The sequence below is a fragment of the Saccopteryx bilineata genome, chromosome 1, assembly GCF_036850765.1.
Source record: "Saccopteryx bilineata isolate mSacBil1 chromosome 1, mSacBil1_pri_phased_curated, whole genome shotgun sequence".
NCBI lineage: Eukaryota > Metazoa > Chordata > Mammalia > Chiroptera > Emballonuridae > Saccopteryx > Saccopteryx bilineata.
In genome coordinates, this window is record NC_089490.1 from 140,572,095 (window position 1) to 140,642,457 (window position 70,363).

At 48.0% G+C, this 70,363-nt stretch overlaps 3 protein-coding genes across 10 annotated transcripts; 1 reads left to right on the top strand and 2 right to left on the bottom strand.

The window, feature by feature from the left end:
* Nucleotides 1–5,308: 5,308 nt before the first annotated feature.
* Nucleotides 5,309–9,475, top strand: LRRC25 (leucine rich repeat containing 25). Of its 3 annotated transcripts, none has more exons than XM_066269383.1 (3): nt 5,309–5,405; nt 5,981–6,774; nt 9,063–9,475. In XM_066269383.1, exons 2-3 carry the CDS (start codon nt 5,990–5,992, stop codon nt 9,199–9,201), a joined length of 924 nt encoding a protein of 307 aa, XP_066125480.1. In that variant the 5' UTR covers nt 5,309–5,405; nt 5,981–5,989; the 3' UTR covers nt 9,202–9,475. The 3 variants fall into 3 exon arrangements, with proteins under 3 accessions (XP_066125480.1, XP_066125489.1, XP_066125471.1); XM_066269392.1 differs by having other exon boundaries at nt 5,336–5,483; XM_066269374.1 differs by having other exon boundaries at nt 5,336–5,455.
* Nucleotides 9,476–9,551: 76 nt separating this feature from the next.
* On the bottom strand, nt 9,552–13,489 carry GDF15 (growth differentiation factor 15). Its single transcript, XM_066269362.1, is given in 3 exon segments — nt 9,552–11,475; nt 11,478–11,522; nt 13,098–13,489. Coding segments are annotated over 3 exon segments (984 nt in total). The 5' UTR covers nt 13,441–13,489; the 3' UTR covers nt 9,552–10,879.
* A 30,941-nt stretch (nt 13,490–44,430) lies between these two features.
* Nucleotides 44,431–70,178, bottom strand: PGPEP1 (pyroglutamyl-peptidase I). Of its 6 annotated transcripts, none has more exons than XM_066269438.1 (5): nt 70,081–70,178; nt 67,860–67,912; nt 55,724–55,840; nt 53,540–53,772; nt 44,431–44,660 (listed from the first exon to the last, which is right to left on the bottom strand). In XM_066269438.1, the coding sequence occupies exons 1-5, from the start codon at nt 70,112–70,114 to the stop codon at nt 44,519–44,521; spliced, it is 579 nt and encodes a 192-aa protein (XP_066125535.1). In that variant the 5' UTR covers nt 70,115–70,178; the 3' UTR covers nt 44,431–44,518. The 6 variants fall into 6 exon arrangements, with proteins under 6 accessions (XP_066125535.1, XP_066125526.1, XP_066125546.1 ...); XM_066269429.1 differs by having other exon boundaries at nt 44,431–50,515; XM_066269449.1 differs by lacking the exon at nt 70,081–70,178 and adding an exon at nt 56,082–56,133 and having other exon boundaries at nt 44,431–50,515.
* Nucleotides 70,179–70,363: the final 185 nt, after the last annotated feature.

The window sequence follows — 70,363 nt, forward strand, 5'->3', positions numbered from 1 at the left end:
GCAGGGGAGTTCCCCTTTCTCCACATCCTCGCTAGCACCTATCTTGTGTTGTTTTGTTAATGATAATTTTAATGTTTTAATTGAATGTGTTGACTATGGTTTGCATTCATATGAAATGATAGGATCTTAAAATAAAAAGTATTAAAATATATAAAAAAAAATTAAAACGGGCCCTGGTGGTTGGCTCAGTGGATTGAGCATCAGCCTGGCATATGGACATCCCAGGTTTGATTCCCAGTCAGAGCACACAAAAGAGAGAGAGAGACAGGAAGGGAGAGAAATGAGACACATCAACTCATAGCTGTGTCACTTTAGTTATTCACTGGTTGCTTCTCATACATGACATGACGGGGCGGGGAGGCTCAAGCCAAACCAGTGAGCCCTTCCCTTGCTCAAGCCAGTTATCTTGGACTTTAAGCCAGTGACCTTTGGGCTCAAGGCAGTGACCATGGGGTCATGTTGATGATCCAGCACTCAAGCTGGTGAGCCTACACTCAAGCCAGATGAGTCTGGCAACCTCAGGGTTTCGAACCTGAGACCTCTGTGTCCCTGGTCAACACTCTCTCCACTGCACCGCCATCAGTCAGGCATCTTTGATTATTATTAGGGTAGATTCCTAGAAGTTATATCTTGTCTTTTGCATTTGGCAATATGTCTTGAAGATCATTCCTTATAGAACTGCTTTGGGTGTTTCAGCTACATAGTAGTTCATAATTTATTTAGCTAACCCCCACAAATGGCTAGTTACATTGTTCCCAGTTTGTTTGTTTTTTGTATTTTTCTGAAGCTGGAAACGGGGAAAGACAGTCAGACAGACTCCCGCATGCGCCCGACCGGGATCCACCCGGCATGCCCACCAGGGGGCGACACTCTGCCCACCAGGGGGCGATGCTCTGCCCCTCCGGGGCTACGCTCTGTTGCGACCAGAGCCACTCTAGCGCCTGGGGCAGAGGCCAAGGAGCCATCCCCAGCGCCCGGGCCATCTTTGCTCCAATGGAGCCTCGCTGTGGGAGGGAAAGAGAGAGACAGAGAGGAAGGAGAGGGGGAAGGGTGGAGAAGCAGATGGGCGCTTCTCCTGTGTGCCCTGGCCGGGAATCGAACCCGGGACTTCTGCACGCCAGGCCGATGCTCTGCCACTGAGCCAACCGGCCAGGGCCTGTTCCCAGTTTTTGATTGTACTGCAGTGAGTGCCTGACCAGGTGGTGGAGCAGTGGATAGAGTGTCGAACTGGGATGCGGAGGACCCAGGTTCGAGACCCCAAATTCCCCAGCTTGAGTGCAGGCTCATCTGGTTTGAGCAAAGCTCACCAGCTTAGACACAGGTCGCTGGCTCAAGCAAGGCGTTACTTGGTCTGCTGAAGGCCCATGGTCAAGGCACACATGAGAAAGCAATCAATGAACAACTAAGGTGTCGCAACAAAAAACTAATGATTGATGCTTCTCATCTCTCCGTTCCTGACTGTCTGTCCCTATCTGACTCTCTCTCTGTCTCTGTAAAAAAAAATTTTTTTTAAATATTAAAAAAAAAAGCTGCAATGAATATCCTTGCATGCTTCACTTGGCATAACTTTCTGCAGCAGTGAGAATAGGGTCTATTCCAGCAGCAAGAGGTCAGAAACAGGCCTGACCTGTTGTGGCGCAGTGGATAAAGCATCAACCTAGAACACTGAGGCCATGGTTTTGAAACCCTGGGCTTGCCTGGTCAAGGCACATATGAGAGTAGACGCTTCCTGCTCCTCCCCTTTCTCTCTCTCTTTCTTCTTTAAAATGAATAAAGTCTTAAAAAAAAGAGAAAGAAAAATAAAAGAATGCAATGTGTGTGCTTGTCAGGTAAAAAACAGAAAGAGGTAATAATATGTATTTTTTTGTGTGTTTCACCCAAAGTTTCTTTAGGCATATGAAATCTAGAAAATTATTATTTGCTTTTTTCAGTTAACATTTTCTCTTGGAGACATCTGTTCTCATCCAGACCAGCTTCTACCCCAGGGCCTTTGCACAGGCTATTCCATACATTGGATGCCCTTCCCCACCTCCTTACTCAATAAGTTCCTTTATCCTTCTCAATAAGTTGTCCTTTGATCATCCCATCAAAAAGTTGCCACCCTTCCTGATTGATTCTCACCCTTATTTTTCTCTGCATTACTCCCTACCACCCATTACATATTTTTCTGATGGATCCTGCTTGTCTCCTCTCACTCTGAGAGCTACAAGAATCCCATGGGAACAGCCATTTTATCTGTTTTGTTCATGGCTGTATCCACAGCTCCTAGACCAGTACCTGGCACACAGTAGAGCTTAGGTTTGTGGAGGATATAATGAGTCTTTATTGGTTCATAAAGATCTATAATTTTGTTTCATGACTTTGTGGCATCCTACCCCAGGACAGATGAACTGTTTTTTGTTTTTGTTTTTTGTTGTTGTTTTTTTTGCATTTTTCCGAAGCTGGAAACAGGGAAGCAGTCAGACAGACTCCCGCATGCGTCCGACCTGGATCCACCCGACATGCCCACCAGGGGGCAATGCTCTGCCCCTCTGGGGCGTCGCTCTGCCGCAATCAGAGCCATTCTAGCACCTGAGGCAGAGGCCACAGAGCCATCCTCAGCACCCAGGCCAACTTTGCTCCAATGGAGCCTTGGCTGTGGGAGGGGAAGAGAGAGACAGAGAGGAAGGAGAGGGGGAGGGGTGGAGAAGCAGATGGGCGCTTCTCCTGTGTGCCCTGGCCGGGAATCGAACCCGGGACTCCTGCACGCCAGGCCGACGCTCTACCACTGAGCCAACAGGCCAGGGCCAGATGAACTGTTTTTTATTTAACCAATCCATGCACGAGAGCAGATGTGCCTCTTCTTCAGGTTCATCTATATTGTAGCGTGTCAATGCTTCACTCCTTTTTTTTTTTTTTTTTTTTACAGAGACAGAGAGAGAGTCAGAGAGGGATAGGTACAGACAGACAGGAATGGAGAGATAAGAAGCATCAATCATTAGTTTTTTGTTGCGTGTTGCAACACCTTAGTTGTTCACTGATTGCTTTCTCATATGTGCCTTGACCGCGGGCCTTCAGCAGACCGAGTAACCCCTTGCTCGAGCCAGCGACCTTGGGTCCAAGCTGGTGAGCTTTTGCTCAAACCAGATGAGCCCGCACTAAGCTGGCAACCTTGGGGTCTCAAACCTGGGTCCTCTGCATCCCAGTTCAACGCTCTATCCACTACGCCACTTCTTTTTAAATATTTTTTTTATTGATTGATTTTACAGAGAGAGGAGGGCATGGGGCTGGAGTGAGTCAAATCATTGTTGCTTCACTTTAGTTGTCCACTGATTGCTTGTCGTATGTGCCTTGACCAGGTAAGCCGAGTTTTGAACTGGTGATCTCAGCATCCCACAATGACGCTTTATCCGCTGTGCCACCACAGGTCAAGCCATGCATCACTCCTTTTTATAACTGAGTAATATTCTATACGTGGATGGACAAATTGTGTTCTTCCTTCATCAATTCACACTCCCCGTCATTTTGTGAACATGTACCATAGATATTTGGGGGAGTTCCAGGATGGGATTGTTGGGTCAGAGGCATCTGTTCATGAGTCTTGTGGCCTGTGCCAGGGTGCCTTCCATGGGGGCAACACTATGGATATTCCCCCAGCAATGTGTGGGGTTGCCTATTTTCTCAAAGCTTAAATAGCACAGGTGCTATCACACTTTTCAATTCTTGCCAATCTGATAGGTGAAAACAAACAGTATCTCAGAGTTGTGATTTGCACTTTCTTATTAGGAGTATCTTTGGGTGTGTTGAAGAACAACTTGCAACCTTTTCTGCAAAGTCTTGGTTCAAAACCTTTGAATTCCTCTGAGTTTAGAGATGGAAAAGGGTGGAGTCTGTGGAGAGGTGATAGTAGAGGGAGTAGACTGAAGCTTCCCAGAGTCTAGAACAGGCATGGCCAACATACAGCCCGCAGCCCAGATCTGGCCCGTGTAATGAGTTTATGCGGCCCACGATTAAATTTTTAATATTCTCCACACAACGCACTGTGGAAATGAAATAAGTGCTACTTTTAAATCGTTATACATAGCCTGACCAGGCGGTGGCACAGTGGATAGAACATCGAACTGGAATGCAGAAGATCCGGGTTCGAGACCCCGAGGTCACCAGCTTGAGCGCGGGCTTATCTGGCTTGAGCAAAAAGCTCACCAGCTTGGACCCAAGGTCGCTGGCTCGAGCAAGGGGTTACTTGGTCTGCTGAAGGCCTGTGGTCAAGGTACATATGAGATAGCAATCAATGAACAACTAAGATGTTGCAACAAAAAACTGATGATTGATGCTTCTCATCTTTCTTTGTTCCTGTCTGTCTGTCCCTGTCTATCCCTCTCTCTGACTCTCTCTCTGTCCCTGTAAAAAAAAAAAAAAGGGTCACACAGTGAGTTAGAGGCTACAATGGAATGAAACAGGGTCTGCCTGATAGCAGGACTCCAGAGAAGCTGAGACCCTCTCCCAACCCACCCCTGCCCACTCCCTCCTCAGTCTCACTTTTGTCACTATCCCTCAGATCTGACTGAGGACCCCCTCTCCCTCTGGGACTCTGGCCTCTTCCTCAGGTTCACCTCCAGACCTCAGGCTCACTCCAGATGTATGTCTTGACACATGACCTTCCCCTGCTCACACATCTGCTTTGGCTTCCCACAGCCTTGGAAATAAAGCTTCACTCCTCAGCCTGCTTCCCCCCACCACACCACCAGATTCTCTTCTTAACATCTCCGCTCCAGTCATTCTACTCCTAACCACCAGTCCCAGGGCCCAGGCTTTGAGCCCAGGGCCCAAGGCCTTTGCTCCTGCTGTGCCTTCTTCCTGAAACCTGTAAATGCTTTTGTTTCTGCCTGCCACTACAACTCATCCTCCAAGTCCCAGACTCAAGGTCCCCTCCCCCAGGAAGCCCCCTAGCCCACCCACCCACCCACCCCCACCCCTCAGCGTGGAGGCGTCTTTGACCTTCCTGACCCTATGGAACTAGGGGTGTCTGTGTCCCTCTATGACCTCTCCCAAGACTGGGTATTCCTCGAGAACCTGGACAGGGCTGAGGCCTCTTGGGGCCATAGATGATGTTTGCTGAATAAATAAATAAATGCAAGGGTTGCGAGTCAATTGAGCTGATACCAGGAAGTGAGTTGATGAGGTTGGGGTGTTAATGGGGTTGAATAGGTTCCAGCAAGAGGGAAGTGGCCACCCCTCCCCCTCTCATGAGAATCCTGGGCCTGGAGGCCTTGCAGAGGGGCGGGTCTCCTCTCTGTCTTCTTCATTCTTGTCCTCTGCACTTCCCCCGGACACCAGTTCCTCTTCCCCTGCATTGCTGGGTCTGAGGAGCACCAGGAACTACAGGGGATCTGAGAGGGTGCTGACCACTGTGGCCCTGGGTCCAGGTGAGCCACCACAAAGTTCTTCCACGTGGGAGCTTTCCAGTACCACCCAGGTAAAGGGGTGGCAGTGAGACCGCAAAGGTAGGGTGGAGGCCAGAACCTGGGTGGGTCTAGGCTGGAGCTGTAAATGAGAGCTGGGCAGCCCCCACTCCACCCAACCCAGCCCAGAACTCCAAGCCCCCATAGTTGGGGGGGGGCATTTGTGGGACAAGCGCTCATTTATATATGGTCCCGTCTTAGCCAATAAGGCCGCCCAAAATGTTGGGGGAATTGGGCCAAGCCCAAGGAACTCATCTGGGAGAAGGGGAAGGGGATGCCTGGGCTGAGTCTCCTCCTCTCTATCCAAGCCTGGTGGGCACCGGGTTTATGTACCCATTCCCTGGAGGAGAGACAGAGTCGGAGGCCAGAGCCAAACAATGAGAGAGCAAGTGAGGGGCTGCCTATTACTAGAAGCAGTCTGAGCTGTTCTGAGGTATTAAAAAAAAACAACAACCTAATAATAAACCCAGGTCTATTTGGTGAGGGTGAGGGTGACCACAGGCGGAGGTCAGGGCTTAGATTCCTGTGTCTCTGCCTAGGTTGCCTGAATGGGGGTTACCCTGGCATGGGTGCTGTGGTTGCTGCTGCTAGTACAGGATCCAGGCAGCCTGGGATTGTCCTGCAACGTGTCCTCAAAGGAGGTGGCCTGGACTACGAATTTCACAGTCACTTGCCTGAACTTTAGCGGTCAAGGCCTAAACCCACTCTGGAACAGGTCTTTGCAGGCCAGCAGCGTGCTCCTCCTCGACCTGTCTGGGAACGGCCTGCAAGAGCTCCCATCATCCTTCTTTGCTAGCCTGAAAGAGCTGAAGACCCTGATTGTGACAGACAACCCTCTGGACCACGTGGACACAATGCTGGCAGCACGTTGCGACCTTGACCTGAAAACTGACTGCCGCTGCGTCCTGGCCTCCTGGGACGAAGTCCGGCGGCACGACTGCTCTGACCAGCTGCCTCTGCAGTGCCTGGAAGCAGGCACTGGCATCTGGTACAACCTTACCAACTTCCTGAATGTCAGCTGCTCCCCTGCCCTAACCTCAACAACCATTGGGGCACTGGTGGCAAGTGGAAGCCTGCTTCTTGGACTCTCCATAGCTGGCCCATTGCTGGCCTGGAGACTCCGGGCACGCCGGGCACCCAGTAGCCTGACCCTAGGCAAAACATGGGCTGCTCCAGATGGTCCCAGGCCCAGTTCACGCCGACAGCCAAAGTACGGTAGCCAAAAGCTTGGCCCTAAGCAACCAGTGGCCAACCTGCCCAGACCCCCCACGCCTGACTATGAGAATGTGTTCATAGGCCAGCCACCTGGCGAGCACCAGTGGGCCAAACATAGGTGAGTGATCCACACATATTTGCCTGTAAGACTTGGAAGCCAGACGGCCAGGGTTCAAATCCCAGTTCTGCCTCTTGCAGATTTTGTGACCTTGAGAAAGTAGTTTTTCCCTCTCTGGGCCTCAGTTTCCTCACTTGTAAAATGGGGGAAATAGTACCATGAAGCAACCTACTTCATAGTGTTGGGGTAAAAATTAAGTGAGTTCCTATAGATGGAACAAGCTCCTACTGCATGACCTATAAACCCAGTTTCTAGCCACTAACGACAGGAAAAGAAGAGGCAAGTACCCTAGGCAGAATGGGGACTCTGTGGTAGCAGTTAGCAGCCTGAGTGCAGATCTCACGCAACCCTGAGCTGTCTCTGAACCACAGTTTCTGTGTAATGGGAACAGCTCTCCTCCATCTCCCTTTGACACATGCGAGATGCTAAGAAAGCCATCTGTGTCCATTTTCTCCTACAAAGCCGCAATGCTTCTAGACCAGGCTGGAGTTAAACAGATAGGTTCAACTTTTCCAGGTTGGATGAAGAGTGGAGGGAATTTCAGAGGGAGGCACTAGCAGAAACAAATATCAGGAGGTGGGAGAGAACAGAGAATCTGTTGTCAGTGAGTTTGCAGACAGTAAGACATCAGAGCAGAGGCTGAAGGGGCTGGGAAAATCCAAATAAGAAGGGTATAGGGTCCTGGCTGCATTTGGGTAGCAAGATCCACATGTGGGCCTGACCTGTGGTGGCGCAGTGGATAAACGCGTCAACCTGGAAATGCTGAGGTCGTCGGTTCGAAACCCTGGGCTTGCCTGGTCAAGGCACATATGGGAGTTGATGCTTCCAGCTCCTCCCCCCTTCTCTCTCTCTGTCTCTCTCTCTCTCTCCTCTCTAAAAAAGATGAATAAAGAAAAAAAAATAGCACACTGCTCATTTAAAAAAAAAAAAAAAGATCCACATGTGGGGAGGCTGGTGGAAGCCTATTGAAGGGAGATGAGAGAATATGCAAAGCAGATGAAAATACGGCTTAAAAGAAGAAGTGTTCTATGGTAATGATTTGAAAGAACTAGACTTGCTAAAGCAGCTTGTGCTCTGATGTTCATTCACCTCTGCCTCACTGTCACAAAGGGCTCAGGGCCAGACTCTTACAAACACACTTAGGACTGGATATCATTCCCACTCTACATTTTACAGTTGCAGAAAGGTAGGCTGTGGGAGGAAGGGAAATGATTTGCCCAAGGTCACACATTAAGTCAGAAGCAGAGGTAGGAAACAAATACTGGATCCCAGTCCTGTCCATCCCTGTACAACCATATATGTTTAAAGTAATTCATACTAAAGTATGAATGACTGATAGACACTACTTACCAAAAGTGGCCTTTGTTATAGGAGGACCTATGGCGGAATTAGGATGTTCTGAAGGCAGTAGAGTTCTTTTCTGGGGTCTTGCCTACAAGAGGTAGACATTCCTAAGAAGCATCTTCCTCCCCAACTAATTTTATGGATGCAGAAACTAAGCATCAGAGACTTAATTTTTTTAAATTAATTAATTTTTAAGTGGGAGGAGGGGAGATAGAGACAGACTCCCGTATATGCCCCGACTGGGATCTGACCGGGATCCACCTGGCAACCTCCATCTGGGGCCAATGATCAAATCAACCAACCTATCCTCAGCACCTAAAGCCGATGTTTGAACCAATCAATCCACTCGCTGTGAGAAGAGAAGAGAGAGAGAAGGGGGAGAGGGAGGGAAAGAGAAGCAGATGGTTGCTTCTCATGTGTGCCCTGACTGGGAATTGAACGCTGGATGTCCTTACATCGGGCTAACGCTCTATCCACTGAGCCAACTAGCAAGGGCCTGAGACTTAATCTTTATATTGTGGCCACAAAATTGCTGTTTCAGGGACTGTGGAAACATTTCCTATTTATAGGGGCAGACAGTGTCTCCAGCCACTTATATTCATGTGGCTGGTGTGACCAGAGCTTGCAATTTCTTCAAGAGGAAACTGAAGACTAGATTTTAATGTAAAAAATGAGCATCCATCTCAACTTAAGGAAGAAAAAAAATGCTACAATGGCTCAAGGTCCTCAGACCACAGCATTACAATGCTGAATCCACAGAATCTTCCCAGATTTACTGACTTCCATTCCTCAGAGAAAGTTGCAGGCTGGGAGAACAGTACCCCATGCTTCAGTTTCCTGATATGTAATTATTAAGAGTGGATTTGGTCACCCTGAATTTTTTTATCCTCTCAAAGTAGATGTGCCTACCTCCAGTCTTCCTTCCCACTGATCTGTCTCCACAGGGCTCACCCTTCAGAGGACAATGACTTCTATATGAACTATGAGGGCTTCCAGCAGGCCTCCCAGCCCGTCTATGGCAACCTGCAGTTCCTGGGCCAGGCCCCACCAGTCGAAGAGGAGTACGTGATCCCCGGGCACTGAGCCTGCAATGGCCTGATCTCCAGCCTTCCTCCTTCCAGGTGATCCAGGCCATTCTAGATCTCCCTTGGCCTCAGTCTCCCAGTCTGAAGAATGGGGACAGGGAAGAACTGTTCTTGTAGCTCCGTCCCCTGCTCTGCTCTTCAGCCCCCTCAGCTGCTAGAAAGGGAAGAGGAGAGACACCAACATATAGACACAGGAGGTTCAAATTGTAAACTCCATTGTCACTTTCCTCAGTATGCAGATGGTGCTCAATAAACACCACGGAGTTGATGAAGCTGCTGACTGATAGGGAGGAGGTTCCTTTCAGTAGGACTTCCTGAGCTCTCAAGACTCCTGAATTTCTCCCAAGTCCCTCCCTTCTATCCCTCTCAGGCCCCCTTCCCAAGCACCTGGCATCCAGACTCAGCCTCCAGTGCAGCCCACACCAACCCCAAGGGATTTTTGTAACTCATGAATCGGGATTGTGCCCCTCTCCTGCTCACTCACCCTCCATGGCTTCCTATTGTCCTGGATACTCAGTGGGGTACTTGAGGACTACATGATCCAACCCTGCCCACCTTACTGTCCTCTCCTATCCATCTGCCCTTCTTCCCCACCAAGCCTACCTCCCACCTCAAGCTTTCATTTCCCTAAGCCATTTACCCATGCCATTCCCTTTGCCCAGAATGCCTTCTCCTTTTTCTTTTTTTTTTTTTTTTTCCTTTTTCTTAAACATCCTAATACAGATGCAGAACTATGGTAGGGCCTCAGGAGGCATGGGTCCAAGTCCTAACTCCATTAACTCCGTGGGTCTCAGTCCCCCTGACTCAGTCAGCCTCCAGTGCAGCCCACACCAACCTCAAGGGATTTTTGTAACTCAATGCAATATTAGAATTGGTCTGTTTTGGCTCTAATATACCATATATCTTAACTCGTTAGGAAACAGGAATACTGAGAGATGAGAAGACATGGAAACCAAGACCCAGAGAAACAGGGAGCTAGACAAGCATGGAGACAAAGAGAGGCATGTCCCAAGCTGCCCTTGAGGCCATTTTAAGCACCACCCAATTTCCTGTCATTTTTTTAAATACTTTATTTATTGGTTTTTACAGAGACAGGAGAGAAAGGGGAGCATGGAATGGGAAGTATCAACTCATAGTTACTTCATGTTAGTTGTTCATTGCTTGCTTGTTTTATGTGCCTTGACCAGGGAAGCCCAGGGTTTCGAACTGGCAACCTTGGCATTCCAGGCGGAAGGTTTATCCACTGCACCACCACAGGCCAGGCTTCCTGTCATCTTTAAGAATGCCCTGCCGCTCATTCCCTAAACCCTTCCAATCACCCCTATATCAGGTCCCCCGTGGGAAATGAAGCCAGGGAGGGGTGGGCTCTTCCCAATGTCTCCAGCTCCATTTGGGCATCACAGGAGTCAGGTCAGACAGTTCCATTTTTATTACCAGAGTTTAAATAAATGCACACCCTTATGGACCAGCCCACCCCGGCCTCTGGTCCCCAGGCCAGTAACCCCAATAAATTAATAATAAATACCAACTTATAAATACAGCAGTTTGGGCGGGAGGCCGCCGATAGCAGTGGTCATAATAGAGTATTTCAGGACCTACTAGCCCATTCCATTCAACCGGCAAGGGCTGAGGTCACCTCCATTGCGCTCATGCTGTCAGTGAATGCTTAGGTCCGCTCATAAGCAATGGCAGTCGTTGGCCACGAGGTCGTCGTAGGGCGTGAGGGACACGCGGCCCTCGCTGTCCCGGTGCAAGAGTACCACTGGCTCGTAGCTGGCGGGCACGCAACACGACGCAGGAACGGCCTCGGGGTTCAAGCGGTGCAGACGCGCCAGCATCTGCGTATGCCTATTAGCCGACCAGAACTGGCTTGGGCACGCGCCGCTGCACATGCGCACATCCAGTTCGCGTGGCGCCAACATCCAGTCGGCCCAGCCCAAGTCCTCCAGCGACGCGCGCAGGCTCTGCAGGCGGCAGCAACGCCCCTTCCCGAACGGGCAGCCGTCCTGGGCGCGCGCATGCGCGCTGCGGCGTCCCCTGCCGGCGCGTAGCTGCCAGTGCAGCTCCAGCCGGAACCTAGCAGAAGGCGATACAGTCAGCAACCGATCAGATAGCGGCGGCGTCAGATGCAGGCGGAGCGGCTGTGCTCGGGAGACACCGAGGCCGATCTGACGTTGCAGCGGTCGCGTCACATCCCACGAGCTCGACTCCGTCGGACACAGACTGAGCAGGGCTAGATGCAGGCGGGAAGATGCGGGAAGCCCCTTAGGTTGGCCCAGGGGATGCCCAGGTGCAGGTGGCCTCCTGGTCCAAGTATCACTGTGGAAGAGAGAGGAAGCTCCAGTTACCTATGTGCTGGGCGTGAGGGTGCCCTTTTCCTCCCAAAGGCCAGGTTGGATTCCACCCTAGGAATATTGCATAAACTGCTTCCTCCACCAGCCACACTTTCTCCGAATCTCTCCAGCCTGTCTAAATAGGCACCACCTTGTTTTATTTGGTTGTATATCATTTCATAGCCCCTACTAGAACCTCAGCAGGGATTTCTGTCTGCCTAGTCACCACCAGGCCTGGCACACAGTAGGTGCTTAGTAAATACTTGAAGGAATGAATAAAAATTCACTATTTAGAGACCTTGAGATTCAAATGCTGATTCTGCCTCTTCCTGGCAATCAGAAAAATTTTCATTGACGGTCTACTAAGTGCCCGGGGCTAGGGATTCAGCAAGGACCCACTGTGTTTTCAACTCTTTGGGCCTCGGTTTCCAACTGAGAAATGAAGGGTACCGAGTTCCCTGGGATTCGCAGAGCCCCAGACTGGTACTGGGGTACCATGGGCTCAGTAAGGATTACCCGGAGTCTCAAAGCATCAAAGGGATTAAGGTTGATAAGAGTGCTGCCTCTGGCTTGCCACCCCCTCCACCACCCTTCCTTCCCAGTTCTTAGCGCAGCCCAGATTCTGTTCCGCCCTCTCGCCTCCCGGAGCCTCCGTGGAGGGCGCGAAAATACTCTCCTTCTTTCAAGACACCTATCATGTGCGACTTTAGCAATGTCTTGTAACTCAATTCCCTCAAGTTCGGAACCAGACTGAGTGGGTTCTGCCAGTCGCTGTGCACTGCTAAATCCTACCTAGGCCTCCTCCCATACCTCGCCCCGCCCCTGCATTCTTCCTCTTGGATCCCACCCTCCCTCAAACCCCGTCCAAGTACATCCAAGTACAGGGACCGCGCCCCCTGCCCCACCTCGTCTCAGGTCTCTCCAGACTCTGAGCGCCCTCAGGAAAGCCACTCGCTTCTCTGAGCTCAGTTTCCCCATCTGGTATCCAAGGAGATGTAACTCTCTTCTCTCACGTTAGTTAAGTCTCGCCTTCTCCCAAAGCAAACAGGGATGCTAGCCCCTCCATCAACCCCAAGGGAGGGCGTTCTTCTCTCGCTCACACGTTGGGAAACTGAGTCTTGGCGCCACGCTCTATGACTCAAAACTACTGGTTAGAATCTAACCGTTCGATCAGTGGTCCCCAACCTCCTGGCCACAGTACCTGTCCGTGGGCCATTTGGTACCGGTCTGCAGAGAGAGAATAAATAACTTACATTATTTCCGTTTTATTTATATTTAAGTTTAAACGCTGTTTTAAAAAAATGACCAGATTCCCTCCGTTACATCCATCTAAGACTCACTCTTGACGCTTGTCTCGTAAGTCTGACAATTATATTTAAAAATACCACAGTTTTTACGCCGGTTGCATAATTTTATTTTGTGCATTTATCGGTCCCACCCTAAAGGCCCGTCCGTGAAAATATTTTCTGACATTAAACCGGTCCGTGGCCCACAAAAGGTTGGGGACCACTGTGTTAGATGATAGAAACTGCTTGGATCGCGGGTGGGGATGAAATTTCACTCACGCTTTGGGGTATCTGGACTTGAGACGCAGGGATGAGGTTCGCGTTCGAATCTTCCCCGGCCTGGTTCGCTGGAAGCCTGGTCAGTAAATCTTCATAACGTTTCCGCAACTCCTGGAATCTGGAAACATTCCGACTGGAGTGCGCGTCGAAGGGTGCTGGGAAAGCTGAGAGATGCTCTTGGGCCAGATGTAGGGCGCTTCCCGACCGCAGCCACGAGAACATAAAGGGCAGCAGCAGCAGCAGCAGCAAAGCAGAGCAGCACGGAGCCGCTGGGCGCTGCTGGTGAATGGATATACTCCTTGTGCTCTGAGCTGGGACTGACCGGACGCTGCTGGCCATGCCTTTTCATTCCCCGGACTTTGTCCGCCCCCGCCTGCCTAGTCCAGCCCGCCCGGGGTGCACAGTAAACACTCAAGGTTCCACAGCTGGGCAGGGTCTGTGGCTGCTTTTGAGAGAGAGATGCTTGGTGGGTGGTGCTCCTGGGGAAGCTGGAGAACCTCCCACCTAGGGTGCCTCTGAGCCTCAGTATCCTCTTCGGTGAAATAGGGACATCATCCGAGCTTGGTAGGTTTATGGGAAGAATGATATTCTCAAAAAAAATCATTATGTGCTAAACGCCATAGCAAGAGCTTACGAAATGGGTTTCTTCCCCCATGGTGCTTCCTCTCTCCCTTCTCTGGTTAGGGCTAAAAGCTGAAGATGCTGAAAAACAAAGCAGAGGAGGAACGGCCAGATACAACCAAAAAGTGTTACCTGGAACAAGTTATTCATCTCCATCACATCTCTATTTCTTCATTTTGAAAATGAGGACTAAGCCTGACCTGTGGTGGTTCAGTGGATAAGGCGTTCACCTGGAATGCTGAGGTCACTGGTTCAAAACCCCAGGCTTGCCTAGTCAAGGCACATATGAGAAGCAACTACAATACAAGGGATGTGCTTCGCACTCCTCCCTCTTGCCTTTCTCTCTCTTTCTCAAATAAATAAAAAGTTTTTTTGAGAGGGAGACAGAGACAGGAAAGGAGAGAGACAAGGAGCATCAACTTGTAGTTGTGCCACTTTAGTTACTCATTGATTGCTTCTCATATGTGTCTTGACCAGGGGTCCAGCCAAGCCAGTGACCCCTTGCTCAAGCCAGAGACCTTTGGGTTCAAGCCAGTGACCATGGGGTCATGTCTGTGATGCCATGCTCAAGCCAGAGACCCCATGCTCAAGTCAGATGAGCCCCTAAAGCTGGTGTCCTTCGGGTTTCGAACCTGGGTCCTCATCATTCCAAGTCGATGCTCTATCCATTTCACCACCGCCTGGTCAGGCAATAAATAAAATATTTTTAAAAAGAAAATAAGGCCTGACCAGGCAGTGGCTCAGTGAATAGAGCGTGGAACTGGGATGCGGAGGACCCAGATTTGAAACCCCGAGGTCACTGGCTTGAGCGCGGGCTCACCAGTTTAAGGGCAGGGTTGCTGGTTTAAGTGTGGGATCATAGACATGACAACCGAGGTCACTGGCTTGAGCCCAAAGGTCACTGGCTTGAAGCCCAAGGTCACTGGCTTGAGCCCAAGGTTGTTGGCTCTGCTGTAGCCCTGAACCCCATCAAGGCACATATGAGAAAGCAATCAATGAACAACTAAGATGCTGCAGTGAAGAATTGATGCTTCTCAACTCTCTCCTATCTGTCTGTCCCTATCTGTCCCTCTCTCTGTCTCTCTTTCAGTCTCTGTCATAAGAGAAAGAAAGAAAGAAAAAAAAAAAAAGAAAGAAGAGAAAGAGAGAAAGAAAATAAGGACTGAGACTTTTGCTGGAGAGACTGTTACATAATATATGAAGGACATGGCCAAGCATATAGTAGGTACTTCATATACTGAATGTTTTTTGCAGTTACCCATCCTCAATTGGGAAATACATACTCATTCTTCAAAATCATAGTCAAGCCTGACCAGGCGGTGGCGCAGTGGACAGAGCGTTGGACTGGGATGTTGAGGATCCAGGTTTGAGACCCCAGGTCCTCAGCAGAGGACCCAGGTTCGAGAACCTGAGGTTGCCAGCTTGAGCGTGGGCTCATCTGGTTTGAGCAAAAGCCCACCAGCTTGAACCCAAGGTCGCTGGCTCCAGCAAGGGGCTACTTGGTCTGCTGAAGGCCCACAGTCAAGGCACATATGAGAAAGCATTCAGTAAACAACTAAGGTGTCGCAATGCGCAATGAAAAACTAATGATTGATGCTTCTCATCTCTCTCTGTTCCTGTCTGTCTATCCCTGTCTATCTCTCTTTCTGACTCTCTCTCTGTCCCTGTAAAAAATAAATAAATAAATAAATAAATAAAATATTTTTTAAAAAAAAGATAACTCCTACTGTCAATTGGAAAATGTTATGACATGGCCCCAAATGGATTTTAAAAAACCCACAGAAAACCATATTCAAACAGCCCCTCCTCCACCTTCTCTGAAATTACCTTTCCAGGCTCAGCTGGGTGCTCCCAACCCGCATTCCTACCTCAGGCCTAAATCTGACTCCCAGCACTGGAGTGTCTATGTTGGCTCTGTCTGCTCCAGACTAGAGGGTTCCTGGAAGGTTGGGATAAGGATATAGCCACTTTGAACATTGGTACCTTGGCTAGACTCAGGGAGGTGTCTAGGATTTGGAGTGCTGTGGTGTGGAGCAGGGACAGTGAAGGAGCAGAAGGTGCCCCAAGAATGTCCTTCTCTCTGGGGCATTTAGACCTTCTATTGCTCAGGATTCCTGGCCCTGGGCATTGCCCCTGTGCCATGGAGAGGATGGGCAACTGTGTGAGGTAGATGGTGGGGATGTGTAAAGTGTGACAGGAATGTGCAGGCAGGAAGTTCGGGATCCAATGAGGGCCACACAGCAAGGCTGGAGTCCAGCCCTCCCTCCCAGCACACACACCCTGGCTGTGCTAGGTCAGCTAAACAGGGTCCCCTCTTGGTCTTAGCTTTAGCACTGCACAGTGAGTGGGATTATGCTAGGCCAGTGGTCAGCAAACTCATTAGTCAACAGAGCCAAATATCAACAATACAACAATTGAAATTTCTTTTGAGAGCCAAATTTCTTAAACTTAAACTATATAGCAGGGGTCCCCAAACTACGGCCCGCGGGCCGCATGCGGCCCCTTGAGGCCATTTATCCGGCCCCCGCCGCAATTCCAGAAGGGGCACTTCTTTCATTGGTGGTCAGTGAGAGGAGCACATTGACCATCTCATTAGCCAAAAGCAGGCCCATAGTTTCCATTGAAATACTGGTCAGTTTGTTGATTTAAATTTACTTGTTCTTTATTTTAAATATTTTTGTTCCCGTTTTGTTTTTTTACTTTAAAATAAGATATGTGCAGTGTGCATAGGAATTTGTTCATAGTTTTTTTTTTTTATAGTCCGGCCCTCCAACGGTCTGAGGGACAGTGAACTGGCCCCCTGTGTAAAAAGTTTGGGGACCCCTGCTATATAGGTAGGTACATTCCTTATTGAAGTAGTGCCTGCATGTGGTATTTTGTGGAAGAGCCACAGTCAAGGGGTCAAAGAGCCGCATGTGGCTCACGAGCCACAGTTTGCCGACCAGGGTAGGCGATGGGAAAGTCCTGAGGTCCCTGTGACCTCCCAGGTAATCAGCAGATGCTCGGTAAACACACATGCTCACCCTACCATCCTGATTGCAGCTGGTCAGGAGGCTGGGCCTCTTGCCCTACCAACTTGGCACAAAGTAAGTGCTCAATAAAGGATGCCAGGATGACTAGGCAAGGATCTAGGGCTCTGTCCGCAGCCACACACCAACAGAAGCCAGGCCCCACAATTACACCAGACTGCCAAGTAATCTTCACATGTCTAGGCAAAGTCAGCAAAGGCCATGGAGGCCAAGCCTGACCTGGGGGTGGACGGGGCAAAGGGGGTGCTGTCCAAGGCAGCAGCCTGCAGATCAATAATAATGAGATTGCAACAGCCTGACCAGGCAGTTGTGCAGTGGATAGAGCATCGGACTGGGACGCAGAGGACCCAGTTTCAAGACCCCAAGGTTGCCAGCTTGAGCGCGGGCTCATCTGGTTTGAGCAAACAGCTCACCAGCTTGGACCCAAGGTCGCTGGCTTAAGCAAGGGGTTACTCAGTCTGCTGTAGCCCGATGGTCAAGGCACATATGAGAAAGCAATCAATGAACAGCTAAGGTGTCACAACGAAAAACTGATAATTGATGCTTCTCATCTCTCTCTGTCCCTGTCTGTCCCTATCTATTCCTCTCTCTGACTTTCTCTCTGTCTCTGTAAAAAATTTTTAAAAAGTTTTATGAGACTGCAGGCCCTGGCCGGTTGGCTCAGTGGTAGAGCATTGGCCTGGCGTGTGGAAGTCCCGGGTTCGATTCCCGGCCAGGGCACACAGGAGAGGCGCCCATCTGCTTCTCCACCCCTCCCCCTCTCCTTCCTCTCTGTCTCTCTCTTCCCCTCCTGCAGCCAAGGCTCCATTGGAGCAAAGTTGGCTGGGGCGCTGAGGATGGCTCCATGGCCTCTGCCTCAGGCACTAGAGTGGCTCTGGTCGCAACAGAGCAACGCCCCAGATAGGCAGAGCATCGCCCCCTGGTGGGCGTGCCGGGTGGATCCCGGTTGGGCGCATGCGGGAGTCTGTCTGACTGCCTCCCTGTTTACAGCTTCAGAAAAATACAAAAAAAAAAAAAAAAAAAAAAAAAAGAGACTGCAACATTCACTGGACTCCAGGCTGCAGGCACCATTTACACACATTTCCATGAATGGATAAGGAAACCAAGCCCCAGAGGCTCAAGTAGGCGCATGGGTTGTAGGGGATGACAGCAATGAGGATCTTGCGTATGTCTATAGCCTTTCACTGGTCTGTTTCCCAGGCCTTTCTAGGTCTGGTATAGGTCTCTGAAGTTCCCTTTGTCTGTTTATAGTTTTTCCCAAATGTAAAAGCCTCCAAGAGTTTGTTTGATCCATGTCCCAACAACCTGGACAGCTGTCAGTTCCAGAGAAGCCAACCTGGGTTCATTTTCCCACCCCTCCTCTTTCTGGCTACGACACGTGGGACAAGAGGCTTCAAGTGGCAGAGTCTCACTTTGCCCATCTGTAAAAGGTGGTAACAGAACTTGTGAGGAAGATATACAAGGAGTGAGGATTTTCTACACGCGGGAGATCAACATGATTATGATTCAAATTCCAGTGCCACCCACTTGCTATGTGACTGAGAGGGTCTGTGCTTGGTTCTGTCTGTCCCAGACTGGGGGTTCCTGGAAGGCTGGGGCAAGGATGAAGTTACTCTGGGCCCCAGTCCCCTGGCTGGCCCCAGAGAGGAGGTACAAAGGAATTGGGGTGCTATAGTTTAGGACAGAAAGGGTAAGTGTCAAAACTAGCCACCAGATAGTGAAGGGGAATGGGATGCCCCAGGGACCTTTTCCCCTGAGTCACCCAGACCTTTCTCTACTGCTCAGGACTCCTGGCCCTGGGCACTGGACCCTGTGCCACAGAGAAGATAGGCAGATGGTGGGGGGGTGTAAAGTATGACAAAAGTGTGCAGACAAGAGGTACAAAGATAAATGGGGCCACATAGCAATGCTTCCACTAAAATAATGGGGTTCAGTCCCTCCCCCAGCACAAACCCACTGGCTGTGTGAGGCCAGCCAAGCCTTCAGCCCCCTGAGACTCAGCCTCAGCTCTGTGAAGTGGGATTATCGCCAAGTAACAGAAGGTTCTGAGGCAACCCCAATCTCCCCACGCCCCGTTAAGCCCTGGTACTTAGCAGCTGCTCATCTTCCCATCCTGACAGCAGCTGGAGGTTAAACACAGCCTCTTTTTCCACTCAGACTCATTCCATCTCTAGTGATAAGGAAATGAAGGGGCAGGTAAAGTGGAACCTGCACATGTTTACCCAGGCCATGTGGGTTGTGTCTGAGTTCTGTCAGAACACCTGGGTTCCCGTGAACCCAGAGGTGGGAGGTTCTCTGAAAACCATCTCTGCTCGCCTCCCTAGCTCTCCTGGGGACTGCCCAGGTAGAATGCTCCACAGAAAATTAACAAGAAAGTCAACATTTGAAAGTGGACAGTTCAGTGGCATTTAGCATCTGAATACTAAAAGATGATTGAAATACAATCATCTTTTCAGAACATTTCCATCACCCCAGAAGGAGACCCTGTCTCCAAGAACAGTCACTCCCCATCCCCTGCCCCAGGCCCTGGCAACCACTGATCTACTCTGCTTTCTGTCTATAGATTTGCCTGTTTTGAACATTTTGTATTAAAATATTCTACACCTGGCCCTGGCTGGGTTGCACAATGGATAAAGCATTGACTCAGAGCACCAGAGGTCTTAGATTTAACCCTCATTCAGGGCACATACAAGAAGCAATCAGTGAGGCCTGACCTGTGGTGGCGCAGTGGATAAAGCGTCGACCTGGAAATGCTGAGGTTGCCAGTTCGAAACCCTGGGCTTGCCTGGTCAAGGCACATATGGGAGTTGATGCTTCCAGCTCCTCCCCCCTTCTTTCTCTCTCTGTCTCTCTCTCTTCTCTAAAAAATGAATAAATAAAAAAATTAAAAAAAAAAGAAGCAATCAGTGAGTACACAACTAAATAGAACAACTAAGTGAAACAATGAATTGATGCTTCTCTCTCTCTTTCCCTCCTGCCCCTCCCTCTCTCTTTCTCAAATCAGTGGGATTTTTTTTTTAATTTTAAAAAAGTTTATTTTACTAACTTTAGAGAGACAGGAAAAGAGAGAGACAGGAACAATGATTTGCTCCTACATGTGCTCTGATCAGAGAATAAACCAACAACCTCTGTGCTTTGGGACAATGCTCTAACCCAGTGATTTTCAACCTTTTTTGAGCCCAGCACATTTTTTACATTTACAAAATCCTGGGGCACACCACCTACCAAAATGACCAAAATGATACTCTAACACAGTACATATTATACATATAGTTAATAATATAGTTTCTAAATGTATTTATACTCACTTAGTGTGAAACCTGGGCCTGTTTCGATGAACACAAAAGGGATATCCTGGCAGGAATGGTAGAAAGGCACACACGAAGCTCTTCCTCAACAGTTCTCAGTCTCTCTCTGTTTTTAGTTTTTATCTCAGTCAAGCTTGAGAAGCTCAGCTCACATAGATATGTGGTTGAAAACGGGAGCAATGTCAAAATAGCTTTGTTGGCCAGAATGGGGAACTCCTTGGCAATAGATAACCAAAAACTGTCCAAAGGAAGGTCAGCAAACTTTAGCTTTAAACCACGATCTTGTTTCAGTTCAGTGAGTTCCTCTTGCTCCTTTAAAGTCATGTCCTTTCCAGCAACGATACTGAGCTATATGGGTCCCTAACCCAGTCAAGGCATTCTGTGAAGGCTGAAGAGAAATAAAATGACAACGTCTTCTCAAGAGTTTTCAAATGTCTGCCAATCACCTCGCACATTGCAGCAGTGGTTGCCATCATGCTGCTTCTCGGTGAGCGGGAACATCTCAAGGTTGCCACGCTGTGCATGTTGTTGCCAGAGCTGCACCTTTAAACGGAATCCGTTAATTTTATCAGTGCTTGTAAGCAGGTTTTCATTTCGGCCTTGCATCCGTGTGTTCAGTTCATTCAGATAATGAAATATATCAGCTAGGTATGCCAGCTTTGCACACCACTCATCACTTGCAAGCAACTTTGAGTAATCAGACCTCTCATTTGTCAGAAATACTTTAAGTTCCTCTCGCAACTCATACACACGGGCTTCCCTTTGCCGCGCGACAGCCACCGGACCTCCATGTGGAGCAATAAGATTTTATGTTCCGCTCCCATTTCTTTACACAAAGGTGCAAATAAGCCACACCTCAAAGGTTGCGTCTTCACAAAGTTCACTATGCTCACAACATCATCCAACACAGGAGCTAGATCTGCTGGTAAGGTCTTTGCAACAAGGGCCTCACAGTGCAAAAAACAGTGCGTAACAATAACATCTGGGTTTCTTTCTTTGACCCTACTTACGAAGCCTTTGATGCGCCCGACCATGGCTGCGGCTCCATCAGTGCAGACACCTGTGCAGTTTTCCCATGTAAGCCCGCTTTTATCAAGATATTCCAACGTGACCCGAAATATTTCCTCTCCTATTGATTTTTCTGGCAGTGCCTTGCAAAATAGGAAGTTTTCTCTAATGGCTTCTCCATCCACAAAATGCACGTTGGCCAAGAGCTGACAATGTCCACTAATATCCGTCGACTCATCAAGTTGCAAGGCAAATTTCTTACTGATGAGCACCTTTTCCAAAACAACAGTTTCAATGTCCGCAGACATGTCATCAATACATCTGGCAATTGTGTTATCTGAGAGGCACTTTAGTTATCTCTCTTTTTTTTTTCTTTCTGTATTTTTCCAAAGCTGGAAACGGGGAGAGACAGCCAGACAGACTCCCGCATGCGCCTGACCGGGATCCAGCCAGCACGCCCACCAGGGGCGAAGCTCTGCCCACCAGGGGGCGGTGCTCTGCCCCTCCGGGGGGTCGCTCTGCTGAGACCAGAGCCACTCTAGCGCCTGGGGCAGAGGCCAAGGAGCCATCCCCGGCGCCTGGGCCATCTTTGCTCCAATAGAGCCTCGCCGCGGGAGGGGAAGAGAGAGACAGAGAGGAAGGAGAGGGGGAGGGGTGGAGAAGCAGATGGGCGCTTCTCCTGTGTGCCCTGGCCGGGAATCGAACCCGGGACCCCTTGCACGCCAGGCCAACGCTCTACCACTGAGCCAACCGGCCAGGGCCTTTCTTTGGTTGCGGTAGGGCCAAGCATCTCATTTACAATGGCTTTACAAGCTGGCAGTATTAATGTTTCTGCCACAGTGTGGGACTTTTTTGATTTAGCTACGAGTTCAGCAACAAGGTAGCTAGCTTTGAGGGCTCTCTCATTTACCTTTGTGGTTTTTCTCAAAAAAGTTGCCGGTTTCTCATTGTTTGTACGTAAATGTACAAAATAGTCCATCGGCTTGTTTTGAACGGAAGGGTGTTTCATTTGGAGATGGTGTTTAAGCTTGCTTGGCACCATGGCACTATTGGATAGCTTCTCACCACACACCAAGCACAGCAGAGTCGGTGCTGTCTCATCCCTGGTGAAAGTAAATGAAAGATAGCTTTCGCTGTATTGCCTCGAGCTCACCGTCTTGTCTTTTTTCTTTTGTTGACCACTCATACTAGGGCCTTCATCTGGGTCAGAATTTTGTCCAGGGCCCTGTTCGGCATTTGCATTTTCCCTTCTCAAAAACTTCTCCATCACTGTCACTTGCTCATCTTGCTGAGATCCCAAACTGTCACAAGAGTGAAATATGCCTGGCAGAGGTCCTTTAAATAAATTACATTTATTAAAAAAAAAGTTAAATAAGAAAGGATAACCCCCTCATATATACAGTCCCATGTAACATCCCTCATATATACAGTCCCACGTAACATCCCCTTATAAATACAGTCCCATGTAACATCCCCTCATATACAGTCCCACGTAACATCCCCTTATAAATACAGTCCCATGTAACATCCCCTTATAAATACAGTCCCACGTAACATCCCCTCATATACAGTCCCACGTAACATCCCCTTATAAATACAGTCCCACGTAACATCCCCTCATATACAGTCCCATGTAACATCCCCTCATATATACAGTCCCGTGTAACCTCATATATACAGTCCCATGTAACCCCTCATATATATATAGTCCCATGTATCCTCTCATATATACAGTCCCATGTATCCTCTCATATATACAGTCCCATGTATCCCCTCATATATAGAGTCCCATGTATCCTCTCATATATCCAGTCCAGCTAATGGATACTGGAGCTTTCATCAAGGTTGTGGGTTCAAATCAATTTGGCAAATACTCTCTTTATATAGAGACTGGACAAAATTAATTTTAGAAAATGTTGGGTACTTGTGTAACATCATAAGTCCTCAGAGCATCTCTACTGTCAGATTGAGAAGTTTGCTTTCTAGGTAAGGATTCTGATAAATACTAGAGTTCTCCCTGAGGTTGTGGGTTCAAATCCCATGGTCAGCTGAGTGCAGGGGCCTTGGTTCTGTCTGTTTTGATGGTGTATATAGAGATTTGAGCTCTTTAAGAAGATGACCCTTCAGGAGGCCATATACAATATAGATAACATTGTGATGCATTGTATGTATATCACCCTCTGCGGGGGCCTCTTTTAAAAAGAAAAAGGTCAAATATCTATATATACCATCAGGATAGACATAACCAGCTAAGGCTGAGGCTTCTTCTAGTGGTGGTAACATTTACCTCCAGTCCTGACCAGGATTAGAAATCGGGACCATGGGGAGGAGTAGCAGCTTCAACTACTCGCCACGGCCACACAATGACAAGTGCGCGGCAGCCCGAAAGGGGACCTTCCTGGGTGTGGATGAGAGGCGGCCTACTATTGGTTCATCACTAGTGGTCGGGATGAATCCTAGAAGGTGATTGGTCACTGAGCATTCCCTGTGCCTCCACTCTTCTTGTCGCTGATAGCTGGAGGGATTGTGAGGGGAATGTTTATGTTTGGATGGAGGCGGCTGGCGGCAGGCCGGATAAATAGCCTCTGCAGGCCGCAGTTTGGGGACCCATGTTTAATTTCCCCACGGCACACCTGACCATGTCTCACGGCACACTGGTTGAAAAACACTGCCTAACCACCTAGCTATCTGGCCAGGGCTGGATTTTTTTTTTTTTTTTTAATATTCTGTACTCTTGGTCTGACCTGTGGTGGCGCAATGGATAAAACATTGACCTGGAACACTGAGGTCGCTGGTTCGAAACCCCAGGCTTGCCTGGTCAAGGCACATATAGGAGTTGATGCTTTCTGCTGCTTCTCCCCCTTCTCTCTCTCTCTCTCTCTCTCTCTCTCTCTCTCTCTCCCTCCCCTCTCTAAAATAAAAAAAATAACATTTAAAAAAATATTCTGCATCCAATTTCTAATGTCGGGAGGGGAGATTCCCTGCCTCAAAAATTCTCCCATACTGCCCTGGCCTGTTGGCTCAGCGGTAGAGCGTCGGCCTGGTGTGTGGAAGTCCCGGGTTCGATTCCTGGCCAGGGCACACAGAAGAAGCACCCATCTGCTTCTCCACCCCTCCCCCTCTCCTTCCTCTCTGTCTCTCTCTTCCCCTCCCCCAGCGAGGCTCCATTGGAGCAAAGATGGCCCGGGCACTGAGAATGGCTCTGTGGCCTCTGCCTCAGGTGCTAGAATGGCTCTGGATGCGACAGAGCGACGCCCCGGAGGGGCAGAGCATCGACCCCTGGTGGGCATGCCGGGTGGATCCCGGCCGGGCGCATGCGGGCGTCTGTCTGACTGCCTCCCCATTTTCAGTTTGGAAAAATGGAAAAAAAAAATTCTCCCATACCACCTGGGTGTCCTATAATTCAATCCAAGTCTGACACTATTTACCTGGAGATAACATCAGAGCATATAGATTCAGGGCTCTTAGTCCCACAAGACTGTCACTCTCCTCTTCAGATGCCAATTGCAAGTCCAGGTTATCACCTATTCTTCTGACATACTGGCTATAAATTGAGAGTTACCATGACTCCCTTGTTGGGTTAGATTAATTTGCTAGACATGTCAGGGAACTTCAGAATCCATTTACTCACTAGATTACTGATTTATTACAAAGGATATTAAAATATAAGAATCAACAGCAAAGGCCCTGGCTGGTGGTTCAGTGGATAGAGCATTGGCTTGGAGTATGGACATCTCAGGTTCAATTCCTGGTCAGAGCACACAGAAGAAGTGACCATCTGCTTCTCCCCCACCCTTTCTTCTCCCCCTTCTCTCCCTCTTCCTCAACCACAACCAGTGGCCTGATTGGTTTGAGTGTAACCTTGGGTGCCAAGGATAGCTCTGTTAGAGCATGTCAGCCTCGGGTGCTAAAAATAGCTTGGTACTCCAGCATTGGCCCTAGACAGGGTTGCTTGCGGGATCCCAGTTGGGGCACATGCAGAGTCTGCCTCATTATTTCCCTCCCTCTCACCTAAAAAAAAAAAAAAAAAAAATCAGCAGACAGATGAAAAGATGCACAGGGCAAAGTATGGAGAAGGGCCACAGAGCTTCCATGTAATCTCCAAATGCACCACCCTTTTAGCACCTCCACATGTTCACCAACCTGGGAGTTCCTGGGACCTCATCCTTCTAGGTTTCTATGGAAGCTCCTGACATAGGCATGACTGATGAAATCATTGACCACTGGTGATTGATTCAACCTCCAGTGCCTCTTCTCTCCCCTCACCAGAGGTCATGGATGAGACTGAAACTCCTAACCTTTTTTAATTTTTATTTTTGAGAGAGGCATAAATTTGTAGTTGCATCGCTTTAGTTGTTCATTGATTGCTTCTCATCATGCCTTGATGGGGGGAGGGGTCAATCCTTGCTCAGGCCAGTGACCTTTGGCATCAAGTGGCTCAAGTTAGCCACTTCAGCATCATGTTGATCCTGTGCTCAAGCTGGTGAGCCTGTGTTGAGCTTGTGCTCAAGCTGGCAACCTCAAGGTTTCAAAACTGGGTCCTCAGCATCCCAGGTCAGCACTCTATTCACTGTGCCACCACAGGTCAGGCTGAACTTCTAACCTTCTAATCACATGGTTGTCTCCACAGGCCACCAGCCTCCATCCTTAAGTGTGGTTTCTAAAAGTCACTTCATTAACATAACAAAATATACCTTTCTCACTCTCTTTACAGGAAATTCAAATGATTTAAGGAGCTTGGTGCCAGAAATGGGGTGGAAAACCAAATATATATATTTCATATTGTAAATTACAATATTTTAGATTTTATTTATTCATTTTAGAGAGAGGGGACAGGGAGAGAGAGAGAGAGAGAGACAGAGAGAGAGACAGAGAGAGGGAGGAGGGGCAGGAAGCATCAACTCCCATATGTGCCTTGACCAGGGAAGCCCGGAGTTTCAAACCGGCAACCTCAGCGTTCCAGGGCGACGCTTTACCCACTGCGCCACCGCAGGTCAGGCTAAATTACAATATTGTTGTCAGTGAAAATGGGTTCTTGCTGTGTCACAAGAATGGAATTTCAAAGGGCACATGCGTGTGAGAAGTTTAAGGGTAGTGGCAAAGTTTACTGGGGTGAATGGAAATAATACTCCTTTAAGGATGTAAAGGGCAGGCAGGCTCTAGTAGCAACTGCCACCAGACTCCTTATAATCCTTCATATATTTTCTTGGTTTTTGGAAATAGGTAAGCTGTCTTTCAAATTGTCCAACCTTCTTCCTAATTCTTTGAGGGATCTTTTGCTGTGCCCTCCCCCAACCAATCCATTTATTGGATCTTCCAGGTTTCCATGCCCTCATCAATTCTGATCCTTTTTCCAGATTTTCCTAGGCTAGACTCTGCCCCTTTTTGTCACCACTTTGGCTCCCATTCATCATGGCCAAAGCTCTGTTGCAACATCTCCTTTCTACTGAACCTGTGCTTACTTCCCCCTGTACCATCTTGCCTTCTGCTGTGCTTGTGCCTAGCAAAGGGACTTTCCCTGCTGTTTTACTCCTCTCCTTTAGTAATCCCTGCTAATAACTAGTAGCAATTCTTCCTGCCTGTTTCAGGGATTAGGTCTATTCCGAGGATGATGAAGATGCAGCAGTTCCCTAGGGAGCCTGTGAATGCTGTGGCTTCCTAGTGAATGAGGTTTAATGTCCGATTCAGCTCCCTTTGCTCTCTTTCTTTATTAATTAATACTAACATGCTACCTACACTAAGAATATCACATATATAAATGGGATCGCATACTATGTAGCCATTTGTGTCTGGCTTCTCTCACTCAGCCTGTTTTCAAGGTTCATCCACATTGTAGCATGTGTTGGTGTTTCATTCTTTTTTATGGCTGAGTCATATTCAATTGTATAAATACACCTTATTTTGTCTGTCCATTCATCCATTATTGGTCATTTGGGTTGTTTCCACCTTTTGGCATTTGTGAATAGGGCTGCTATGAACATTCACATATAAGTTCTGAAGACCTTTTAATTTTTCTGGGTATACACTCATAAGTAGAATTACTGAGTTATACCATTATTCTATGTCTAACTTTATTAAAAAAATTTTTTTTATTAATTTTAGAGAGAGAAAGGAATAGAGGGAGACAGGAAGGGAGAAAGAGGGTGAGAAGCATCAGCTCATAGTTGCTTTCACTTTAGTTGTGTATTGATTGCTTCTCGCATGTGCCTTGACCATGGCTGAGCCAAAGTTCCCTTGTTCAAGGCTTTTCATACCAGTGACCTTTTTGGACTCAAGCCAGCAAGCTTTGGGATCATGTGGATGATTCCTCTGCTCAAGCCAGTGATCCCACGCTGACAAGTCCATGCTCAGAGCCAGCCACCTTGGGGCCTCGAATCAGCAACCCCAGTGTTCTTGGTTGACGATTTATCCACTGCACTACCACCAGTCAGTCTCTGCCTTTTTCTTTTTTCTTTTCTTTCCCCCTTTTTTTTTGTGAGAAGGAGAGACAGACAGACAGGAAGAGAAAAAAAATGAGAAGCATCAAGTCATAGTTATGACACCTTAGTTGTTCAATGATTGCTTTCTCAGATGTGCCTTGACCAGGGGCTCCAGCTGAGCCAGTGACTCCTTGCTTAAGCCAGGAACCTTTGGGCTTAAGTGATACCTATGATCTCACATTCAAGCTGGCTACCCCGCACTCAAGCCAGATGAGTCTGTGCTTAAGCTGGCAACCTTGTGGTTTTGAATCTGAGTCTTCAGTGTCTCAGGCTTACGCTCTATCCACTGCGCCACCCCATGGTCAAGCTCTGCCTTTTTCTTTTTAAGCTTTTATTGAAATACAAATTTCATAAGGAAAAAGAAGTGATCTTTAAAAAAAAAAATTTTTTTTTGTGACAGAGACTAAGGAAGCCAGACAGAGGGACAGATAAGGACAGACAGGCAGAAATGGAGAGAGATGAGAAGCATCAATTCTTCGTTGCAACTCCTTTAGTTGTTCATTGACTGCTTTCTCATATGTCCCTTGACCAGGGGGCTCCAGCAGAACAAGTGACCCCTTGCTAAAGCCAGTGACCTTGGGCCCAAGCCAGTGACCTTGGGCTCAAGCCAGCGACCTTGGGCTTCAAGCCAGCAACTTTGGGCTCAAGCCAGTGATCATGGGGTCATGTTTATGATCCCACGCTCAAGCCAGCGACCCTGCACTCAAGCTGGTGAGCCTGCACTCAAGCTGGATGAGCCTGTGCTCAAGCCACTGACCTTGGGATTTCAAACTTGGGTCCTCGGCATCCCAGTCTGACACTCCATGCATTGCGCCATCACCGCCTGGTCAAGCTAAAATTTTAAAAATTTTTATTTATTGGTTTTAGAGAGAAGGAGGAAGGGAGAGAAAGAGCATGAGAAACATTAATTTGTCATTCCACTTATTTATGCATTCATTGGTTAATTCTTGTATGTAACCTGACCAGGGATTGAACTCGCACCCTTGGCATATAAGCATGATGCTATAACCAACTAAACTACCCGGCCAGGGTCAAATAAAGGACTAATCTTAATGCTCAGCTCAGTGAATCCTGAGGGGATTTCTTTAACATTCCAAAGGTATGTATGTTATCATAGACAATGCAAAAAGATAACAAATAGGCTCAGTTAAAGTAAAGATTGACCATTGTCAAGGAAGATACTGGCTTAGGACATGACTACCTGCCATGATTCAATTTTAGTTAAGAAGTTTTAACTTCAGGTCACCCTATGTGGTTATTTTTGATCTCTGGGTTTGTAAGGTCTCCCCTGAGCTTGTCTGGTTTGGTATGTGGCCTCTTATTTTGTCCACAATAGTTCATTTAATTCCTGGAACTTCTCAAAGGGACACAGCACAAGTGAGGGTAAGGGAAATCCCTAGGACAGGAAAGGGGGATGTTAACTCCACTTCACCAGATTCTGTAGAGCTGGCAGCCAGGCCCATCTGGCTCCCCTTCAAAATATCTTTAGCTGATGACTTCATTGCCAGTCCTGTGGCCAAGCTGGGAGAAGTGGTAGTGAAGGCTGCTGGTATCCAGCCAGCAATGTGCTCAGCAGGTCAGGACACTGCCTTCTCACTGGAGGATGACCCAGAGTGAAGGTAAACAGAGCATGCAGGCCATGGGGCCAGGCCATTCCCTCCACCTGACTCAGCCCCAAACTTCCCAGAATTTTCCCTCACTGATTGACCGTAGTCATCCTCATCAGATGTATGCAACACACAAGAAAACACATAAAGTCACTTTTAATGTTTATTTCTTGTGATTTGAGACAAACTCATTCATGGCAGGAGATCTGGAAGAGGCAAAAAAGCAGATTATTTAAAAATCTACAAATTTGAGGGACAAGGATAACTGTTGTCCTATTGTCAATTGAAAACAAAAATTCAGCCTGACCAGGCGGTGGATAGAGCTTTGGACTGGGACGCATGGGACCCAGGTTCGAGCCCTGAGGTCGCTGGCTTGAGTGTGGTATCATAGACATGACTTTATAGTTGCTGGCTTGAACCCAAAGGTCGCTGGCTTGAGCCCAAGGTAGCTGGCTTGAACAAGGGGTCACTTGTTCTGCTGGAGCCCCCTGGTCAAGGCACATATGAGAAAGCAATCAATGAACAACTAAGGTGCCACAAGGAAGAATTGATGCTTCTCATCTCTCTCCCTTCCTGCCTGTCTGTCCCTATCTGTCCCTCTCTCTGTCTCTCTGTCTCTATCTCTCTTGTTAAAAAAAAATTAACTAAGTAAAATTAAAGATTGAATTGACTTTATTGAATGATTCATGAATCAGGCAGCATCCCATCTAGTAAATAGAAAAGTCCTCTGAGGAGCTGCAGATTATGGAACATTTTTATAGGCAGAAATGGGGAAAGACAAGAAAGTTAAGAGTCATGGTTTCAGGCAAAGACCTCTGCCTTCCCCTAGGTCAGGGGTCCCCAAACTACGGCCTGCGGGCCACATGTGGCCCCCTGAGGTCATTTATCCGGCCCCCGCCGCACTTCCGGAAGGGGCACCTCTTTCATTGGTGGTCAGTGAGAGGAGCATAGTTCCCATTGAAATACTGGTCAGTTGGTTGATTTAAATTTACTTGTTCTTTATTTTAAATATTGTATTTGGTCCCGTTTTGTTTTTTTTACTTTAAAATAAGATCTGTGCAGTGTGCATAGGGATTTGTTCATAGTTTTTTTTTATAGTCTGGCCCTCCAATGGTCTGAGGGACAGTGAACTGGCCCCCTGTGTAAAAAGTTTGGGGACCCCTGCCCTAGGTCAACCCTGGGGGGAGGTCTTGTCAGGCATAAGACCTCCCTAATGCTGACCTGGAAATTGCAGACTGATTGCTTTAAAATTCCACCTCTAGGAAAGACTGGAACTACAGCTAAATTAGGTATTAAATCTCAGTGGGGCTTAAAACGAATGACTCCATTTTGAGACTATTGTTTCTTTTTAACATTTCCAAACCCCAGTTTCTCATTGTTACCCTTTATAGAGCAGCACTGAATAGATGAGGCTTGATTAGAGCTACCATCTCAATATTTAGCAATGCTGTCTCAGCTTTAGCTAGAGCTGGGTTCAGTTATGCCTGGGCAAGTCTGGAAAGGATGACCCTGCTGGCAAACTCCTTTTATTTCTTTGATCCCAGCTTTGATGTCCCATGTTCCAATAAGCTTTCCCTGCTCTCTTCCCAGGCTCCCTCAGGGTGACGGGCCACTCTGTGGCCCCATCATGACCATACAGGGCTGGAGTGTCTGTGTCTGGCTCTGTGCTCTTTCAGACAAGTGTCTTCTCAAGGACTAAACTCCAGTGTCACTATAGACAGATCTCGAAGATATTGCAGATTCAGTTCCAGACCACTATAATAAAGTAAATATCACCATAAAGCAAGTCACATAAATCTTTTTATTTCCTTGTTCATATAAAGGTTTATGTTTACATTACACTGTAGTCTATTAAGAGTAGAACACCATTATATCTAAAAAATGTACATACTTTAACTTAAAAATATTTTATTGCTAAAAAATACTAACTATCATCTGAGCTTTCAGCAAGTTGTAAATCTTTTTGCTAGAGGAGGGCCTTGCCTTCATTCTATAAAAAATGTATATTGCCTGGCCTTTGGTGGCAGAGTGGATGGAGCGTCACCCAGGAGTGCTGGGGTTGTTGGTTCAAGGCCCTGGGCTTATTTAGTCAAGGGACATACTACAAGTTGATGCTTCCTGCTTCTCCCCACCTCTTCTTTCTCTCTCTCCTCTCTCTAAATCAATGAATTAAATCTTTTTTTAAAATGCAGTATCTGGCCCTGGCCGGTTAGCTCAGTGGTAGAGCGTCGGCCTGGCATGCAGGAGTCCCAGGTTCGATTCCCGGCCAGGGCACACAGGAGAAGCGCCCATTTGCTTCTCCACCCCTCCCCCTCTCCTTCCTCTCTGTCTCTCTCTTCCCCTCCCGCAGCCAAGGCTCCATTGGAGCAAAGTTGGCCCAGGTGCTGAGGATGGCTCTATGGCCTCTGCCTCAGGTGCTAGAATGGCTCTGGTTGCAACAGAGCAACAGCCCAGATGGGCAGAGCATCGCCCCCTGGTGGGCATGCTGGGTGGATCCCAGTCGGGCGCATGCGGGAGTCTGTCTGACTGCCTCCCCGTTTCCAACCTCAGAAAAATACAAAAAAATACAAAATAAAAAAATTAAAATGCAGTATCTGTGTCTGACTAGGAGGCAGTGCAGTGGATAGAGTATCAGACTGGGACACAGAAGACCCAGACTCAGAACCCTGAGATCACTGGCTTGAGTGTGGGCTCACCAGCTTGAGAGCAGTGTTGCTGGCTTGAGCATGAGATCATAGACATGACCCCATGGTCACTGGCTTGAGCAAGGGGTCACTCGCTCTGCTGTAGCCTCCCCCACACACACTCCATCAAGGCACATAGGAGAAAGCAGTCAATGAACAACTAAGGTGCTGCAACGAAGAATTGATGCTTCTCATCTTTTTCTCTTCCTGCCTGTCTCTCCCTATCTGTCCCTTTCTCTCTCTGTCACACACAAAAAATGCAGTATCTGTGAAATATAATAAAGTGAGATATGCCAGTATTTTAGTTTCCTTTGGCTGCTGTAACAAATTTCCAAAACTGGGTGGCTTAAAGTAACAAAAACTTATTCTCTCAGTACTGGGGGCCAGAAGTTTGCAATCAAGGATCTGCAGGGCCATGCTCCCTCTGAAACCTCTAGAGGAGAATTCTTCCCACCTCTATTGGCTCTGGTAGCTCCAGGCATTCTTGGTTTATGGCTGCATCACTCCAATCTCTACCTTTGTCTTCACATGACTTCTCCTCTTCTTTGTCAATCTCTCCTCTTCTCTTTCTAAGGACACCTATAATTAGATTTAGGGCCCACTGTAAATCCAGAATGATCTCATTCAACATTCTTAACTTAATTCTATTGGCAAAGACTTTTTCAAAATAATGTCACATTCTCATGGGCTGAGAGTTAGGACTTTAGATCCTCACAGGAAGGTACAGTCCAGACAAGGGCCTTGAAACTCTCAGGGACATCATTAACAGTGTATGGTGGTGGTGGGGGGGGGGGCACATTTACTCCTGCAGCAGAGTGTGGAGAAGAAATAAATACCAGGGAAATTTTTTGAGCCCTTACTATGTTTCAGGTGCTTAACACACAAGCCTCATAAAACCTGATGAGATAGACACTTTATCTCCATTTCACAGATTCCATTCCCATTAGCAATCATTCCTTTTATCCCCTCTCTTAGTCCCTGGAACCATTAATCTACTTTCTATCTTTATGAATTTACCTATTTGGGACAGTTCACTATATAAATCAAAGCATACAATATTTGTTATTATAGTTCGGCTATTGAGAATAGTGCTGCTATAACCATGTGTGTACAAATTTTTGCTTGAAACCCTGTTTCAGTTATCCTGGAAATATATATTCCAAGGAGTGGAATTGCTGGGTCATGTAGTAATTTTATGTTTAACATGTTGAGAAACCATCAAATCTTCTCCTGTCAGTTTTATTTTTCATTATGAAATATTTCAGGCATGACAAAAAAGTGTCAATAATAAAATAACAAATACTTACCAACCTAGAACCCCTGAAAGAAACATTCCCAAGAGAGATATTAAAAGAAACCAAACAGAAATTCTGGATCTGAAAAGTACAATAACTGAAATGAAAATTTCACTAGAAGGGTTTAATAGATTTAATCAAGCAGAAGAAAGAATCAGCAAACCTGAAGATAGGACAATTGAAATGATCAAATCTGAAGACCAGAAAGAAAAACAAATGAAGAAAAGTTAACAGTCCAAAAGGGATATGGGGAACCATCCAGAGGACCAACATACACATTATAGGAGTCCCAGAAGAGTAGAGAGAGGGAGGGGTGCCAAAAGAATATTTAAAAAATAATAGCCGGCCCTGGCCAGTTGGCTCAGCAGTAGAGCGTTGGCCTGGTGTGCGGGGGACCCGGGTTCGATTCCCGGCCAGGGCACATAGGAGAAGCGCCCATTTGCTTCTCCACCCCCACCCCCCTCCTTCCTCTCTGTCTCTCTCTTCCCCTCCCGCAGCCAAGGCTCCATTGGAGCAAAGATGGCCCGGGCGCTGGGGATGGCTCCTTGGCCTCTGCCCCAGGCGCTAGAGTGGCTCTGGTTGCGGCAGAGCGACACCCCAGAGGGGCAGAGCATTGCCCCCTGGTGGGCAGAGCGTTGCCCCTGGTGGGCGTGCCAGGTGGATCCCGGTCGGGCGCATGCGGGAGTCTGTCTGACTGTCTCTCCCTGTTTCCAGCTTCAGAAAAAAAAAAAATAATAAATAATAAAAAATAAAAAATAATAGCCAAAAACTTTCCAAATTTGATGAAAGGTATAAATCTATACATCTAAGAAGATTAATGAACTCCATATAGAATATACTCAAAGCAACCCATACTGAAATACAATGCAATTCAACGTTAAAAGCCAAAGAGAAAGAGCAAAACTTGAAAGCAGCACAAGAAAGCTACTAGTCCCCTGGTCAGTTGGCTCAGTGGTAGAGCATCAGCTTTGCATGTGGATGTCCCAGGTTCGATTCCCAGTCAGGGCACACAGGAGAAGCGACCATCAGCTTCTCTACTCCTCCCCCTTCTTTCTCCTCCCACAGCCATGGCTCCATTGGAATGACTTGGCCCCTGGTGCTGAGGATAGTTTCATGGCCTCCGCCTCAAGTGCTATATATAGCTCAGCTGCTGAGCAACAGCACAATGCCCCAGATGGGCAGAGCATCACCCTGTAGTAGGCTTGCTGGGGGGATCCTGGTCAGGGCGCTAGCGGGAGTCTGTCTCTGCCTACCGTCCTCTCACTTAATTAAAAAAAAAAAAAGCTACTAGTCATGTACAAGAAATCCTCAATGAGATTAACAGTAAATTTCTCACCAGAAAGAAGCCAGAAGGCAGTGGGATGACATATTTAAAGTACTGAAAGAAAAAAATTGTTGACAAAGAATTCTATATCTAGCAATAATGGTTTTGTTTTGCTTTTTGACAGAGACAGAGAGAGTCAGAGAGAGGGACAGACAGACAGGAAGGGAGAGAGATGAGAAGCATCAATTCTTTGTTGCAGCACCTTAATTGTTCATTGACTGCTTTCTCATATGTGTCTTGACCAGGGGGCTACAGCAGAGTGAGTGACCCCTTGCTCAAGCCAGTGATCTTTGGGCTTGAACCAGCGACCATGGGGTCATGTCCATGATCCCATGCTCAAGCCATCAACCCCATGTTCAAGCTGATCACCTCGCGCTCAAGCCAGCGACCTTAGGGTGTCCAACCTGGGTCCTCTGCATCCCAGTCCATTGTTCTATCCACTATGCCACTGCCTTGTCAGGCTCAATAAATTTAAAAAGATTGAAATTATACAAAGAATCCTCTCCAACTATAGTAGAATAAAGCGAAAAATCAACAACAAAAAGAAAACTAGAGCCTGACCAGGCGGTGGCGCAGTGGATAGAGCATCGAACTGGGATGTGGAGGACCCAGGTTCGAGACCCAGAGGTCGCCAGCTTGAGTGCAGGCTCATCTGGTTTGAGCAAAAGTTCACCAGCTTGGACCCAAGGTTGCTGGCTCCAGCAAGGGGTTACTTGGTCTGCTGAAGGCCCGCGGTCAAGGCACATGTGAGAGGGCAGTCAATGAACAACTAAAGTGTCACAACGAAAAACTGATGATTGATGCTTTTCATCTCTCTCTGTTCCTGTCTGCCTGTCCCTATCATTCCCTCTCTCTGACTCTCTATCTCTGTAAAAAGAATAAAAAAATAAATAAAAAAACCCACAATAAATGTTTAAAAAAAAAGAAAACTAGAATGTTAAAAAATATGTAGATATTAAAGAACACACTTGAACTTGGTTAAAAGAAATCACAAAGGGTCTCTGGCAGGGTTGCCACCTGGATAGAGCATCAACCTGACACACCAGAGGTCACAAGTTTGACCTCACCCTACCTCTATCAGGGCACGTGGGAGAAGCAATACAAAATTAAATGGAACAACTAAGTGAAATGAGTTGATTCTTTTCTCTCTCTCTATCCCTCTCTCAAATCAATGGAAAACATTTTTTTAATCACAAAGGAAATTATAAAATACTTAGAGATAAATGAAAACAAAAACAACACACTTTAAGTTATGGACACAGCAAAGACAGTGCTTATAAGAAAACTGATAACTATAACTGGTTACACTGCAAAAGATCTCAGCTCAATAACCTGATTTTGCCTGACCTGTGGTGGCCTAGTGGATAAAGTGTTGACCTGGAATGCTGAGATTGCCAGTTCAAAACCCTGGGCAACTACTATCAGTTGATGGTTCCTGCTCCTCACCCTTTTTCTCTATCTCCTCTCTAAAATCACAAATAAAATATATTTTTTAAATTACCGAATTTTACATTTTGATGAAGGAGAAAAAGAAGAGTAAACTAAAATCAAAGCTAGTAGAAGGAAGGAAATAATAAATATAGAGAAAAAATCAATAAAGTATAGACAAGAGAAAATAGAATCATTGTAATCAAATTCCAGCACCTGGCTTGGCCCCTCAGATTGAAAAGTTTAGGATCTTTTTTTTTTTTTTTTGTATTTTTCCGAAGCTGGAAACCGGGAGGCAGTCAGACAGACTCCCGCATGCACCCAACCAGGATCCACCCGGCAAGCTCACCAGGGGGCAACGCTCTGCCCACCAGGGGGCGATGCTCTGCCCCTCTGGGGCATCGCTCTGTTGCGACCAGAGCCACTCTATCCCCAGCGCCTGGGCCATCTTTGCTCCAATGGAGCCTTGGCTTCGGGAGGGGAAGAGAGAGACAGAGAGGAAGGAGGGGGAGGGGTGGAGAAGCAGATGGGCGCCTCTCCTGTGTGCCCTGGCTGGGATTCGAACCCGGGACTTCTGCACACCAGGCCGACGCTCTACCACTGAGCCAACCGGTCAGGGCCAAGTTTAGGATCTTTAAAGATGTAATTCTTTATGTTAAGATGTGGTCACACTGGAGTAGTGTGGGCCATAAATCCAATGACTGGTGTTCTTAAAAGAAGGTCATATAAAAACAGAGGCAGAGACTGGAGTGATGCGGCCATAAACCAAGGGATACCAAGGATTGCCAGAAGCCAACAGAAGCCAGGACAGCGGCCTGGAACTGATTCTCCCTTGCAGCCTCCAGCCTTGCTGATACTTTGATTTGTGACTTCCAGCCTGCAGGACTGTGTTTTTCTTTTGTTGTTGTTATTGTTTGTTTTGTTTTTCAGCTAAACAGCATATTTATTTAAGAGAAAAGGAAGTGAGAGCAGGTGACCTCGGAGAATGAGACACCCTGATGGGAGTCTGGGTAGAAAGTTTTTATTAAACATAGGTAGGGGACCTGGCCAGGCGGTAGCACAGGGGATAAAGCATCAACCTGGGATGCTGATAAGCCAGGTTTGAAACCCCAAGATCACCAACTTGAGCACAGAGTTGCCAGCTTGAGCATGGGGTCATATTCATGAGCCCATGGTTGCTGGCTTGAATCCAAGGTCTCTGGCTTGAGCAAGGGGTCAGTGGTTTGGCTGCAGCCCCCTGGTCAAGGCACATATGAGAAAGCAATCAATGAACAACTAAGGTGACACAACTATGAATTGATGTTTCTCATCTCTCTCCCATCCTGTCTGTCTGTTCCTCCATCCCTCTCTCTCTCTCTCTTCTTTCTCTCATGCTAAAAAAAAAAAAAAAAAAAGTAGATAGGGTGATCCTCATCTTCTGATGCTGGTGGGGTGACTGTCAAACCTCTTGGTCTTTCTCTCCAGATAACAATTTCCTTTTTGGCCTCCCGGAACTGTCATGGCAATTGGGGAGTGGGGCAGAGTGATCCTTTAGCTGTTTCCAAGCACAGATCTTTTCAGGCATGTCTGAGAGCCCAACTAGGATTATTTCACTGTTATAGCTGTTCAATTTGTTGAAATTTCATGGGGAGAGATCAGGGGTATCTCTCATGCTGTCATTACTCTGATGTCATCAGGACTGTGCTTTAAGACTTAATTTGTGGCCTGACCAGGTGGTGGTGCAGTGGATAGAATGTCGGACTGGGATGAGGAGGACCTAGGTTCGAGACCCCGAAGTTGATGGCTCGAGTGTGGGCTCATCCGGCTTGAGTGCAGGCTCACCAGCTTGAGCGCGGGGTCGTGGGCTTGAGTGTGGGACCATGGACATGACCCCATGTTGCTGGCTTGAGTCCAAGGTTGCTGACTTGGGCAAGGGGTCACTTGCTCTGCTATAGCCACCCCCCCCCCCCGGGTCAAGGCACATATGAGAAAGCAATCAATGAACAACTAAGGAGACTAAGGAGCCGCAACAAAAAATTAATGCTTCTGGCCTGACCTGTGTTGGCGCAGTGGATAAAGCTTCGACCTGGAACGCTGAGGTTGCTGGTTTAAAACCTTGGGCTTGCCTGGTCAAGGCACATATGGGAGTTGATGCTTTCTGCTCCTCCCTTCTCTCTCTCTCTCTCTCTCTTTCTCTCCTCTCTAAAATGAATAAATGAATAAAGTTTAAAAAAAATTAATGCTTCTCATCTCTCTCCCTTCCTGTCTGTTCCTATCTGTCCCTCTTTCTGTCTCTCTCTCTCTCTGTCTCTGTCACACACACACACACACACACACAAGACCCAATTTGTGGTCATTGTTATGGAAGCTCAGAAAGCAATCTGTCCACTTTTCTGTCTGGTTACTTTTCCTTCCTTCTAGTGTGCCTGGGAGCCTTCATATGTTCTGGAAGCTATTCCTTGGTCCGTTAAATACATCACAAAAATCTGTCAAAACTGTGACTGAGCATGGCCAGATAGCTTGTTGGTTCATTGTCCCCATATTCAAAGGTTGCCAGTTCCATCCCCACTCAGGGCACATACAGAAACAGATTGATATTTCTGTTTTCTCTCTCTCTCTCTCTCTCTCTCTCTCTCTCTCTCTCTCTCTCCCTCCCTTCCTCCCTCTCTAAAATCAATAAAATGCCTGACCTGTGGTGGTGCAGTGGAAAAAGTGTCGACCTGGAAATGCTGAGGTCGCTGGTTTGAAACCCTGGGCTTGCCTGGTAAAGGCACATACGGGAGTTGATGCTTCCAGCTCCTCCCCCCTTCTCTATCTCTGTCTCTCTCTCTCTCCCTCTCTCTCTCCTCTCTAAAAATGAATAAATAAAATAAAATCAATAAAATAAAGTTTAAAAAATAACCTTTGATCTCTGAAACATTTCAAAGGACATTTTTTAAAAACTTGTGACTGAGTTTAAGTGTACCAAGAAACAAACAAACAAACAAATAAAAAACCCATGTAATTATTCATTTTCTTCATGTCAAGGACGTATTTTCATTTGCCTGGGCATTAAAGGTGGTGTATGGTTCTCCTCTGAGATACTCTCCACAGGCATGACCTACCTGCATTCTGGGCTTGGGACTCTGACAGCCACTCCTCTTCCCCCTTCAGTGCTCTGTGGGGGAAGAGTGGGGACAGCTGACTGTGACTCAGCAGGGCTCAGACTGCTGGGGGTGGGGGTGGGGCAGTGGATAGCTTAGGCCAGGCAGGAAGTAGGTCAGCTGAGGCGGCAGGCTTTGGGACCCCATGTGCTCCTTGCCCGGAATGCATCTGCTGGGATGTCCCCAACCCTCCCCCTCACATCCTCACCCCTACCCACCCCCCTGCACACCCTGTTCCAGCGCCTGGTTAGCACACATGACCCTATAATAGTTCCACAGACCACAATGTGCATTTATGAAGCGCCTGTTGTGTGCCAGGCCCTGGCTGACCATAGACACACAGCCCTGATAGCTGGGTGCAGTGGTCAGCTTCATGTCACAGAGGGAAAGTAAGGCAAAGAGGGAAAGAGTGGGGCCGCTCTGTGCATGAGTCACACCTCACAAAGTCCTAGTTACCCAAAGTTCTAAAGCCTCTTTGTTTGGCTAGAGTTATCTATGCCCCTTGGTGTTATTTTGAGACAGGATAGCAAGAAGCTAGAAAAATTCCTTGGTAAGTAGAATGGGGAAACTGAGACAGAGAGCTGAATAAACTGGCCAAGCAATTTACAGCCATATGCAAAAAGTCACCACCTCCTTAGAGGTAACATCTAGGCCTCAACTGTGTTTGACTCCAGGTCCAGGTTGGCGATGGCCCCTGGACCAGCTGCAGTGGCTGATGGCTCCCTGCCCTGGGGCCAGCTCCTGCCCTGGGGCTGGCTGATGAGTGGAGACCACAGCCCTGGGGGCCACACCTGGAAAAGCTAGTGAACATTCTATTGAATCCTCCTCTAAACTCCTAGCCTTTAAAAAACCCCGAAACAAAGGACCCAGTGGGCTCTCCCTCCAGGGAGCATGCCTGTGCCGCCCTCTAGCACAAATGTATAAAGGGTGTATCTCCTAAACTCTAAGGAGTCTCATGAGACTGGCAACCAGGGAGTAGTTGGCAGTGGCAGCTCATCCTAGGCTCACCCCCTAAACCTGTCTCCAAGGCCCCCTTTTCTTCCCTCATTTCTTTCACATAAGATTTCTAGAGAGCCAAGGCAGCCCAGCCTAGGCTCTATCCTGTTGCTTCTTATCTGTCCTTCCTTGTTTCACTGTCCCCAGCTTTAATAAACGTACTCTCAAGATCACCCGGACTCTTGTAAAATTTTTTCTTCATGAAGTCAAGAACCCACACATTATTGGCTAGCCCTAGGCAGACCTGATGGGCCAGATTCCCCCCCCAACACACACACACACACATACACCTGGTTCAGTAACAATCTCTCCCCTACTCTATCTACAGTTTTGCTTTTCAGTCCCTCATTTCTCTGTTTCCCCAGCCCCACCCCCCACCCCCCATCAGCTCCATGCTGGGAAGGGAGGGAGCCTGAGCCCACTCCACCCTTCCGGGGGTCTGGGACATGTCCTGGCAAGTCTGAGGCACTCCTTGTAGAAATATTACTTAATGCCCGGTGGCAAGCTGCCAGAGCAGGAAGGAGGGGGTAGGCAAGTTAAAGAGGGCATGGGAGAAGTACTACTTTGGGATTTCCGGTGCAGTATTTTGCTCTCCCTACCCCTACCTAGCCTGTCCCACCCAACACATTCCAAGATGACTATAGCATCTTCCCCCAAACCCTGGGTTTTGAAGGATGCACAGTTCTCCAGGCATAAATGGGGGTGGGGTGGGGCTTCCAGGCAGAGGAGACAGCCTGGCCAACTGTCTCAGCAAAGATATAGAAGCAGGAGTTCAAATACCCAGCAGAAGCATATGGCTTTCTCCTGTGGGCCAAAGGGAGCCACTGGGACTGTGAGAGGTAAGGAGGGGCCCAGGCAGGTCCCCAGAATGGGGTGGACTGGAAGAATAAGACTGGTGTCCCCTCACCTTGGAGTAAGACTGAGAATGTTTAGCCTAGAGCCGTGGGAAACTGTTGAATGAGGACAAGCAGGGCCTTTCCAAGCCTTACCCCCCAATGAACTCTCTGCATGTCACTTGGATACCGCAGTTCACTGTGCATCCTCCACAGCTGAGAACTCTGCACTGTACTCTCAGCCTGGAACCTCCATCACAGTTCTGTCCCTGGCATGTTCCTAACCTGGAGCCCAATGAGGTGGAGGCACTTCCTAAGTGCTGGGTGCAGGCATTAGGAGTGGGGTTTTCCAGAGGCAAGGGAACAGGTGGCGTGGGGCTGTGCAGAAGTGTAGAAAAGAAAGGCTTGTAAAATAAATAATTTTTGGCAAACTTACTTTCTCTAAAACAAAGAGACTTTTAGAAGAACTGACTTTTTCTGAGAGTAAGCATTCCCCATTATCCTTGAGGCTGGTTTCCCAGACTGTGGCCTTGGACTAGTTTTGCAAAGTAGCAGGTGTTCTCAGAATGTTTCTCCTATAGATAAACATTGTAAGAAAGCTTGTTTCACTGCTTTGTTTTACTGTTATACTTTCTCCCCTCCCCATTATGTAATTCCCCCTACAAAAATCTAACTCCAAACTGCAGTCAGTGCCACATTGATTTAAACAACTTAGGTTTCCATGTGGTCCCTGTAGCTGGCAATTTAAGACTCCTAATTTCTTCATCTGGCTAATTGACTGATTGTGTGGCAGGATGTCCGTTGTTTCGTTATCTCGCTGTTCCATCATGACAGTAGTTGGAGGGTGGCCTGGCTCTCTAGGGCATGTCTTCCACTCCGGAGAGTTTCCAGCACCTGCCTGCGCCCCTTGCTGGCCGCGGGTTGGAACACCCAGCATTCATCTCTCTCCTCTTTCATCTTGTAAGTTTATTGCATACCTATTTCTTGCCCGGTGCTGTACTGGGCGCAGAGGACACAGAGGACCCCAGACAGACCTGATCGCCCTCCCCAGCTCCCATAGAACCAGTCAGTTACTACCCAGAATATACACTGCTCACAAAAATTAGAGGATATTTTATAGCCTCATATTCATTTTGAAATATCCCCTAATTTTTTGTGAGCAGTATATTACTTGTTGGCAAGGGGCACCTAGGCAGCTCTAGAAGCCAGAGGAGGTACCTGGACAGACAGGAGGGCTTTCTGGAGGAGGAAGTAATTATAATTGTATTTATTAAGCAACTAATATGTGTCAGGCACCCAGTTAAGGACTATAGAGGCAGAATCTCACTGAATTCTTCAAAAGCTTCATGAGTATGGGGAAACTGAGGATCAAGAAGCAAAGTGAGCCCTCCCTTGACTTCTCATGGGCCTTAGAATAACATATAAACCTCTCCCCAGGTTTTGAGGTCCTGTGGTATTGGCACTGTTACCTCTCCACACCCATACACACACACCCTATACTAGGATCACCCACTCCCTGCCACACACAGCCTTGTTGTCTCTTGCCCTGTAACACAAGGGTACTGTTGGGGTTTTCCTAAGCAGAGCAGCCACGGGGAGTCAGGGGAGCTTTTCAGAAGATGGGGAAAGGATCCCCCATCTTTTTTTTTTTTTTTTTTTTTTTTTTTTTTTACAGAGGCAGAGATAGACAGGGACAGACAGACAGGAACAGAGAGAGATGAGAAGCATCAATCATCAGTTTCTCGTTGCGCGTTGCGACTTCTTAGTTGTTCATTGATTGCTTTCTCACATGTGCCTTGACCGTGGGCCTTCAGCAGACCGAGTAACCCCTTGCTGGAGCCAGCGACCTTGGGTCCAAGCTGGCGAGCTCTTTGCTCAAGCCAGATGAGCCCGCGCGCGACCTCGGAGTCTCGAACCTGGGTACTTCCGCATCCCAGTCCGACGCTCTATCCACTGCGCCACCGCCTGGTCAGGCAGGATCCCCCATCTTAAGAGGACACACAGAATACTGCAGCCCAACAGCCACAGGAGCAACTAGATGGCACTCCTGGGACTGCAACCCACCCCCCAGGGCCAAGGACAGAGTAGCCTTAGGAGAAAAATCCCTGGCCATGGACACCCTCTCTCAGAGTGAAAAAGCCTTGGGTCTCCAGGATTTTGAGGAGGTGCCTCCTTTCCCTGGGACCCATATTCCCTGAAGTAAGACATTGTCTATTGCTGAGCCCCCTTTGGTTTCAAAGGTTTATTCTTTGAAAGCCACTGACTCTGGCCCTTGCTAGGGGTAGCTCAGTTGGTTAGATGTTAGAGCATCGTTTCAACACTAAGGTTGAAGCTTCAATCCCAGGTCAGGGCACATACAGAAGTCAACCAATGAGTGTATAAATAAGTGGAACAACAAATTCATCCCCACCACCACTTTCTCTCTCTCTAAAATCAATAAATTAAAAAAAAAAAGCCACTGCCTGACCTGTGGTGGCGCAGTGGATAAAGCATCGACCTGGAATGCTGAGGTCTCCAGTTCGAAATCCTGGGCTTGCCTGGTCAAGGCACATATGGGAGTTGATGCTTCCTGCTCCCCCCCCTTTTCTCTCTCTCTCTCTCTCTTTTCCCTAAAATGAATAATAATAATAATAATAATAATAATAATAATAAAAGGCCACTAACTCCAAAGTATTCTCATTTCCGCTAAGGACAGACATGGGGGAATGACTGAGTTCTGTTTCCAGTCTTCAAGCTGCCCAGCTTCAGAAAAGCCAACCTAAGTTCATATTCCAGCCCTTCCTCTCCCTGGCCATGACATGTGCGACAAAGGGCTACAACTGGCAGAGCCTCAGTTTCCCCATCTGTAAAAGGTAGTGATGGTAACCCCTCATAGGGTTGTCCGAGTGGAAATCCTGCACATGCTGGGAGTTGACACAATTGTGATTCAAATCCCAGGGACACCTCCACCCTTGCTGTGCAACCATGATCAAGCTATCAGCCTCTCTGTGCATCAGAACAAAGGCAGTGGGTTGTGAGGAGGGAGAACATCAGTACAGAAATCCTCTCGTTATTCATTCAGTACACTTGTAGCAACTACCACAAATCGAGCCCCAGGTCAAATATCAAGGATAGAAATTCTGGGCCCTGGCTGGTTGGCTCAGCGGTAGAGCGTCGGCCTGGCGTGCGGGGGACCCGGGTTCGATTCCCGGCCAGGGCACATAGGAGAAGCGCCCATTTGCTTCTCCACCCCCCCCCCCCTTCCTCTCTGTCTCTCTCTTCCCCTCCCGCAGCCAAGGCTCCATTGGAGCAAAGATGGCCCGGGCGCTGGGGATGGCTCCTTGGCCTCTGCCCCAGGCGCTAGAGTGGCTCTGGTTGCGGCAGAGCGTCGCCCCTGGTGGGCGTGCCGGGTGGATCCTGGTCGGGCGCATGCGGGAGTCTATCTGACTGTCTCTCCCCATTTCCAGCTTCAGAAAAATACAAAAAAACCCAAAAAACAAAAACAAACAAACAAAAAAAGAAATTATGGTGATTTGGGGCACCCTCTGTCCATCGATGTCTCCAGGTTGAAGATGGCTCCAGTGGATTTCAATTTCTCACAAAGACACACAAGAAATTACATATCTCAACAGATTTATTTGTCTTTGGGGTATCAAGTTTGGGGTCTCCCAGGGCCCAGCCCCCAGCAAAGTCGGGTAGACACTTCACTGCCCTGGGGCCCCAGACTTTGGGGTTTTGAACAAGGCACTCACAGGAACTCTGGGGTTATGGAGAAACCACCCTGAGGGTGTGGGGCCCTCTGCTGGGGACAGAAGACACGGCCACCTTGGGCAGGAAAAGTTTTTCCTAGAGAAAAGATAGAAACCTGAGATTTAGGAGGAGCCCTAGAAACATGCCAGGTACCCCATGGGCAGGTGGAAAGCCAACTCTGCTTCCCAGGGTCCAGGTAGGGCCTCCCCTGGTTCTGGGAATTCCACAGGCCTTGGGAACAGAGCCTGCTTCAAACTAGCTCTCTCTGGGATTCCCTAGAGATAAAGTGTATGGGTCAGGAAAACTGCTCACCTCAGGCCTCATCCCTACAAACGGGCAGCCTGGAGCCAGGGCCAACTCCTGGAAAATGGGGGCCTGTCTCTCCTCTCTGTGCCCCGTTCGTATGAGGCAGGCACTTCTGTGGGTCTCTGGGCAGCTGAAGGAAAGGCTTGGGTGAGGAGAAGGAGGAGGAGAAACAGATATTTCTTGGGGAGTGGGAGGGAGAGTGCAATTCAAGGCTGGATCGAAGCTCCTTGAGGTCTGGGAGCCCCAGACACTCAGCTTGTGACAACTGCCCCTAAAAGACTGGGCCTCTTCGCAGGTATGTTCACCATCCAGCTAGGGATTGACTTTCAAGATGTAACATTGGCATATGCCCCTCACCCCAAACAGCCATTCTGGCACGGGTCTAAGAGGGACCTGAGCCTTTAACATTCTTCTTCACCCAGCAGCAGCCCAGGCACTTACAAGGCACTTGTGCCTAGAGAAGGAACATTTCATTTGGAATATGAAAAAAAGCCCTTTTTGGCGCTTCCCAGTTCATGGATGCCATGGGTTTCATGGTCACGAGAGTTGAGGGGGCAACCTAGCACTAAGATGTCCTGCCTCTTGCCCCTATGACTATCAGTGCCCCATGCTGGCTGTAGTCTCAACCTTCAGGTGGAGGCTGGAGACATGGTGAATGTGGTTTTGTCCCACCATCCCCAAAGGGGAATTCTGGCTCAGACACTCTAAGGGGTGGAGAGGTAAAAGGTCAACAGTCGAGACAGTGGCAGCAAAAAAAAGAGGCTGGTGTGGTGGGTCTATTTCCCCGTAGCAGTTCCCCTTCTCCACCTGGTCACCCCCAACGGGCACAGGCATGCTGGTGCACACACACCCCAGCTGGCCTAGCTTCCCAACAGAAACTTCTAAGATAACAGTAAGGTGCCCTGACCAGATAGCTCCATAAGCAGGATTTGCTGGTTCGATACCCACTCAAGGCACATACAGAAAAGATCAATGTTTCTGTCTCTTCTCCCTCTCTCCCTTCTTCTCCTTCTAAAAACAATCAATAAACCTTTTTTTTTTTTTTTTAGAAAAGATGACAATAAGGTATCTTGAACCTACTTTTCCAGCTGTCCCCCTCAGTAGGCCCTTTCTGTTCTGTAAGTTTCCATGCCAGCAACCAGCAGTGCAGCTGAAAATTATTTTCCTTGCTGAAACTATTGCAATCTGATCTTCTCCCAAAGACTTGGCACTGATTAGGAAGCCATGATGTTGGCCTTTACCTGGCCCTGTCTCTCCCAGTGGCCAAGGGACCTTGGCTATTCATTGACTGGACAAAGTGAGCCAAGTGGCACCCAGCCCAGAACACCAACTTGAATTCTTCCTTCTTCCTTTCTTTTTTTTTATTTTTATTCATTTTAGAGAGGAAAAGAGAGAGAGAGAGGAGGGGGAGGAGCAGGAAGCATCAACGCCCATATGTGCCTTGACCAGACAGATGCAGGGTTTTGAACTGGCGACCTCAGCATTCCAGGTCAACGCTTTACCACTGTGCCACCACAGGTCAGGTCCTTCTTCCTTTCCCTTTCCCTTTCTCTTTCCTTTTCTTTCTTTCTCTTTCTCTTTCCCTCTCTCTCTCTCTCTCTCTCTCTCTCTCTCTCTCCTCCCTCCCTCCCTCCCTCTTTCCCTTCCTTCCTTCCTTCCTTCCTTCCTTCCTTCCTTCCTTCCTTCCTTCCTTCCTTCCTTCCTTCATCTGTCTTATTTCTTTTTCAGGCCACATACTCATGCACATACCACAGACTATCATTTTGGTGGGGAAAAGGGAGCCAAAGGAGCTGAGAAAAGAGTAAAGATGTAAGGTGCAAAGACTCCGGTATCTTAAACCAAACACCCAAATCCCTGTCTCTGCCCCTATTCTGCACCTCAGCACCCCCACAGGGCTCACCAGGGAGAGGACCCCCTCAACTTTCCTGTAAGACCCACCAGCATCACTGCCCCCAGCCTTTACAAACCACACCCCTCAGTGCATCTTTCCACCATTAACCATGCCACACCCACCTCTTCTGGCAGCACTCTTCTCCCCGCCTGACAAGCTGGGCCCATTTCACAGGCCCATCCTTTTGTTCTACTCTGCACACCCAATCTGAGACTCTGAATATGATAAGGGAGAGGAATGGGACCTGGTCCCCCTTTCTCACACAAGAACATTTTAGTCTGTGACCCAACAAGTGCAGACAGACATATGGAGTGAATGGATGAGTTTACCCCAAAAGAATACATTTAAAAAAAATTTTTTTAAGTTAGAGAGAGAGAGAAGGACAGACAGGGACAGACAGACAGGAAAGAAGAGAGGTGAGAAACATCATCTCATAGTTGTGGCACCTTAGTTGTTTGTTGATTGCTTTCTCATATGTGCCTTGACTGGGGGACTCCAGTCAAGCCAGTGACCCCTTGCTCAAGCCAGCAACCTTTGGGCTCAAGTCAGTGATTGTGGGGGCATTTCTATGATCCTACGCTCAAGCCGTCAACCTCACACTCAAGCTGGTGAGTCTGCATTCAAGCCGGTGACCTTGGGGTTTTAAACCTGGGTCCTCAGCATCTTAGGCCGATGTTCTATCCATTGCACCACTGACTGACTGGTCAGGCAAGATTTAAAAATTTACAATGGGAAAATAAAATGCTGGCAGGAAGTGAGTGAAATATTCACTCACTTAATTAAATAAAAGTCTGATTAAATAAAAATGACCTAAATGTTCTGTATCATGGACAAAGACAGAATTCCAGCTCCACTTGAGGAAATTGAAAGCAAATGCAGGAACACAAAAATGACATGTACACACTTGACAATGATCAGACAATAAGTTACATTTCTAAGTGCTAGACTTTAAAGAAAGAGGTGAAATAAGAATAAAAGAAAGATGAAAATGTGGCATTTGGATTTTTTTTTTGTTTTTTTTTTTCTGAAGTTGGAAACAGGGAGGCAGACAGACTCCCACATGTGCCAGACCGGGATCCACCCAGCATGCCCACCAGGGGGCCATGCTCTGCCCATCTGGGACATTGCTCTGTTGTAACCAGAACCATTCTAGCGCCTGAGGCAGAGGCCATAGAGCCATCCCCAGCTCCCAGGCCAACTTTGCTCCAATGGAGCCTTGGCTGCGGGAGGGGAAGAGAGAGACAGAGAGGAAGGAGAGGGGGAGGGGTGGAGAAGCAGATGGGCTCTTCTCTTGTATGCCCTGGCCGGGAATTGAACCCGGGACTCCTGCACGCCAGGCCAACGATCTACCACTGAGCCAACCGGCCAGGGCTGAAAATGTGGCATTTGGGGAGGATGTGTCTGGGTTCCTGTGGCTGTCTGACTAAGCTTGGATCTGGCTCACCTCCAATCTCACCCCCTCCCCACCTTGCCTAGATTTATTTTCTCCTCAGAGCCTCAATGATCAGACCTTTGGGGAACAGACCTAGATGAAGCTTGATGCTGTTGTGAGTAGAACCTCTGCAGAACTCCCTGTCCTTGAGCCCCATCACATTCAAAAGAGCCACAACTTCTGCTCACAGAAACCAGTGGAGGGAGCAGATGCAATGACATCCCCAGATTTCTCAGGAGATCACAAACTCAGACTGGGGACATGGAGGGGGCATTTCTGGCAAAGGGAGGATTGGCACAGAGAGGGAAGCAGAGGACCAATCATTTCAATCTACTGGCCACAGTCCACACCCACTGCCAAGCATCCACCTGAAGTCTTCCACCTGTGCCCACTTTTGTCTTCTAAGCCCAGGACTCAGAAAATGCCTTTAACTCAGAAACCCATCAACCCAGTTCTCAATCAACATAGGCACTCAGCAGAGGCAGGAACCGTTCCAGCAATCTGAGCAGGAGGGAAAGAGGGTGAATATTTAAGAAAACAGAATAAAAATCTCAACTGTTTAAAAACAAAAATTGCATGCTGGGAAAACAATGTGATCCGGTACAGGATCCAATTCCAGCATGCTTCACACTTTGGAAAATGATAAAACCACACATTCTCAAAAATCAAAAAAAGAAAAAGAATACTTCAAAACTTGTCTTTTGCCTGACCTGTGGTGGCGCAGCGGGTAAAGCGTCAACCTGGAAACGCTGAGGTTGCCGGTTCAAAGCCCTGGGCTTGCCTGGTCAAGGCACATATAGGAGTTGATGCTTCCAGCTCCTCCCCCCTTCTCTCTCTCTGTCTCTCTCTCTTCTCTAAAAATGAATAAATAAATAAAAAATTTAAAACAAAACAAAACAAAAAAAACCCTTGTCTTTTTCTCAGTTGACTTCATGGTTGCTGCTGCTGTCCTTTCCTTCTGACAGTGTCAAGGTCCAGATGAATTTAGTTGCCTCCTGGGAAATGTCACTCTTATCCCTGGCTGGTAAGTTCAAAGTCACCAGGGAGGAAGATAAAAATTTACTCCTGTATCTGGATGTCTCCAAAAACCATCTACATAAAAGCCTGCTGGCTGCTCACTGCCTTCCTGCTCCAATGCGCCAACACACATGGAGCTCAGCAAACTCCGGCCCTCAGGCCCTGCTTTGCACCCCCCCCCCCCCAAGAAAAACAAGAAGCTGGTCCCTAGCACCAAAGCTGGGGAAATCCAGGCCAGATGTGGGGTAGGTTTGGAGCTGCTACAAATTTTTCCATATTAAAAAAAAAGTCAAGTGCATGTCAAAATGACAGAGTCTGCTTTCCCACTGACGGCCCCTACTCCAAGAGCTCACAGCTCGGTGTGAAAGGGTCAGCCAACCCTTTCCATGCCCTGAGCAGCAGATCCCTCTCCCCTGTGGTCTGGTAAGGGCCCTGCCTCTCCACTTCAGGCAAGGGGACCTCAGTGCCAGTCCCCAAACAAAGATGTAGATCCAGTTTTCGAGGTAGAAGGCAGAAGGAGCTGCACCCCAGGAAAAAGAAAAGACACTTCTGTTGCTGGCTAAAGCCTGCATTTTAACCAAAGGGAATATAAATTACTCTGTGCCCAAACTAGCACTATTGTTTTTAAAAAGAGAATGAGAATTAAAAGAGAAAGACAGAAAGAAAGTCATGCTATATCCCAAGGCAGTCCTTTCTGAGACTATCCAAGTTGTTGGGGCAAGGATCAGGGCAAAGAGTCTTTGAGAGCCTTTTAAGTGTGGGCAAAACCAGTCACGGGATGGAGGAAACTCCGAAATCCTTTCAGCAGAAACCTTAAAAAGCAGATACACAGGCGGTCCCAATCGTGGAATTGCAGTGCAGTGATTCAGGATTCTTTGCAGAAATTTGCTCCCAAAGGCCTCCCAGACATCATGACTACGTCCTCAGATGCAAAGGGAAACTGAGAAAAAATCTTCAGCCACCTCCTGCAAATCAATCAGAGCTTTTGCAGAGAAAAAGGAAGAGGAGGTATGTGAATTGAAATATTTTATCCAAATCAGATCCCCAGCTGAAAGGTTTGTCTTTTCCTGTGGTCTCTGATGGGGCGATGTCTTGGAAGGCCTGAGTAGCTCTCAGTGTTTGTGGCAACAGTTGATTTTGTCTTCTGACTGCTCCAGGACACCCAACATCTCCTCAATGATGGCCCGCAGTGCCCTGCCCAGCTGGTCTGCGTTGTATGGCTTGCCCAATGGAGGCACGTGGACAAAGGCTGAGCGGCCATGACTCTGGTACAGAGAGGTGTAGTAGGTGAAGTCGCAGAGGTACCTAAGCCGCAGGGCATAGGAGGCAGGAGGGGGATCAAAACATGGTCAGCCTCAATCCAAAATCCCCATAAGACACCCAACCTCACCAGAAATCCTCAAGAGAAAAGGAAGACTGCTTCTCACTCCCCACGCTGGCAAAAATGAAAAAACCTAACTCCCAGGGCTGGTATATATGTGGAAGAGTAGGCAGTATGAGATGATGCTAGCAGGGATGTAAATTGCCCCAGAGGAAGGCAATTTGGTAGGCTAGAAAAATTATAAATGCACAGTCTTTACAAACTGATAGTTCCAGTTTTTAGAATCTACCTTCAAGGACCCTGGCCCAGTAGCTCAGTTGGTTAGAGCATCGTCCCTACACACCAGGTGCAGGTTCAATCCCAGATCAGGGGCACATACAAGAATCAACCAATGAATGCACAAATAAGTGAAAAAACAGCCCTGGCCTGTTGGCTCAGCAGTAGACCATCGGCTGGGCATGTGGAAGTCCTGGGTTCAATTTCTAGTCAGAGCACACAGAAGAGGTGACCATCTGCTTCTCCCCCTACTCCCCCTTCTCTCTCTCTTCCCCTACCACAGCCATGGCTTGACTGATTCAAGCACATAGGCCTGGGGTGCTGAGAATGGCTCTGCTGAGCCTCTGACTCAGGCACTAAAAATAGCTTGGTTGTGAGTGGCCCCAGATGGGCACAGCATTGACCCCAGATGGGGGTTACCAGGTGGATCCTGGTTGGGATACATATGGAAATCTGTCTCTGTATCTCCCCTACTCTCACTTAAAAAAAAAGTGGATCAACAAATTGATGTTTCTTTCTGTCTCTGTCCCTTCCTCTCTCTCTAATGATCAATCAATAAATTTTTTTTAAAAACCCACTTTATGGAATCTAGCTTCAGGAGCCATCTGCACATGTGCACAAGAAAGATTAATAAGGCGTTCACTGCAGTGTTCTGTATGACAACAGGGGAACAGGAAGCAACTTGCTAGGGTCTCGATGTTTGCGTCCCCCCCAAACATAGAAAATTCATACATTAGAAAGCCCTTACTCCTAGTGTGATGGTATTAAGAGGTAGGGTTATTGTCCTATAAAAGAGACCCCAGAGCCTGACTGGGAGGTGGCTCTGTGGATAGAGCGTTGGACTGGGATGTGGAGGATCCAGGTTCGAGACCCCAAGGTCGCCAGCTTGAGTGTGGGCTCATCTGGTTTGAGCAAAGCTCACCAGCTTGGACCCAAGGTCGCTGGCTCCAGCAAGAGGTTACTCAGTCTGCTGAAGGCCCACAGTCAAGGCACATATGAGAAAGCAATCAATGAACAACTAAGGTGTCACAACGAAAAACCAATGATTGATGCTTTTCATCTTTCTCCATTCCTGTCTGCCTGTCCCTATCTATCCCTTTCTCTGACTCTCTCTGTCTCTGTAAAAAAAAAGATAGACCCCAGAGAGAAATTTTGCTTCTCTCACCATGTAAGGACATAGCGAGAATCCAGCCATCTGGAAGAGGGCCTTTCTCAGAACACAACCATGCTGGCCCCTTGATCTGGAACTTCCCAGCCTCCAGAACTGTGAGCAATACATTTCTGTTGTTTATACCCCCCCCCCAGTTGCTGGTATTTTGCTATAGCAAAGCAAAGCTAAACAGGACAGAATCCTAAAGCAGTATGCCAAGTGTTCTATTTCTATATATGTATGAAAACATGTAGGTGATAGGAGGTTCATAACTTAAGCCTCTGATTTAACAGAGGGATCAGTAGGGGTAAGGAGAGAGGGCAAGAGAATTTTTCACAACGGAAACAGAACATATTCCAGAATTATCTGTGTAACTTAAAAACTAGTTTTAAAAAGAGAATAATAAATTCAGTCACTCTTTCATTCAGTCAGCTAAATTTGTCACCTGCTGCCTTTGGGCTGGAGACATATAAGAAGTGTTGAGAAGGCACTCAGCACTAAGAGGGAGTAGAACAGAGGACACAACTTGGTCTGGGAGGTTGAGGACACATGTTGGAGTTGAGACCTGAAAGAGGCTTTATCAGAGGGAGGCTAGTTTGCATAGAGGCCACAACAAGTGCAAAGGCCCTGAGGCTAGAGTGAGATTGGTGTGTTTGAGGGACAGGAGGAAGCTGGTTTGTGGTCTGGAGTACAGTGGGTAAGGAGAAACTGGAGGCAGATGAGGGTGAAGAGTGGGTAAGGGCCAGACCACATAGCATCTGGGGATGGTGGAGAGAGACTGGGATCTTACTCTAGGTACGGTGGAAGCTTTAGGAGGGATTATGCACAGAAGGGACAAAATCTGACTTAAATTTATAAAAGACCTTGTAATAGTTTCCCTCCCAACTTCATGCTCACCCAGAACCTTAGAATGAGACCTTATTTGGATATGGGGGTTTACAGATATAATTAGGAAAGATGAAGTCACGTTGGACTAGGGTGGGTCCTAAACTCAATGACTGGTGTCCTTATAAGAAGGCCATATGAAAACAGAGGCAGAGATTGGGGGGATCCATCTACAAGCCAAGGAACACAAAGGGTTGCTGGCAGCCACCACAGGTCAGGAGAGAGGCAGGGAGCAGATTCTCCCTCAGAGCCTTAAGAAAGAGCAAACCTTGCCAACACTTTTTTCTTGGACTTCTAGCCTCCAGAACTGGGAGAGAATAAATTTCTGTTGTCCTAAGCCACCTGGTTTATGGTTTTGTTATAGCAGCCACAGGAAGCTAATATAGAAATAGACCACTTAGAGGAGGACTGTCAGGGTTGGGGCAGAGGTAGCAGGAACACCAGTGAGTTGGCAGGAGCAGTGTCCAGGTGGGTGATGGCAAGGGCCTGGATGGGGAAAGTGGACAGATCCATATGTAAGGAGTTCTGGAAGCAGAATTAGTGGGACCTGTAAAGTGTATATAGTTTACTCTGTGGCTTATTCACGGTGAATGCTCAGCTCACAGAGGTCAAAGTCAACACACTTGGCTTATTCAATACCAGCCTGGGCCTGTAGAAAATGGAAACCCCTGTTCACACCCATTCCAAGGTACCCTACCTGCCGGCATCTTGCGAGATGGTCACTGACACATCCAGGCCCAGTGTGGTGACCCTCTTACATACAGCATCCATGTCGATGATAGAGTCAATACTTTCAGGCCCATCCTCCACGCAGCACTGGGAGCCCGGGCAAAAGCGGCAGTTGTCCAGCCCTTTGTAGCCCTTGTTGTGGCCGCACTTTTCCAGTGTGACTGTGGTCGCCATGCCTGACACACCGACATGTACCACTAGCTGCAGACAGACAGGCAGAGTTAACAGGCTCTATTTATGGGACTAGAGGACTCCTCAGGTCAAGGAGAGGGTGGTATCCTCACTATGCTCTACCCGGGGTTACACTGTTTCTGACCTCTTCCGATTTTTTTTTAAAGATTTTATTTATTCATTTTAGAGAGGAGAGAGGGAGAAAGAGAGAAAGAAAGGGGAAGGAGCAGGAAGCATCTACTCCCATATGTGCATTGACCAAGCAAGCCCAGGGTTTCAAACAGGTGACCTCAGAGTTACAGGTTGATGTTTTATCCACTGTGTCACCACAGGTCAGGCCTGTTTCTGACCTCTTGCTGCTGGAATAGACCCTATTCTCACTGTTGCAGAAAGTTATGCCAAGTGAAACATGCAAGGATGTTCCTTGAAGCTTTTTAATACCTTTTAGTATAATCAAATACTGGGAACAATGTAATTAGCCATTTGTGGGGGTTGGCTAAATAAATTATGAACTACTATGTAGCTGTTAAAATGCCCAAAGCAGTTCTATAAGGAATGATCTTCAAGACATATTGCCAAATGCAAAAGACAAGATATAACTTCTAGGAATCTAGCCTACTAATAATCAAAGATGCCTGACTGATGGCGGTGCAGTGGAGAGAGTGTTGATCTGGGAAACTGAGGTCCCAGGTTCGAAACCCCAAGGTCACCAGGATCATTGGCTTGAGTGCAGGCTCACCAGCTTGAGTGCAGGATCATCAAAATGACCCCACGGTCACTGCCTTGAGCCCAAAGGTCACTGGCTTAAAGTCCAAGATCACTGGCTTGAGCAAGGAGTCACTGGCTTGGCTTGAGCCTCCCCACCCCATCAAGGCATGTATGAGAAGCAATCAATGAACAACTAAAATGATGCAACTATGAGTTGATGTGTCTCATTTCTCTCCCTTCCTGTCTCTCTCTCTTTCTCTCTCTCTCACACACACACATACACAAATCAGGGATGTAATAATCTTCCAATACTTCAGGGTTATTTATAAAAATTAGAAAGAATGTGGAAACAAGTGGCATGCCCAATAATAAGAGAATGGTTATATTAATTACTAAAAATTACCCAACAATTAAAATAGTGTTTAGGGAGAAATTTTTTTTTAATATTTTACTTATTAATTTTTAGAGAGAAAGGAGAGAGAGAGAGAAGTGGGGAGGTGTAGGAAGCATCAACTCCCATATGTGCCCTGACCAGGCAAAAGCCTAGGATTTTGAACCGGTGACCTCAGCATTCCCAGGCTGATGCTTTATTCACTGCACCACCACAGGTCAGGCCTGTTTAGGGAGAATTTTTAATGACCTAAGTGATAAAATACTTATGATAAAATATTTATAAAAAGCATGATAACAAATGGAATACAGTTTAACTTCAACTATCAATTATTGGTGTTTATGCTTATACACAGAAGGAGCACAGTAAGAAAATACATGAACATTTAAAATATAGGCAGTAATGGGCCACATGTGGCTATTGAGCAGTTGACATGTGGCTGGTACAAATTGAGATGTACAGTCAAGTGTAAAACATGTCTGATTTTGTAGATTGGGCACAAGCAAATGTAAAATGTCTCATTAGTGACTTTTAAAAATGTTGATTACCGCATTTCCCCATGTATAAGATGCACCTATTTTCAAAAAATTTGGGGTCTAAAAACTGAGTGCATCTTATACAGTGGTTGTAGATTTTTTTACTTGCATTTTCTGCTTTTTTGTGTGGATGAGTAGTTGTATGAATTTTATGATGAATAAAACTTGAGTTCAATAACTTTAATACATTTCTTTTCAAATTTCAGGCCCCCAAATTAAGGTGCATCTTATACATGGGGAAATATGGTATATGTGATCAAAAGAGGAACAAAGCCACACAAATCATCCCAGTGGGCCGCCCACCTGCAAACCCTGATAAGGAAGCACCTGACTTTGCCCCACTCACCTGTGGGCTATGCTTCTCCCACAGGGCGGGGATGAGCCTCTGGACCGTCTGGTACTCAACTGGAATCTCATACACGTGTAGGTCCACACTGTCACCAAGCCCCAGCTTCTCTAGCTCCTAAATGCGAGAGGAAAGGGAGGGTCATGGCATTAGGTGAGGGCTGCAGAGACAACCCTCAGAAAACAGCAGGTTTCCTGACTCTGGGCACAGTGGGTAGGCAGGTGTTCTGATCCACCCTAAAGCTGTTCCCTCGTCCCCTTCCCCACCCACTCTTCTCGAACTCCTTCTGCAGGTCCATGAGTGGCAGAGGTCTGATGGCTACAGCCTCTGGAGCTAGGCTCTCAGGTCTGAACCCTACCTGTGTGACCTTGGGCACATTACTCATCCTCTCTGAACCTCAGTCTCTTCATCTGTAAAATGGGATAAAAACATACTTACCTCACACGGTGGTTATAAGAATGAAGTGAACTAAGAGTTCCAAGCAATGCTCAAATAATGTTGTCTACTATTAGTACTATTTTTGTTGTTATTACACTTTCCCCTCTATTATACCTGATAAGAATTATCTATAGACTTGCTGCATGGTACACAGCAGAATAGGGAGCCTCTAACCATCTTGGTCATGAGGTCATTTAAAAACATTATGAGTTACAGGCCCTGGCCGGTTGGCTCAGTGGTAGAGCGTCGGCCTGGCGTGCAGAAGTCCCGGGTTCGATTCCCAGCCAGGGCACACAGGAGAAGCGCCCATCTGCTTCTCCACCCTTCCCCCTCTCCTTCGTCTCTGTCTCTCTCTTCCCCTCCCGCAGCCGAGGCTCCATTGAAGTAAAGATGGCCCGGGCGCTGGGGATGGCTCCTTGGCCTCTGCCCCAGGCGCCAGAGTGGCTCTGGTCACAACAGAGCGACGCCCCGGAGGGGCAGAGCATTGCCCCCTGGTGGGCAGAGCATCGCCCCCTGGTGGGCATGCCGGGTGGATCCTGGTCGGGTGCATGCGGGAGTCTGTCTGACTGTCTCTCCCTGCTTCCAGCTTCAGAAAAATACAAAAAAAAAAAAAAATTATGAGTTACATACAAACATGGGCTACGGATTACTGCATGCACACTTTTCTTGGGAAACACCAATGCTTTCCACCAGCGGTCCGCCTGTTAACTCCATGCAGGCAAAGCCTACCACCTGGCTGGCCCAAAGCACAGTACAGAACCAGATTTGCTGGAGGGACAGTGATCCTGACAGCCTGGCACCCAGAGGCAAGCAGAGATATTTGGGGATGAAGATTTCAGCTCCGCATGAAAATCTAGGCATTCTTCACAGTAAAATTAATACTCCAATTAATGATGACCAGTAAGGCTTTTCACATCATTCTCAGGTCTCATGCAGTAATTTGAAAATGCTACCACTGGTGGATGTTATCCAGCTCTGTGGGCGGGTCCCACAGAGTGAAGCATTTGTGTGACTGGTCTTGCTGGATCTGCCATAGGTGAGTTCTTGCATCTCCTGCAGTGGCTTCAGGATTTCCTCATCCAGTCGCCTTGACCTTGCTATCCATGCTGTTCCAACTCTGCACCGATCACTGCAGTTTATTCTGAAGAGTATCTGACACTTGAACAAGCAGGTCCCTTCTCACTGACAGATAATTTCAAATTGCTCCCCAAAGAGGGTGCATCAGGTCACCCAGAAATAAGGACACCTGGAAGATGAGTGGGGCATAATGGGCATGTATAGATGGACGGAGACTCTCAAATGCCAACACTAGGAACTGTAACTCCTTCCTTCTCACCAAGTCTGGTGACATATGGAACCAGGAAGGACCCCAGAGAAATACCACAGCTGGACAGATGAAGGCAGAGTACAGAGTACACACCTGCACCCCAAACACTGGAGCACAGAGAGCTGCAGAAAGTTGCTGGGACAGATGGCTGGAGGGAGTTATGTTTTTGTGTGAAATTGATTTAAAACCTTAAAAAGGCCCTGGCTGGTTGGCTCAGCGGTAGAGCGTCGGCCTAGCGTGTGGAGGACCCGGGTTCGATTCCCGGCCAGGGCACACAGGAGAAGCGCCCATTTGCTTCTCCATCCCTCCGCCGCACCTTCCTCTCTGTCTCTCTCTTCCCCTCCCGCAGCCAAGGCTCCATTGGAGCAAAAAATGGCCCAGGCGCTGGGGATGGCTCTGTGGCCTCTGCCTCAGGCACTAGAGTGGCTCTGGTCGCAACATGGCGACGCCCAGGACGGGCAGAGCATCACCCCCTGGTGGGCAGAGCGTTGCCCCATGGTGGGCGTGCCGGGTGGATCCCGGTCGGGCACATGCGGGAGTCTGTCTGACTGTCTCTCCCTGTTTCCAGCTTCAGAAAAATGCAAAATAAATAAATAAATAAATAAATAAAAATTTAAAACATTAAAAAAAATTTTTTATTGATTGATTTTAGCAAGAGAAGAAGGGAGAGGGGGAGAGAGACAGAAACATTGGTCTGTTCCTGTATATACCCTGACCAGGGATCGAACTGGCAACCTCTGCACTTTGGGACAATGCTTTGGGACAATACAAATGGAGCCAACTGGCCAAGGCCACATATACATCTTGTTCCTTCCCTTTTCCATCCTGCATAATATTCCATATTGGGCCCGTGGCTGGATGTCTGTGGTAGAGTATCCGCCCAGCTTGTGAATGTCCCAGATTCAATTCCCAGTCAGGGCACACAGAAGAAGCGCCCATCTGCTTCTCCACCTCTCCCTCTCTTGCTTCTTTCACTCTCTCTTCCCCTCCTGCAGCCAAGGCTTGATTGGAGCAAGTTGGCTCTGGGTGCTGAGGATGGCTCCATGGCCTCCACCTTAGGCACTAAGAAGAGCTCGGTTGCTGAGCAACAGAACATTCCAAATGGGCAGAGCATCGCCCCCTAATGGGCTTGCTGGGTGGATCTCAGGGTACAGGTGGGAGTCTGTCTCTTTGCCTCCCCTCCTCTCACTGAATAAATAATAATATTCCATCTTGGAAACTAGTTGTCATGATTTAAATGTTCCCCTATACAGGAATACTTAAGTGGATTCCAATTTTCCTCAATTAAAAGCTATGCTGCAGCAAACATCCTTGTGCATATTTCTTGCACAATGTTGAGACATAAAAGGCATTAAGTGGTCGTGGTCTTGCTGCAGTGCAAGATCAGTACCTCTTTACAAGCAAGTGATGCTGTCAAATCAAAGATGCTTTCTGACCTCAGACTCAGAACACCCTAGAGACAGAGGAAAAACTTCAGGATTTATAAATGAATCTTCAAGCTCTATTCCCAAGAGGAGACCCACTGAGCTGTTTTCTGTATTTTTTATTTTTTATTTTATTTATTTATTTATTTTGTATTTTTCCGAAGCTGGAAACGGGAAGGCAGTCAGACAGACTCCCACATGTGCCCGACCGGGATCCACCCAGCATGCCCACCAGGGGGCGATGCTCTGCCCATCTTGGGGCATTGCTCTGCCACAGTCAGAGCCATTCTAGCGCCTGAGGCAGAGGCCACAGAGCCATTCTCAGTGCCCGGGCAAACTTTGCTCCAGTGGAGCCTTGGCTGCAGGAGGGGAAGAGAGAGACAGAGAGGAAGGAGAGGGGGAGGGGTGGAGAAGCAGATGGGTTCTTCTCCTGTGTGCCCTGGCCGGGAATCAAACCCGGGGTTCCTGCATGCCAGGCCGACACTCTACCACTGAGCCAACCGACCAGGGCTTTTCTGTCTTTTTAAAAATTATTATTCAGTGAGAGGAGGGAAGGCCAAATAGAAAGAGAGAGAGAGAGAGAAGTGAGAAGGGGAGGGGTGGAGAAGCAGATGGTCACTTCTCCTGTGTGCCCTGGCCGGGAACCGAACCTGGGACATCCACACACTGGGCCGATGCGCTACCACTGAACCAACTGACCAGGGCCACTTTTTTGTCTTAAAAACAAATTCAGCCTGACCAGGCGGTGGCGCAGTGGATAGAGCGTTGGACTGGGATGCCGAGGACCCAGGTTCGAGACCCCCAGGTCGCCAGCTTCAGCACGGGCTCATCTGGTTTAAGCAAAAGCTCACCAGCTTGGACCCAAGGTCGCTGGCTCGAGCAAGGGGTTACTCGGTCTGCTGAAGGCCCGCGGTCAAGGCACATATGAGAAAGCAATCAACGAATAACTAAGGTTCTGCAACAAAGAATTGATGCATCTCATTTCACTCCCTTCCTGTCTGTCTTTCTGTCTGCCTCTGTCTCTGTCTCTCTCACTGGAAAAAAGACAAAATAATTTTGTGAGGTTTTGCATGACCAGGTGGTCATGCAGTGGATAGAGCGTTGGACTGGGATGTGGAGGACCCAGGTTTGAAACCCTAAGGTTGCCAGCTTGAGCGTGGGCTCATCTGGTTTGAGCAAGGCTCACCACCTTGAGCCCAATGTCACTGGCTCAAGCAAGGGGTCACTCGGTCTGCTGTAGACCCCCGGTCAAGGCACATATGAGAAAGCAATCAATGAATAACTAAGGTGCTGCAACGAAGAACTGATGCTTCGCATCTTTCTCCCTTCCTGTCTGTTTGTCCCTATCTGTTCCTGTCTCTGTCACACACACAAAAAAAATTTCAGTGAGGCTCCAGCTGGGTGGTTCAGTGGATGAAGTGTTGACCTCACGTGCCAGAGGTCACAGCTTCAACCCCCACCAGGGCACATACAACAGGCAATCAATGAGTACACAATTAAATGGAACAACTAAGTGAAATGAGTTAATGCTTCTCTCTGTCTCCCCTCTCCTTCCCCTCTCAAATCAATGGAAAAAGAAAGAACAAATTCAATGACACCAAATACAGATAACATAAGAAAAATAGAGAAATTATACTCCATAAAAATAAAAAACTTTAGCCTGACCAGGCGGTGGCGTAGTGGATAGTGTTGAACTGGGATGCGGAGGACCCAGGTTCGAGACCCAGAGGTCTCCAGCTTGAGCGTGGGCTCATCTGGTTTGAGCAAAAGCTCACCAGCTTGGACCCAAGGTCGCTGGCTCAAGCAAGGGGTTACTCGGTCTGCTGAAGGCCCACGGTCAAGGCACATATGAGAAAGCAATCAATGAACAACTAAGGTGTCACAACAAAAAGCTAATGATTGATGCTTCTCATCTCTCTTCATTCCTGTCTGTCTGTTTCTATCTATCCCTCTCTCTGACTCTCTCTCTGTCTCTGTAAAAATAAATAAATAAATAAATAAATAAATAAATAAATAAATAAAAACTTTAGTGCAAAGGGCACAGTCAACATAGTGAAATGAGAGAAAATATTTGCAAATCACATACTTGACAAGGCCTTAATATCTAGAATATATAAAAAATGCCTACAACTCAATACCAAAACAACAAAAAAGCTAACCCCATTTTAGACCGAGCAAAGGACATGAATAAACATTTCTGCAAAAAAGATATACAAATGACCAATAATATACACATGAAGAGATGCTCAACATGATTAGTCATTAGGGAAATGAAAATAAAAAGCACAGTGAGATACCACCTCATACCCACACATCCATTAGAACAGCTATTTTTCTTTTAATTAAAAAAAAAAACAAGTCTTGGTGAGGATGTGGAGAAATCAGAAACCTTTGGTGGGCCTGACCTGTGGTGGTGCAGTGGATAAAGCGTCGACCTGGAAATGCTGAGGTCGCCGGTTCGAAACCCTGGGCTTGCCTGGTCAAGGCATATATGGGAGTTGATGCTTCCAGCTCCTCCCTCACTTCTCTCTCTCTGTCTCTTCTCTCTCTGTCTCTCCCTCTCCTCTCTAAAAAAAAAGAAAAAAAAAAGAAAAAATAAACCTTTGGTGGCTCTGGCCAGTTGGGTCAGGGGTAGAGCATCAGCTCGGCATGTGGAAGTCCCAGGTTCAATTCCTGGTCAAGGTACACAGGAGAAGCAGCCATCTGCTTCTCTTCCTTTCTCTCTCTCTCTCCCCTCCTAAAGCCAAGGCTCAATTGGAGCAAGCTGGCCCTGGGTGCTGAGGATGGCTCCATGGCCTCCATCTACCTCAGATGCTAAGAGTTTGGTTGCTGGCCCTGGCTGGTTGGCTCTGCGGTAGAGCGTCGGCCTGGCGTGCGGGGGACCTGGGTTCGATTCCCGGCCAGGGCACATAGGAGAAGCGCCCATTTGCTTCTCCACCCCCCCCTCCTTCCACTCTGTCTCTCTCTTCCCCTCCCGCAGCCAAGGCTCCATTGGAGCAAAGATGGCCCCGGCGCTGGGGATGGCTCCTTGGCCTCTGCCCCAGGTGCTAGAGTGGCTCTGGTAGCAACAGAGCGACGCCCCAGAGGGGCAGAGCATCGCCCCCTGGTGGGCAGAGCGTCGCCCCTGGTGGGCGTGCCGGGTGGATCCCAGTCGGGCACATGCGGGAGTCTGTCTGACTGTCTCTCCCCGTTTCCAGCTTCAGGAAAAAAAAAAAAAAAAAAGAGTTTGGCTGCTGAGCAACAGAGCAATGCCCCAGATGGACAGAGCATCACCCCTTAGTGGACTCGCCCAGTGGATCCTGGTCAAGGTCAAGGTGTATCCTGGAGTCTGTCTCTACCTCCCCTCCACTCACTGAATAAAAAAAGGAGAGAAAAAAGAAACATCGTGCACTATGGCGTGTGGTGGGAATCTGAAATGGGGCGGCTGCTATGGAAAACAGTATGGCCATTCTTCAAAAATATTAAATATGTAATTAGCACATGATCCAGCAATTCCATGTTTAGTTACATCCCTGAAAGATTTGAAAAAGACAACAGATATCTGTATACCTATGTTCACATATTCTGCATTATTCAGAATAGCCAAAAGCTGAAAATAATACACATATCCACCACTCGATGAATGGATTAACAAAATGCAGTATATACATATGTAGAATATTATTAAGCCTTAAAAAAAAATTTCTGGGGAATATTTGAGATCTTGCTCCCTGACATATAGGGTCAGTTTGGTTCAAATAAACTCATTAAAATTCTCTTAAAAAAAAAAAGAAGAGAGCCCTGGCCGGATAGTTTGATTGGTTAGAGCTTGTCCCAAAGTGCAAACGTTGCCAGTTGGTTCCCCAGTCAGGGCACATGTTCCTGTGTCTTTCTCTCTCCCTCCACCTCTCTCTAAAATCAATCAATCAATAAATAAATAAAAAGAAAAGAAATCCTGACACGTGCTACAATGTGGATGAACCTTGCAGACATCATGCTGAGTGAAATAAGCAAGTTACAAAAGGACAAATACTTATATGAGGTCCCTACAATAGTCTGATTCAGAGGCAGAAAGTAGATGGTACATGCCAGGGTTTGGGAGAGGGGCAGCACTGGGGAGTCAGTGTTTAGTGGGGACAGAGTTTCATTTGGGAAGATGAACACGTTCTAGAGATGGTGATGGTGATGACAGCACCACAATGTGAATGTACCTAATGCCACTAAACTGAACACTTAAAATGCTTAAGAGGTAAATTTTACATTATATATATTTTACCAGAATAAATAATGACTTAGAAGTCAAGAAAAAAATTTTAAATTAGTCTTATCTTTTTATCTATTTCTCTCGAGAAAAAGTCAATGTAATACAACGTTAACATTTGGGGAATCTGGGCATGAAGACTACTTTGCATTATTCTTATATTTTTTCAAAAAACTTTTAGTTATGCCTGACCTGTGGTGGCGCAGTAGATAAAGTGTCGACCTGGAAATGCTGAGGTCGCCGGTTCGAAACCCTGGGCTTGCCTGGTCAAGGCACATATGGGAGTTGATGCTTCCAGCTCCTCCCCCCCTTCTCTCTCTGTCTCTCTTCTCTCTCTCCCTCTGTCTCTCCCTCTCCTCTCCAAAAATGAATTTAAAAAAAAACCTTTTAGGCAAATGGGGATCAAGATGGTTGCTTCCTCTGCCTGCAGGGCGGGGAGAAGTCTCCAGCGAAGGTTCTATCTTGGCATCGGGTGTCATCTCATCTATTCTTATACCCCACCAACCACAACCCCATTTGTTCTTACCCTCTTGCTCTCCACTGTTTGAAATTTTCCTGTCCCACCCTGTGTCTTCTTCCTGTGGCCCTGGCAGTCTTTTCTGGCAACAGAAAATAGGTTTAAAGGCTGGAAATGAAAAGGATCCATCTCTCAGGCTAAGTGGGGACTTAAAAGGATCGTCTCTATTTGTTCAGAGTTTCAGTCAGGAAGTTGTCCCAAACTGAGCCCCTAATAAATCCAAGCAAGTCAATTTGGTGGCATCACCTCTAAGGGCTGAAAGACCAAGGATGCTGCTAATTTGATTAGTGACCAATCCAATTCAAGGAATCCTCTCTGGGGAAGAGAAACCCTTCCAGCGGCCACCATGACATGTGATGTGTCAAGGCTGGACGTCCCGCTCTGGTGGCAACCCTCCCTACACACCCTCTCTGCCCACTTCTCCCATGAACGCCACTTGCCCATGTCATCTTAGTGGTAGGAAATGAGCTGGAAACCATAGAACGAGTTACCACTTGACCTAAGCTTTTCTCCTCTTGTTCTCTGGGTACCCACCTACGCCTCTCCAACTGGGGGAAAAAACCTAAACTATGCAAACCACCATCAAAGAATATGCACACACCTTGAAGCCAGCAGACCCACAGCGAGGTACCTACCTATTCTCAAAGGGCCTGAAGGGAGTGTCACTGCTGCTCTATTCTTAGGGAGAAACCCCTGAAGTCCTCAAATGCCAATGTCAATGGGAGGAGAGGGTAAATCAGGAAAAGTGCCACAGCCATCCCAAAGCAGACTGGTCAAAAGTAACAGGTACACTTGGGTACAGAGGCTGGGCCATACATTCAAGACCAAGCAAAACTCTTCTATGGCGACTGAGCTCAGGATGGCAGTTGTCCCTGGGGTAGAATGGAGAGGCTGGAAGGAACATTCTGGGTGGATGACAATGCTCTCTATTGGAGACATGGGCATAAATACTTTTCTTCTAAGTGATAGGAACATTGACGACCAGTACATGTTACTTTATGCAAATTATTCCCAAATTTAAAAAGGGGAATGGAATCTGACTGGTGGTGGTGTAGTGGATACAGCATTGACCTGCAACACCGAGGACCCAGATTCAAAACTCTGAGGTCCCTGGCTTGAGCAAGGCGTCATTGGCTCAGCTGGAGCCCCTCAGTCAAGGCACATATGAAAAGCAATCAATGAACAAGTGATGCAACTATGAGTTGATGCTTCTCATCTCTCTCCCTTGTTCCCATTCCCCACCCCACCAAGAAAAGGGCAATGGAGGTCAAAGAGCAGCTATGATGTTCATCTGAAGTTATGAGGAGTGGTTGACCTATAATCTTTTTTTTTAAATGTATATTTTATTGATTCTTTTTAGAGAGAGGGAGAGAGAGAGAGAAATAGGAACATAACTCTGCTCCTGTAAGTGCCCTGACCGAGAATCAAACAGGGAACCTCTGTGCTTCGGGATGATGCTCCAACCAACTGAGCTATCCAGCCAGGGCTGACCCATAATCTTGCTAAATTCTTTACCTCTGAACACTTTCTGTTCCAATAGGACCAACTAGGACTCCTGGGGGCAGGCAGCACACCCCAAGTCCCACAACAATCTGAGCATACTCCATGAACTCCATGAAAGGAAGGCAATGGGCTGGGTGCCCAGATGGTGCATTGTCTATACCGTGTCTACCTGACAAGACTGCCACTTGGACGCATCTGACTGATTCCCTTGACCCCACAACAAAGACCCCCTTTGTTCCCTGGTTAATATCCTTAGCAGGTCTGTCTAGACTCACTGTGGCAGTAATTGTCCTATAATGTCACCAAGACCTGTGACCCAGCTCCTCACTTGCTTAGGCAGGGAATGCTCAAGACGGCCCCAAACCAGGGGCCCTTGACACCTACACCTACCTGGGCCTCCTAGCAAGAGAGACACGCAGTTGATGTCCCATGCCACCTGGGAGAGACAGGACATATGAAAAATGTAGTCTATCCTGCAAGACGTGCTGAAGAGCACCATCCTGGGGAAAGACCAAAGTGGGGGGATCACCCCTCAATTCCCCAGGACTCCCACCTCCTGATATGGCTGGTGGAAGTTCACCCGGGGCTGAAGAAGAAAGGTTACAGAAAGAAAGGGGAACGAAGGACAGAGACAGAGAGAGATGGAGTAGGAAAGGAAGAGAGACACAGAGAGACTGAGAGAGACTCTCAGAGAGGCCAAGAAAAATAAAGAGATAGAAAAAAAGAGAAACAGAGATATAGAGATATTAAAAAGGAGAGACACAGATTAAGACAGAGAAAGAGACAGAAGGGGAGAGAGGGGAGAGAGAGATAGGAAGAGAAAAGAGACAGACAGGGAAAGAAGTTAGCTAGTTCCTGAGAGAAAATGAGGGATTCCTTCTACAGACCACAACTTGGGCTTCTGAAAAATCAGTTGGGACAGCAAGGGACGCTGCTCATTCTGTGTAACCAAACCCCCTTCCTCAGAGTCAGGTGACAGACATCAGCTGCTCCTGCAACTTGAGTCTGGACCACACCAAGCACACTCAAGTCTATTTTCTTGAGGTATGAATTTGACCTGTCCAACAGTTGCACTCTTTTCACAGGCAAACCTGCTTTATCCCAGTCAACTACAAAGCACCCACGGCAGCTGCAAGCAACCCCTGGGTGGATCATGCAGATGACCCCGGAGGAGCACAACTCCACTGACACGGCATTCTAGCCTAGGCAAGACTCACCTGTGGTGGCAATAAAGTCAGTAGAGGGGTTTACACCTTGGGGAAGGGGGGTTTGGCAGCGATGGGTACAAGGGTTCTAAAACGAGAAAGAATGGGAAGGGGCTGGAGTGTTTTAAATCTTGATTCGTATGCAGGTGATGCACAGATGCGCCTGAATATGAGCACAGGCATTCAGGGGATATCTGTACCACTCTAGTTATTTTTTTCTAATGGAAACAATCAGATCTGGGCAGGTTAGTGTCTTTAGTTGGGTAATGGTGGAAAGTCTTTTCTTGTTTCACAAACTTGGGGAAGAAAATTTGAAAGTCTTCCAGAGGCAAAGTCTGGAGAGATGAGTGACTAAAACAGAAGGGGTATTTCCCCTCAGGGAGCAGGATGAAAAGCAGCCACCCCCGCCCTCCATCCAAGTCCCAAAGCTGGGGGGGGGGATTTCCAAAGATTATTTAATTGATTTTTCTCCTATTTAGATGCAGATCATCGTGTCTGGGGCCCAGGAATTCAGACACATGGCTTTGTGTCCACTCAGCCCCGTGAAGGCTCCAGTCTGAAACTCGCACAAAGCCAGACACACACGTCTTCAGAAACATGCTGTTTCCTTTTTGTCTGGGGCTCCAGGGAGCGGGTGCTATGAGGAAGGCCTTGAGCTTGCTCCCATCTGCAGAGTCCTGGGGAGCCCATCTCTCTGTCCCACTCACAAAATGGTGTGGAAAAAAAAAGAAAGATATTTGAGGACTGGAGTAGGGGAGTGATAAAATGGTGGGGACTCCAACTAGGGGTTGACTCATCAAAGTTGCAACTTGGATTTTTATCCAAATTCAGATCTCTGGAGTAGAAAGCAGGATATGCTTTAAATCAAGCAGCTAATGGGCTAGGAGTAACACAAATTTGGCTCTGGGCTCTGCAGATCTGATTTACACTTGATCTTAGCCAAAAGGCTGAGAAGTGATGCAGATCTGATTTATATAAGGAGAAAATGTTCTCTCTCTCTACCCATTGTTCCCTAGTCTGTTCCTCCAAATGCCCCATCTGACAAAGAAACTGAAAGGCTCAATGGCTGACACGCTGCTCAGTACAGTGGGAAAGACCCCCACACCCCCACCAATATGCAGCCTTCTCTTCTAGAGAGGGTCACGGCACACCCCCTCTACAAGGTTAATATATCCCCCAATATCCCTGCCAGGTTCTCCCAAAACCTGGCTGGGGCAATGCTACTCTGGTTTTTTGGCTGTGTGATTTCAGATAATTCTCTTCAGGCCTCAGTTTCCTCATCCATAAGGTGGGTGCAGGTTCTCAACACACATAAGCTACAAAGGTTACTAACTGGGAAGATGTGCACATCACACTGAAATATTTCACAGGAAGCTTCACGAGAGAGGTTCTGGTTGTAGATTCCTTCCTTTCTTTGGTGCCAAATATTGCCAGCGGGAGCTCAGCCCCAAGACTGATTCCTACCCTTCGTATCCAAGTTACCTGGACTGCAATCCAGCTGGCATTCACAGTGTGCTCCCCAAAAGGACCAAACCCTAGAAAAAAAAAGCAAAAGCAGCATGTCACTGCAGGTGGTCAGGCTGCTGCCTCCACCAGGGAGAACAGAGCAGGGAGCTACAGGAGCAGCTGTGCCCTGGGACAATGTTGGGAGCCTGTCCTGAGTTCTGGGCCACACAAAGTAGTGCTCCAAAACTGCCCCCTACTTGTCTGCTCTTAAGCTGTGTGTCCTTTTCTGTCCTTATTTTCATGTGACTCTTGTGCCCAACAAAAGGCCAGTGGCTTCCTTTTGCCCCAGAAAAGGCTAGTCTTGCTTCCTTCTCAGCTTCCTCCCCTGTCCTTGACCCAGTGTTCAATTATTTTTATCCCTGTCTTCCTGCAGGGCCTCTCCCCCACTCAGAAAATGCAGGGGGCTGTAGGGGCTCCACGAGTTACCACTAAATGAAGAATGGCCCTTAAAGGACACATGTGGGTGTCTCCCAGGCCAGGTTGTCCCGATACTATCCTACCACCCTCTTCCTCACTTGGTAATACTCCAGCCTCATTTACAAACCAAGACAGGCAGTTGGAAATGTGCTAAGTGTTCTGCGTGCACTGTGGCATTCAGCCTCACTCTATCCCCTTTCAGGAACAGGTGTTTCCTGGGACCGTTTGTTTTTTTTTTAATTTTTATTTTATTTATTCATTTTAGAGAGGAGAGAGAGAGAGAGAGAGAGAGAGAGAGAGAGAGAGAGAGAGAAAGGGGGGAGGTGCAGGAAGCATCAACTCCCGTAAGTGCCCTGACCAGGCAGGTGCAGTGTTTTGAACTGGCAACCTCAGCGTTCCAGTTCAATGCTTTATCCACTGTGCCACCACAACTCAGGCCCCTGGGCCCATTTTATAGGAGCTGAACTGAGGCCCAGAGAGGTAAAGCCAGCTGTCCAAGGTCACACAGCGAGAAGACAAAAGAGCTGAGATTCAAACACAGATGCATGAATCCATGACTTCCCTCTTCTCGTTACCATGTCACCTGCCTAAAAAAATAAACATCTCCAAGACAGGCTGCCCTGGAAGTGTGGTTCACTCCAGTTGGGCTGAGGAGCCCAAGCAGTGTCAAGGGAAGACACTGGGAAGAATGCTGTGCCTTGGAACAGCTGGGCCCCCTCTCCCGAGCTCAGTCAGGACCTCTTCACTCCCTCCATCTCCTGGCATGAACTGAGAAGTCCCAACTCAGACACTTACAGACAGGGTGATCTCTGTGAGCCTAAGTTTCCCCCTCTGCAACACGGAGACAGTTAAGGTATTGTGAACTCATGCAAGGAAAATGCCCAGTCTGATATAGGAGGGCTTCAAGGGGATGGTGACCCTCCCCCCAATTACACACACCTGTTAGGTGGCATTTTCATCTTTCCTGGGAACTCCATCCAGGATCAGCCCCGGCCACAGAATAACTGTGTGAACCTTAGCTGGATTTCCCACTGGGACTATTCCAGAAAGTGAGTCAAAATGACCCTCAGCCACATGCCTGGCAGAAGTTGACGCCTACATGGTCCTGAGGCGAGTCTCCTCCAGAAGGTAGTTAGTTTAGGGGAGTTGGTGACAGTGGGGGCCGGACTCACCCACAGACAGCCCGGGAAGAAAATATTTTGAAAAAGATGGTCCCTAGGACAATTGGGAGAGAGGCCAGGCACCCGAGATCCCCTGAGCTCCACTGAGCTCCACCTGTCCTGCCTTGTGGTGGAGCGGCCCCTATTAGCGCTGGATAGGGAGCACTAGCCCTCAGAAGGTTCATCTATCACCGGTACAGTGCCTGCCCTCAAATAGACCTTTGTCCCCTGGGGCCGTGGGTGGGGACAGGCCCTACCTTGGGAGGGACAGGGAGGAGGAATCCAGTCCAGGGCATCCGCCGGGCAGACAGAACTGGGCAGGTGCCCGGAGGGTCACTGTGTCTACCAGTGGAAAGAAGGACGCCAGAGGAGCCTGCTCAGCGCGGGGTACTTGACTGGTCCCCCACGACATTGCCTGTCTCGACCCTGACACTGGGACAACAGGGGCGCCCCCTTCTCCACTTTCTACGTTGAACGGACCGAGCTGAGCTCCCGTTGGCAATGACATCTTTCATAACGTGGCACGACTTCCAACACCTGCCTGACCTGGGCAACCGCGCCCCACCCACGGCCGCCGCCCACCCCCAACCCCCGCCGCCGCCGCCGCCATCAGTGCGTACCCGTCACCACCACCGCCTTCCGGGGCTGCTCCATGGCGTTCGGGCTGCGCCTTCGACTCGCTAGAGTATGGACTGGCGCTTTCTACGCTGCCTAGGCCCGGCCCCCAGCCACGCCCCGGTCCCGCCCAGGCCCCAGCCACGTTCACGCCCCTGGTCCCGCCCCGCCCCGCTCGGCGTGCGCGCCCCCGGGGCCCGAGACGCATGCATGTGCGAACCGACGCCGGGAGGTCAACTCAGGGACGCCTGGCTGCCCCCTCTCCCAGCCTCAGTTTCCCCACTTGTA

Bases quoted from the DNA above. Each gene is read 5' to 3' on its own strand.
- LRRC25 (XM_066269383.1), top strand. From the start codon at position 5,990: ATGGGGGTTACCCTGGCATGGGTGCTGTGGTTGCTGCTGCTAGTACAG. The intron at 6,775-9,062 runs GTGAGTGATCCA...CTGTCTCCACAG, and splicing joins CACCAGTGGGCCAAACATAG to GGCTCACCCTTCAGAGGACA.
- PGPEP1 (XM_066269465.1), bottom strand. From the start codon at position 70,114: ATGGAGCAGCCCCGGAAGGCGGTGGTGGTGACGG. The intron at 67,913-70,080 runs GTACGCACTGAT...TTTTTTTTCTAG, and splicing joins GAAGGCGGTGGTGGTGACGG to GGTTTGGTCCTTTTGGGGAG. The intron at 55,841-67,859 runs GTAACTTGGATA...TCTCGCATTTAG, and splicing joins CCAGCTGGATTGCAGTCCAG to GAGCTAGAGAAGCTGGGGCT.